The 71,728-nt window shown below is 40.8% G+C and overlaps 6 protein-coding genes across 6 annotated transcripts; 4 read left to right on the forward strand and 2 right to left on the reverse strand.

Moving 5' to 3' along the window:
- The first annotated feature begins 347 nt into the window (after positions 1–347).
- On the forward strand, positions 348–1,283 carry LOC128400116 (olfactory receptor 6F1-like). Its single transcript, XM_053362134.1, has one exon. The coding sequence runs from the start codon at positions 348–350 to the stop codon at positions 1,281–1,283; it is 936 nt and encodes a 311-aa protein (XP_053218109.1).
- A 12,438-nt stretch (positions 1,284–13,721) lies between these two features.
- LOC128400117 (olfactory receptor 6F1-like) lies at positions 13,722–14,657 on the forward strand. The gene has a single exon (XM_053362136.1). It carries the CDS (start codon positions 13,722–13,724, stop codon positions 14,655–14,657), a length of 936 nt encoding a protein of 311 aa, XP_053218111.1.
- A 3,366-nt stretch (positions 14,658–18,023) lies between these two features.
- LOC128398644 (vomeronasal type-2 receptor 26-like) lies at positions 18,024–24,684 on the forward strand. The gene is made up of 7 exons (XM_053359893.1): positions 18,024–18,241; positions 18,636–18,927; positions 19,999–20,862; positions 21,677–21,904; positions 23,146–23,272; positions 24,057–24,211; positions 24,658–24,684. Exons 1-7 carry the CDS (start codon positions 18,024–18,026, stop codon positions 24,682–24,684), a joined length of 1,911 nt encoding a protein of 636 aa, XP_053215868.1.
- A 3,134-nt stretch (positions 24,685–27,818) lies between these two features.
- Positions 27,819–30,884, reverse strand: LOC128398646 (vomeronasal type-2 receptor 26-like). Its single transcript, XM_053359894.1, has 3 exons — positions 30,867–30,884; positions 29,531–29,657; positions 27,819–28,720 (listed from the first exon to the last, which is right to left on the reverse strand). The coding sequence occupies exons 1-3, from the start codon at positions 30,882–30,884 to the stop codon at positions 27,819–27,821; spliced, it is 1,047 nt and encodes a 348-aa protein (XP_053215869.1).
- A 15,879-nt stretch (positions 30,885–46,763) lies between these two features.
- On the reverse strand, positions 46,764–49,793 carry LOC128398647 (olfactory receptor 6F1-like). Its single transcript, XM_053359895.1, has 2 exons — positions 49,766–49,793; positions 46,764–47,713 (listed from the first exon to the last, which is right to left on the reverse strand). The coding sequence occupies exons 1-2, from the start codon at positions 49,791–49,793 to the stop codon at positions 46,764–46,766; spliced, it is 978 nt and encodes a 325-aa protein (XP_053215870.1).
- A 2,061-nt stretch (positions 49,794–51,854) lies between these two features.
- On the forward strand, positions 51,855–60,439 carry LOC128398648 (vomeronasal type-2 receptor 26-like). Its single transcript, XM_053359896.1, has 6 exons — positions 51,855–52,072; positions 52,329–52,620; positions 54,247–55,107; positions 55,918–56,139; positions 57,634–57,760; positions 59,676–60,439. The coding sequence occupies exons 1-6, from the start codon at positions 51,855–51,857 to the stop codon at positions 60,437–60,439; spliced, it is 2,484 nt and encodes an 827-aa protein (XP_053215871.1).
- Positions 60,440–71,728: the final 11,289 nt, after the last annotated feature.

The following is a 71,728-nucleotide window of genomic DNA, read 5'->3' on the forward strand; positions in this document are numbered from 1 at the left end:
AGAGGCCTACAGCATTCTATTTGCAAATAGAGTTGATGTTGCTTCTATCAAATACACGAGCGATTGTAAAGAAAAAGACTACTTTTGGAATTTATTTGTTTGCTTCTTTATATTCCTTATTGTGAAGCAGTTGCCTTTGGTGATATATTTCTGTGTGACTTTGCATTTTGCTATTATATCACTACCCTTTCGTTTTGTCTGTTGGGGAACTCAGTTCAGGCAAGATCCAGCTTTAAAAAAGCCCCATTCAGAGTATATGGGGGAAAATAATATAATATTGTATCATTTCCTGGTGGATAATGAATCTGTTATTTCGGCTATTTGTTTGAGCAGTTAAAAGAAGATTGATGGGAAAGAAAAATGAAGGATCGCAAAATGGAACAAAAGTGATGGAATTCATCCTTCTTGGCTTCCCAGGATCTCAGTATCTGCAGGTGTCCATCTTCATGCTCTTTCTTATCATGTATGTGATGTCACTGCTGGGAAATGTGGCCATCATCATTCTGGTAATAGCAAATCGTCATCTCCATACTCCCATGTATTTCTTCCTATGTAATCTCTCCTTCCTAGAAATATGGTACACTACAGCTTTTATCCCTAAGACTCTTGCCATCTTTCTGGGGAGGAGTAGAAGCATCTCTTTCACTGGCTGCATCCTTCAGATGTACTTTGTGTTTGCCTTTGGATGCACAGAATACTTCCTGCTGTCTGTCATGGCTTATGACCGATATTTGGCCATATGTGATCCCCTGCACTATAGCACCATCATGGACAACCAGCTCTCCAGGAAGCTGGCAGCTGGCTCCTGGCTATGTGGTTTCCTCATTATTTTTATACTGGCCTTTCTAATCACAAGATTGTCTTTCTGTGGGCCCAGTGTGATCAATCACTTCTACTGCAACATTGATTCCTGGATAGTTCTTTCCTGTACCAATACCTATGACATTGAGATGGCAGTTTTTGTAATATCCATCATTGTCATATTGGGCTCCTGTCTGATCACCTTTCTTTCCTACATATGCATTATCACCGCTATCTTACGCATCCCTTCTGTGCAAGGTCAACAAAAAGCCTTCTCTACATGCTCGTCCCATCTTGCTGTAGTGCTCATTTGGTATGGCTCCACCATCTTTCTCTATGTCAAACCATCTAAACGGACATCCCTAGAAATGACCAAAATTGTCAATATCTTGAACACAATTGTTACTCCATTGCTGAATCCATTCATCTACACACTACGAAATAAAGAAGTGAAGGATGCAATCAGAAGTTTATTGCATTAGGCTTACAGTCCCAACTGCCTTAATGGAGGCATCCCCCACAACAGCTGGTAATCGTCGGTGAATGAAAAACAAGGATGACAGAGGGTAAATCATCCTTGCAAACTCCCCCAGGGACAGGTGAAATGGGCTTCACTCACAGTTCATCTTGGTACCTGGGTTTTGCTTGGAATATGGGAGGCAGGGAGGTGCTGAGTGCAAAAGCACTTCACCTGGCGAAAACCCTCCTATGCTGCCATTAAGAAGCATTTATTACAATCACTCATATCTGGAAAAAGAAAGATGTATTTTGAGTTCACATAGTTGCCATCTATAGCAACATCACAATGTAACTGCTACCCTTAGACAGAGCTGTTCAAATAAGATGATAGAGGAAGCGTTGATATGATAAAAAGTGTGCAGGGTGAGTATCACTGTTTAAGGTCTACATGGATCTAAAGAAGCATCATAGTGTGGGACGATGCAGGGATAAAAAATGATATGGTAAACTTTTTGGCATCATGTGTGCTAAATCTGGGAGTGATGTCATAACTCAGTAGCATTTACGTCTGATGCAGACTGACTTAAATATACACAGGCCATAATATCAACCTGCTTGTTACCTTCCGAGTCACTTATGCAAATATAAAGAGTAATTCCAAAGCTTTCCCCCTTCTTCCTTATTGTGCTTTGCTAGTCAGTGGCCACCATTTTGGGGCATGAACCATGCAGAGAGGAAAGGGGAGCTAGATTGAACAAATCAGAGAGCAGGAGAGATGAGACAAAATCAGTTTTTCCTTTGTCTCTCTTTCACTGGTTGGCTTCAGCCATCATAACAACAAACCATATTCTGGAGGAGGAAAGAGATCACCGATTCCCGTAAGTATCAATGAAAATCATGGACTCATTGGTCAAATGCTTACCCAATGTATGATTTCCAGGGAACGCTTGTGGGTGTTAAGTAGGACTGGCATTTATGCTAAAATTTCTTACATTTACTGTATTTCAATGGAAACTAAGTGCAAATAGCTGAGTGAATCCAGCGTTCTATGTTTATCTCTTACCCTCCTTGTTTGTCATCTTCTCCTCTGGACACGGGATGCAATCATAGCAGCAAAATGGCTATCCTTCCTTGACTTTCTTGGAAGATCCAGGTTTGCAACTCTCAGTACATACAGAAAGAGGCTGAGCCTAATCCATAAATGAAAGAGCAGAATGATATTGAAGACAACAGTGACTGGTGAATCCTTCAGGTTCTGGGTCCACTTGCTTGGGGGGAGATAGAAAATACCTAGTATGATATACTATATGTAGATAAAGCAGTTTTAGGGCTACACCCATTCCCAGTTCCAGCAGCCACTACCATAGGAGGATGATCACGTTTAGGAATGTTTGATAAATTCAGTCTTTGTGAATCCCAGTACAATATGTTTGATCAGCATCTAGTGGACCAATGCATATGTTTTGAGCTTCCTCAAACATTGCAACACAGTTAAAATAGATTAAAACAGGGATTTAAATATGCATTCTGAATATTTATCTTAATTCATATTAAAATGTTTTTTTATTTTAAGAAATCAGATTTATGAGGAAATGGACCTATGGCTTAAAATATGCATATGTGACTAAAACTGGCAAGATAAATTAGTTCCATGGGTAGTATACAAATGTAGTTAATAACTGAAAAATAAAAAAAACAATACAATTAAAACCAGAAAGAGTGGCTGATGGGGAGGGCTGTCAAATATCAGTCATTCTGGCAATGCTTTCACTGTTGCTTATTGGAAGGGAGAGTGGGATATGGTGGAAAAGTTGCCCCAACCAATACATATTGCCAGTGCACTTACAGTGCATTGACCTTTCTGCTGTATTACCCGTTCTCCTATGCCACCCAGTAATGAAGTTGCATTGCTGTTGGGAGGCCAGGTATGCTGTGTCACCTTTCCTTGCCAACAAATCTTGTAAGAATGATACATTCCATATCTCCTGCTCAAGCCCCTTTATCTCTTCTTTTTCTTTCTCCTCTTCTACTGGTCTTTTTATTCTTCACCCCTTTATTGCACATCAACCTGGATAGAATTCATAAATAGTAATCTTCTTTCAATCAAAAATCTTTTTTGTGGGTGTGCATGATTGTGACGTTAACATGGAGGTGAAATAGTTAAACAAGTTACCCAATCAGAACCCAGGGGGTGGAGTCAGAGGGACTATAAAACCAGCTCTGGGAGGGACAAAGGAAGGAGTTCGTTGGGAGTTGGGTGGTTGGTTGGAGTGGGAGTGAATTGGGATAGAGTCTTTGGGTTGGTTGAGTTAGTGTAGCGAAATAAGCTGAGTCAGGAAGAGTTAGGGGCTAGGAAGTCAAGTAAAAATCTGAGAGGTGGTTTAGTGAGTGAGAGCAGGTAGCGGAAGTTATAGGTCTGGATAGGCACCCCATGAGTGTGATTGACCGATACCATTTATGAAACCACATGCTTGTTAAACTGCAATAAATAAACAGAAGTTTATGTTCCAATTTAACCCTGACTGGACTCAGTATTGTACCAGGTAGGGCCTGGGTGGTGACAGCAAGAAATAAAGTGGTGGCACAGGGGTCAATAGACGGTTAAATGTCCGGCGACCCTGTGTGATCACCAAAGAAAAGTGGTGGCAGCTGCGGGATTTGATAAGTCTAAGAGCCTGTGAGGGGAAGCAATACACCTGGAGAGGGGAAAGGAAAAATGTGAAGTGATTACCTGGCCCGAGGGTGTGATTGAGGTAAAGCCCAGATTGCCGCGAGGCTGAGAGCACAATAAAGAGCAAGAGATCTCAAAAGACTGTTCTGGCAGAGGCTTAGGCTCAGGGTCAGTGGAAGTAAGCTTGAAAGGTTAGAGGCAAAAACCTAAAGCTATACTTTGGGACCAGGGTCTTGAAAAGCCAAGCCGGGAGGAACAGTATTGAGAGTAAAATTCTCTTATTTAATTAATTAGTGAAAATACTGACTCACACATAATGCCCCCCAAGAAGACCAAGCACCTCATGAGAGAAAACCCATACGAAAGCTCTGGAGAAGAGAATGGGAATCCCCAGGGGGAGGAAACGAGAATGGAAGAGATGATTAAAACCCCACCTGAAGGAGAAGTTCCACAATTCTCAGAGGATTTTGAAAAGTGGAAATTAGTACAAGAATATAACTTGAAATTAGAGCTTGAGAAAAATAGAACTGAACAAGAATTGGAAAAAGAAAAATTTAGAGCTGTATAACAATTAGAAAAAGAAAAATTGAGGCTTGAGCAAGAATTGGAAAAAGAAAAATTGAGGGCTGAGCAGGAAAGGGAACAGCAGCAGTTTCAGTTAGAGATGAGACGGTTGGAATTAACGGTTTTGGAAAATTGAAATAATAGTAATAACACCGATGGGCAGAATCAAATGAAGATAGATTTAAAATGCTTTCCTGAGTTTAGAGATAAGGATACCCCAGAAGCATTTTTAGTATCCTTCGAGAGGGCCTGTCATGATTTTCAAGTGAGAGAGGAAGATAAAATGATGATCTTGAGAGCTAGAATAAGTGGTCCTCTAGCCGAAATATATGCACAAATGACTGAGGAACAATCCCGAAATTTTGAGGTGTACAAGCAGTTAATATACACCCACTTTGGGATTACCTCAGAGCAGTTGAGGAAAAAATTTAGAAGTGTGACAAAGGTGAGGGAGGAAACCTATGCACAGCTTGGTGCAAAGATAAAAACTTACCTGGTTAGAGCAAGAGAATGCAGACACGGTACCTAAGATTAGGGAAGTGATAGCGTTGGAGCAATTTTACGATACAATAAATGGCCAATTGAAGTACCTGATAAAAGAAAGGAACCCCAAGACAATAGAGGAAACAGCTGGTTTAGCTGATAAAATAAATGAAATCAGGGACCACGGATTTGATGGGCCAAAATTTGGTGGGCGATATTGGGAAACAAACAAGAATAAATTTCAGCAAACCAAAGGAAAGATTACCTCAGAAACCGATAAGAGAAGTAGCCCCTCATCAAAAAGCCAACATGAGAAGGCATACACCCATACGGAGTTTACTGAAGGAAAGTCAATAAAACAAGTTATGCAGGACCCAAAGACATTTCATGCTGGAGATGTGGAAAATTAGTTCATAAAAGTTTTGATTGTAAAACAGGAAAAGAAATTGTTAAGTTGTGGGCGAACATAGCACATGACACAGCGATTTCTCCAGAGCAGCTCTTTATTTGTAAGCTGGACAGAACTGAACAGCACACAGCTTAGCCGGCCTGCTTTTATAGGCAGCCGGCTGTCAACATTGTAGCAACAACAACCCATGGTTTCCCGCCTAAAATAACTGACGTGGACCTGAGTGAAAACTATCTACAGTATCCCCCTGCTGGCCCAGGGTGAGAACTTCAATACATAACAGAAATGTCTAGTTGTAGCACCATACAAAAACAGATGTATTGTATCCAGCCTGTGGAGCAGGGCCAGACTAGTCAGGTTGTCAAGGGAACCGATGTAGCAGTCCAGCTGTTCCAAATGGCGTAATTTTCAGCATAAAATAAAGACGCAGAGAGCTAGTATTTTTTCATGTACTGAGGAGCAGCTCTTTCAGACATCTTCTCCTCTCCTCCGGTCACTTTTATTACCCTTTGTTCTCTCCAGCCGCATGGCTGCATCCCAGTGTCTCATGTTACCTCATCCGGCCAAGGCTTAAACCCACCCACACCATATAGGGTCATCACTGCCCAGAGGAAACACAATTCCATTTAAGGTCAATACAATCCCAATACATTGTAAGGCACAGACATGCTGGTCACTGGGTCAGCAAGACACCAGGTGGCACTACAAACCTTTGCCATGACTTCCTGGCTCCCACATGCCCTCTTTCTTTATATTTTAATCACAATCATATATATCAGTACCAATACGGTTATGTCGAGCGAGATAAGCGACTCTTTTGACACCGGAAGCGGGCCGTGGACTGGAGAACCATGCAGTACATACAGAAATTAAAGAAGGAATACATTGTATATAGCAACACAAAATAATGCAAATAACTACTATAATAATCACTATAATCAATAAATGTCGAAGCCAACTTCCATCCGGAAGCTAAGAATATAAGAATTCTGATTCCATGCTGCATGGTAGGCTTCCTTTCTAGTTTATAGCCATGCACTGGTATCGTTTCTATAGCACTGAGATTGGTCACTGTATGTTCCTGTAAGAGAACAAGAGCTATTAAACATGAATTTCAATGTATATTGACAGTTTGGATATATGCCCCATGATTCTTTCCCCTCTTTAATTTGAAAACAAATGGGGGCAGGCATACATACCCAACATTTAGAAGCATGCAATAGACTAGTAAACTTAATCATAACTTGTACAAAATTATTATTCCTAGCTTGGGCCAAAGGAATAGAAAACTGCTTAGCCAATGCTTTCGCAGGGAGATGAAAGGTGTTATAACCTAGTATAGGATCAGAAAAGAGAGAAAAGGCAGAAATGTTCTTCAGAGCTGAATCTGCTCTTGAATTTTCCCTCTGCTAAATACCCTGGGTGTGATGTGTGGGAGCGAAGATGTGCAACATAATAAGGGACTCTCTGTGCTGAAGTAAGGCTTGCAGGACAAGAAACAAGGAAAACAAGTCAGAATCCAAGGAAGGAGTTATATAAGATATTGGTAAAATAGCAAAAAGCGATACACATACTGAGTATCCACAATAAGATTCAAAGATTGAGTAGGAAAGGATTGAAAGGCAAGAATCATAGCCGCTAGCTCTGCTCACTGGGCAGAAGACTGTGGAGGGGTAAATAACCTTTTCCATTTTCCTCCCTCTTCCCATGTCACCACCCCCCTATTTTTCGTTCCATCCGTGAAAAGGGTTAGTGCAGAGGGGAGAGGTGTGAGAGACAAGGGGTTAGTCAAAACATAAGTGACCTGTGTCAGGAATTGTCAAACGATCATCCTTAGGAGGATTAAAAATGATGACCTATAAAATCAGCCAAAACAATTTGCATGGCAGCATTTGTGATCAATAAATGCTGCTGTTCAGTCTGTGAAAAAGGCATATAAATTGATGCAACATCAAAACTGCTCAAAGTTATAGCACGTGAACGTCCTTTGATAACAATGTCTGATGTGGATTCATTTGCGGAATAATGTTCTTCGAAGGGGTATGAGGTAAATGTAACCATTCTGTAATGCAGATAGTCTTCTTCTTGTCCATCTGAGCATATAAATTTTCTGTTGGCAACAATGGTGTAGCAAATACTGCCAGATGCAGCTTGTGTTCAGCACCTCTAGGTGGCGCATGCGGAAAGGTTTCGATGCTTCATTCACAAAATTTTGGCAAAGTGTAGGGGAGTTCCGCATGCTTTTGTGGCAGAACAATCCACTGATATCGCTGGGTGGATTGCAATTTGTTATATACTGGCAATGTAAAAGCAAACTGTTCCTGTCTGCTGGATCCAGTGGGATGAAAATGATTCAATATGGCCAAAAGTTAATTGTTCAGAAATAAGCTGTTCAGAAACGAGATGGTGCCATTGCTGCGGTTTTTTCTTTTGGTGGAGGCCACTGTTCTACCCACACTGAGGTATCAGTGATCTTGGTTTGCCACGCTGGAAACATTGTATTGATGGCTACAGGTTGGTTTTTATCTTGCGCTGCTGCCAGCAAATGAGCCTTGTGGGTGGCTGTACCAACAGACTGGCAAATGCGTAGCATCGTAGCTGCGTCAGTGGCAGGATTGTGTATTATCAGTTGTGACGCAACCTTACAATCCTCATTGGCATTTTCAAAGGCCAATTGTTTGATAATTATTTGTTTGGCTTCAGGATTTTCAATTTGGCTACTCACTGCTGTAATCAGCCTGATTTTTCTCATTGCTTGTTGCAGTAAAGCAGGAGCATAAGCACCACAGGCAATTTCCCATTCGTGAGCAAACAATACACCAGCTGATGGGGGTAAAACTGTACGTGCCAAAAGCTTGAAGTCATCTGGCATCAAAAGCTGGGCTTGAGTTCCTGCTGGAGCACCAGCAGGTGGCACAATAACAGGGAATGCCATAGTATCCTGAGTTAAGTTACAGGCAAGTACTGCACGTTGCAAAGGGGTAGCTGCTTTCGCTGCTGGAAGAGCAGGATCATTTCCAGCCAGACCACGGTATTTTTGCAGGATTGGGTCTTCTGGTGAGGAACTGCAGTCTGGAGGTTTGGGATCTGGGGCTGCAGGCAAAGCAAGGGCTGGAACACATGGCAGGACAGCAGGCTGAATTAAGGAAGCTGGAGCTTGTGTTGGCAATGCAGCCATGGAGATATTTTTTGGTGATAAAGAACCCATAGCATATCGAACCTTGCACCATGCATTTAAATTCCGAACACCAATGCTGGGATGCCCATGAAAATGTGTTCCAATATTATCCCATTGTTTTAATTCCCAAGTCCCATCTGCAGGAAACCAGGGGCAATGTTCATCAATTGCCAGAATGAGCTGTATCAAATCTCCCTCAGGAACTTCCAATTTGTTGCAGGAGAGGAGAAATTTTAAGTCTTTTAAAAATTTATGTTGGGGAGTAGTCAAAGAGCTGCCCATTTTTCTAAAATCAATATTTAAAGAATCGACTCACCTTGGATCCATAGATGAATAGCGCTTGCAGCCCTGGCCGGGCGAGGTAAGTCGATGATATCCACTGCTTGGATCAAAAATCTCTCTCAGTCTGGCCTCAGACTGTTTGCTTTAATCTTGCTTCTTAGCTCTCTTTTAAAAACCTCAGTCGTATCTTTTATTCAGCCTCACACGGGGCACCACTTGTAGCAGTCCAGCTGTTCCAAATGGCGTAATTTTCAGCATAAAATAAAGACGCAGAGAGCTAGTATTTTTTCATGTACTGAGGAGCAGCTCTTTCAGACATCTTCTCCTCTCCTCCGGTCACTTTTATTACCCTTTGTTCTCTCCAGCCGCATGGCTGCATCCCAGTGTCTCATGTTACCTCATCCGGCCAAGGCTTAAACCCACCCACACCATATAGGGTCATCACTGCCCAGAGGAAACACAACTCCATTTAAGGTCAATACAATCCCAATACATTGTAAGGCACAGACATGCTGGTCACTGGGTCAGCAAGACACCAGGTGGCACTACAAACCTTTGCCATGACTTCCTGGCTCCCACAAACCGACATGCCAGCTAGGCCTGAGCCTGCTAAGGTAGTAAATACCAAAATCCTGCACTGTTATGCGATTCAACAAGATAATCTCTTGTTAAAGAATGCTAGAGAGTATATCTGGGTATATGGAAAAAGATATCTTGGGTTAAAGGACACGGGATCACAAGTCACTATAGTCCACCCAGAGATAATCAGGGCTGATGCCATAATTCCAGGAATTTTTTTTTAAAAAAAGGCATTTCGAAACAAGCAGAGATCCTAAAGGTGGCATAAATAGATGTCAGGTTCAAAAACTGGGCAGGGAAGTGGCAGGTAGCCCTTTTGGAATAAATTCCCACACCTGTGCTCATTGGCTGGGACATTTTAGAACATGTGCAGAGTACTTTCATAGTTACCAGAGAAAAGGGGAGCCTACAGTCACCTAATCCTGAGGGGGTGGATATAGTAGCAGAGGCAGACAATACTGGACGACAGCAAGGGGATCATCGGTGTGAGGAAAGAAAAGACACCTTTTTGTTTCCTTTGACTAAAAGTCAAACCCCAGGTTTTGCCAAAAAGCAAAAAGAAGATACTGAGTTACAAATGTACTTTGAGGCAGCCGAGTAGGAGGGGCTGTTAACTCCTGAGTGCCCAGAATGTTTTTGTTTGAGCAAGGACCTTTTATATCAAGAAGTCCTTGCCCCACCATCCAGGTGGAGTTAAGAAGGGAGAAGACAGTTAGTAATCCCACATGAATACCTGGGCAAAATCCTGCAGCATGCTCACAATAGTGTATTTGGAGCGCATATGGGTATTACACGTACAAAACGGAGAGTGGCTCAAAAATTTTATTGGCCAGGCATGGGGAAACAAATAAAACAATATTGTCATGCCTGTGACATATGTCAGAGAAGAGGCACCGGTCAAGACAAAACAAAAGCCAAATTGTGCCCCTTGCCTATCATATCAACCCCTTTTCAATGGTTAGGGGTGGACCTGATAGGGCCATTGCTTAGAGCCAGCAGGCGGGGAAACAGATACATCCTCACCATAATGGATTACGCAACCAAATATCCAGAAGCCATTCTGTTGCAAAATATTGAAATGGAAATGGTGACAACCTCTTTAATTAACTATATGAGTAGGTTGGGCTTTGCCAGTGAAATAGTCACTGACATGGGTTCTTCTTTCACATCAAGACTAATGAATAGACTATGGGAAGTGTGTGGTATTAAGCAGTTAACATCAAACCTTAACACCCTGAAACTAATGGATTAGTTGAAAGATTTAATCGCCATGTAGGAATCTTTGGCAGATCCATCTCTGGGTGGGTTGGTTTTTTCACCTACTACTTATTGAATAGCTGGGTCTTGGGCATTAGATGGTCTGCTGTACTGTTAATTAAGTTAATATGCTATTTTATTCATTCATTTTTGGCAGGAAGGGGAGTCGTTGTGTTTCAACCTGGTCACCCCCTTAAGGCAGGTGCCACACAAAGAATATAGTTGCTCAAGGGGGCCTTGGAGTCAAAAAGGTTGAAAACTTCTCCCCTAGTGGTTACAATTTGTTCAAGTTTGCTCTTGCTCCTGTGTTTTCCCTCTGCAAGGATTTTTAATAGTGCACCAGGGAATTATATGCAATTCAAACAAATTGGGTGTTCAAGATGCATTAAAAAGTCCACTTCAATGGGATTGAAATATACCTTAAGTGACAGATTGCTCAGAATTGCTCCTAGATACTTGGTCTGTCCTTCAAATCCCTTGGTGTATTCCTAGACTCTCTGTGTTGAAGGATCTATGGGAACACAGCAAAGCTTAAGTTATCTAAGGGATTTCTTTTTCCTCCATAGGTATTTAAGACTTGATAGGGGTATATTTTCAAAGCTGCGGTGAAATCTGAAAGGCACCGTGGCTTTTAATAAGATAAATATTGCTTATTCAACTACATTAATTTCAGTTACAAACAGCTGTGCAGGACAACATCCTTACCTGAATTTTTAACTGGGTGAGTAGAAAGAATAAGACAGAATAATTTCAGTAGTTGAAAATAGTAACAGTGGAAGAATAGTATATATTATAAGTAAATTGATACAAAGAGAGCAGTAAATAGTTGGTAAGTGGCTCTACTTTCCAGTGTGTTTCAGAATATAAACTTTAAGAGAATTCAACTTTATGTATTCTCCTGAAGCAGTTACAGCTTCCTGATAAGGCAATGGGCCATTAAAGGGAAACAAGGATGTGGATCTGTACGAGACAGCAAATGGGGCTCCTTGTCCATTTAGAAAGACAAAGTATTTGATTAGAAGTAATGTGAGCTAGAAGTGATGTGAATGTTAATGGCATGAACCCCTCCATTGTAGTCTCAAGTAGTGTGTGTGCGTGACTACTGCATTAAAAATAAATTAGTGAAATTGAACATATCATTTTGTAAAGAGTACGTTATGAAAGTCAGTTTGTATATACTGTATAAGTGTTCAACTTCATCATATTATGGCAGGAACACATTTTCCCCTCCCTCCAATACTACTTTATAGCAATTTAAACAACGGGAATTTTTTTATTCTATAATATCATTCACATGCTTTCTTTATTTTTCAAGACCTTTTAAGATTTTGTTTTTAAGTTCCTGTGGCATGGTTGGTGGTTCTATTTTACACATTTTGGTTCTGTGCTGCGTGTAGTGTTTTGTAGTGTGTTTGCTTGTGTGTTTGGAGGGGCAGTGATCTCACTTTCATGATACTTTGTGTTTTAAAGCTTATAGGTTTTATTTATTGTTCTATACTAAGTTTTATTGTTTTACTTTGTGGACAACATCATATATGTGATGATGTACCTCATAAAGAGAATGAAAAGTGATATTCTTTCCTTTTTAGACACTTTCCTTTTTAGAGGCATATGCATAATGTTGAAATCATTGTTGACAGAGGCTTTTAAAAAATCGAATTCTAATTTAACTTTATTTAATCTATCAATTGGAAGGAAAAGGCATGTAGCTTGAGGTACTCTATGCAGCTTGTGGCTTCAGTGGTTTGCATGACTATTGGCAGGTGCAGCTGGTTTGCTGGCTACTACCATTCCTACACTGGAATAATCTAGGATCAATAATCCCTGCCGTAGTAACCTCCCAAGTAGAGTATTGTGACTCACTCCATATGGGACTGCCCTTGAAGATAGTCCAGAAGATGCAACTGGTAGAGCAAGCAGCCACTAGTGTCCTAAGCAACATGAGACCCAAACACCTCAAAAGTACCTTCCCCCTGTATCAGCCTTCCAGTGACTAAGGTCCAATGGGAAAGCTATTCTTGTTGTCCCACCAATGGTTTAGGCTCACAATATAGTAACATGGAACAAAACGTTATCTATAGTCATAGCCCACTTAGGGAACACACACTATTGGTCTGTTTGATGATATCAGTAGTAAAAGGTGATAAAGTGAGGTCTAAAAAGAAGTCAAAAGCAAGTAATAAATAAATCAGTGCGGGTACTGGGTGAGCCTCCATTTGGAAAGTATTTCGTTAGCAGATAGCAACAATGAAGAAGGATCTTTTTACCTTACAAGATAGTGAGAGTCAGTGATATTTTTCTAGAAAAAGAGGTGCTGGAATTCACTATGAATGCTTCCCTCATTCTCTTAGAATGGCTATGGTGATCGTAATACTATTATGTATATAGTACATTAACTGATTTACTCCATGAAATAATAATATATTCATATATACATCTGGAACTTAGCTCCCAGATGCTTTTCTGGTCTGGTACAATCAGCATTTCTTCCCACAGAGGGGCTTAATCATGGAGCTGTACCATGAAGACTATGCAGTATACAATCATTAGTTTAGAGAAATGGGCAAATCTGTCTTTATATACATATCTCCCAAGGGAAGAACAAAAAGAGGCCCTACAGCATTCTATTTGCAAATAGAGTTGATGTTGCTTCTATCAAATACACGAGTGATTGTAAAGAAAAAGACCACTTTTGGAATTTATTTGTTTGCTTCTTTATATTCCTTATTGTGAAGCAGTTGCCTTTGGTGATATATTTCTGTGTGACTTTGCATTTTGCTATTATATCACTACCCTTTCATTTCGTTTGTTGAGGAACTCGGTTTGGGCAACTTCCAGCTTTAAAAAAGCCCCAGTATTTGGGGGGGGGGGTCCTGACAGATAACAGGTTGATGGGAAAGGGGCAGGGGCAGGTTCATGTTGGAGATACACACACACACACACACACACACCATCACATAATATAATATTGTATCATTTCCTGGTGGATAAAGAATCTGTTAATTTGGCTATTTGTTCGAGCAGCTAAAAGAAGATTGATGGGAAATACAAATGAAGGATCGCAAAATGGAACAAAAGTGATGGAATTCATCCTTCTTGGCTTCCCGGGATCTCAGTATTTACAGATGTCCATCTTCATGCTCTTTCTTATCATGTATGTAATGTCACTGCTGGGAAATGTGGCCATCATCATTCTGGTAATAGCAAATCGTCGTCTCCATACTCCCATGTATTTTTTCCTATGTAATCTCTCCTTCCTAGAAATATGGTACACTACAGCTTCTATCCCTAAGACTCTTGGAATCTTTCTGGGGAGGAGCAGAAGCATCTCTTTCACTGGCTGCATCCTTCAGATGTACTTTGTGTTTGCCTTTGGATGCACAGAATACTTCCTGCTGTCTGTCATGGCTTATGACCGATATTTGGCCATATGTGATCCCCTGCACTATAGCACCATCATGGACAACCAGCTCTCCAGGAAGCTGGCAGCTGGCTCCTGGCTATGTGGTTTCCTCATTATTTTTATACCGGCCTTTCTAATCACAAGATTGTCTTTCTGTGGGCCCAGTGTGATCAATCACTTCTACTGCAACATTGATTCCTGGATAGTTCTTTCCTGTACCAATACCTACGATATTGAGATGGCAGCTTTTGTAATATCCATCATTGTCATATTGGGCTCCTGTCTGATCACCTTTCTTTCCTACATATGCATTATCACCACTATCCTACGCATCCCTTCTGTGCAAGGTCAACAAAAAGCCTTCTCCACATGCTCGTCCCATCTTGCTGTAGTGCTCATTTGGTATGGCTCCACCATCTTTCTTTTTGTCAAACCTTCTAAACGGACATCCCTAGAAATGACCAAAATTGTCAACATCTTGAACACAATTGTTACTCCATTGCTGAATCCATTCATCTACACACTACGAAATAAAGAAGTGAAGGATGCAATCAGAAGTTCATTGCATTAGGCTTATGGTCCCAACTGCCTTAATGGAGGCATCCCCCACAACAGCTTGTGATTGTCGGTGAACGAAAAACAAGGAAGACAGAGGTTAAATCATCCTTGCAAAACTCCCCAGAGGGACAGGGGAAATGGGCTTCACTCACAGCTCATCTTGGTACCTGGCTTTTGCTTGGAATATGGGAGGCAGGGAGTCACCGAGTGCAAAAGCACTTCCCCTGGCGAAACCCCTCCTATGACTCCATTAAGAAGCAGAGGTTCTCCATTTAACTGGATCTTTAATTGGCTTTAAAGTACAGGCGCGTGATGCAAAAGGGTTGCAAAAACATACGGTCAAATATACCAGCTACATGGATCAAAGGTTTGAATCAAGATAAGATTTTCTTCGGCATATGAGTCAAATGGGGAGAAGGAAGCCACAGTTTGTTTATTCTAAGTTTCTTTTATATATTCATGATTCGGCAATCTGGAATATAAGATAAAAATATATTTACAAGCGAGGAAGGGACATTGGAGTAATGTTGATATTAACAAGCAAAAATAGAAGTTGTGTGTGATTTGAAATGAAGAAAGGAAGCGAGGGGTAGCTCAAGTATGACTATTGGAAAGACAGAGTAATCCTCCTCACCTCTGCTTAAAAGCAACAGACAAGGAAAAAGGGACTGAGATTTATGTGTGCTACTGATGGAATGTAATCTAAGATAAAGTTTAATTGGGCCATAAATCTCTTGCTGGAAGGAAAAGAATTTGGAGGCTGTGAAAAGAATGCTGCAGAGATTCTGGGAGTTGGAAAGGAGTATTAAATCTTCAGCTTGTTCAAAAATTGCTCACCTTTTCCTAGGCTGAGGGAAAAATGGTGACATGTTTTACTAGTGAGACAGAATGTGTTTTAGTAGACTCAGGGCCGTCTTTACTCAGGGTTGCAAGGGGTGTGGGGCACCTGGGCACCAAATTCTGGGGTTTACCTACTGTATATGGTCCCTCTCAATTGGTGACAGTGAAAAGCAATGGAGCGATAGTCCCCCCCCTTGTCGCTCTGTTACTCTATAGCACCAAATACTCCCAAAGAATCAGGAAACAAAAGCAATTATTTCCGCTGCGTCGTTACAGGTGAGCTATTCCCCCCCCCAACTTTGAGTTCACCTCTCCCCAAAAATGTCAACAACTTTGGCTCCCCCCTCCCCAAAAAAGCTCAATAAAAGTTAATTTGGGGGTGGCTAAACTAAATTTGGGGCTGCTGGGCAGATTTTTGCACCCCGGCAGCGCATATGCTAAAGACGGCCCTGAGCAGATGGTTCCCTGTTCTGAGACATTGAAGCAAGGGATGGAGAGATAAGACCTTTGAGAAACTTCAAGATTCAGTTCTGCCCCAAGCCATGATGGGAGAAAAGAACAGCTGGGAAGTGAAAGAGACAACATACTATATGGACAGAAGGCATCTCCATGGATATAACAGTTTTCACATGCAGAGCAGAATAAAGATAATAGTTTGAGTTCCTCACTTGAAGCTTTATAATTTTAAATATTGTAACATCACAAATGTAAATCATTAATTATGTAGCTGTTGACTAAGGGATTATTATTGTAACTGAAATGTAGCTGACATTAATTAAGATTATGAAACACAGTGATATAAGATCGGAAACACACCCAAACTATCATGTGGGGAGCCACTTTAACTGGAGATTGATTGGGACTTTGATAAGTGCATAATTGGGGAATTAATTGTTATTGTTATAATTTGGCTATTATTGAGAGTGTATTGGAAAGCTAATAAAAATATTTTTTTAAGAAAAAAGTTCATTGCATTGAGGTTTAAGAGAAACATTTATTATATGATAATAAAAGGTATAGAAATAATGCCACAAATAAACTCATGGTGAAGAACCTCTGGAGAGAGGGGCATATGAGGCCTTCAGTAGCTTGGATCTGGTTGTATGGAAAGAATATTCCCCCTCCTAGACCTAGTTTCTGCAATGGTCATAGGATTAGTTGCCATATGTCCAGGAAATCCCAGACATGTCCTTTTGGGCACCTACATTCTCATCTGGGTGATTTTTTTACAATTTTAAGCAAATGTCCGGGTTGGGGGAGGGTAAAAAAAAAGTGTGTGCACGGCTGGCTCTGGCTCTGGCTCTGTTTCGAACTCTGTTTTGGGTGCCTCAAGCTCTGTTTTGGGCTCTGGCACGTTTGGCTCTGGGTCTGTTTTGGATTCTGGCATGGGTGGGTGATCTAGAATAGGCTCAAGCACAGTGCAGGGGTTGACGATTGATTAAGCACTGGAGCAGCCCTTGAGTAGTTAAGAGACAGAAACATAAGGGAATGGGAAGCTGAGTGTGTTGAGTTGTATGTGATGGAGTGGACCACCTAACGCAGCATTAGTTACTATGGCTAGGATTTGAAACTGAGGCTCCATGACTTCATTTTGACTAGAGGTACTGGAGGGCAAAACAAGGATTTTCCCCATACAAAAACATGCTTTGTACTCTACTTTTTCTTAATTTGTGTGCTGAATTACAATGCAAGAAGCATTATCAGAACGTTGACTGTGTGAGGGACAGAAGACCATTGTGTGGAGAGGGATCATATACTATTTCTTGTGGTATCTTTGTTTGTTGGTTTCCCTTGTCTTGGGTAATTCCAAACTCTACTCTCCCTTGCTGTGCTGTACAACAGCAGATTTGTCATAATCTCTCAGGGCACAAGATGCTCCTTGCTTTCAGAAGTTGATGAAGCAGTAACTAAGCTTCCAAATTTTACTGTTGTTTGATATTAGAATAGTGGAATTCAACAAAGCTTACTCCCAAGTAAGTATTGTGCATAGATTGTAGTCATGACACATGGCTGATCAGGGATATAGATCCAGGTCTCCTCAGACAATTTCCAAGATGCTAACTACACCACACTACATTTTGGAGTCCCAGTTGGCTACAGGGTTTGTTATTATGAGCTCCTAGCTTCAAAATTCACCACTACATCATTGGTCCCTTATTATCTAACCCAAGGGAATTAAAAAGTGACAGTACTGAATATGTGACAAACATATTTTCTCCAGCATTTCCACTGGGAATACCTAGCACTTAATGAATAACTACTTTCCTGTTTGATTATTAAGAGGACTATAATTAAAGCTGCTGCTTCTCAAAAATCCTTGTGGATGTTCAGTGATAACTGTCAAAGGATACTATAAATCAAATCAGAATAGATAGAGTCTGGGATCCAGAAGTCTGAGTTTGGAGATGCCCAAATTGAAGCCTCTTAGGAAACTAAATTACCATTCAAAGTAGACAATTTTCATCTTGGAGATGCTGCTCATAGGATTGACAGAAAAATAGTGGTCTCTGTGTAGAATGAAGATTGTATTGTATTAAGGATGGTTATTTTAGTAATCTTTCTGCTGGAACTATTTCCTTTCATGGTATGTCAGGCTCACATAGCAAAATGCAGGCTCCAAGGTCCTCATCGTCCACTTCACATCTATCATCAGCCAGGAGATTTCATCATCGGTGGCATTGTTTCCCATGGTGGCTTCTTATCCACTTCAGCAACATTCATGGAGGAACCTCCACCAGTCCTGCCTGAAGAACTTGTGTAAGAACTCAGCCTCTCATGATCAATCCCAGACCAGCAGCTTCAGAACAATGGCTGATGCTGCAAATGTCAACTCAGTTATCTTTGATTTAAATATAACATACTGATCTGAAAACTCACATGAATCAACTGTGAATAAAGGGAGTAACACAAACTCCAATTTATGGGATATATACTAAGAAATATTGAATACAGTGAAAATATGCTGATCCCACAATGGAAAGTAAGCTCCATTGTGCTCTTTTAGGTTTAGTTCTTGGTCGGAATGTCTAGTAACAGTCTAGTAACTTAGCAGTAAACCCAGCTGAACTCAATATGATTAACTTCTGAATAGATATTTAAATGTCCCAAGTGTTGAAGGTGCTTCTGAAGCAATCTGCAACTCTCATTCTAGGGTGGTGCCGAAGGCTTACCAGCACATCCTGGCATTGACATTTGCAGTCAAGGAGATCAATGGATGCTCCCACATTTTACCCAATATCACCTTGGGCTTCCATATCTATGACAGCTATATTAATGCAAGGAAGACGTATCTTGCCACACTGATACTTTTATCCAAACTGGAGAAATGTGTCCCCAACTATGTATGTGATACTGAAAATAATCTAACAGGGGTTATTGGGGGACTCGACTCTGAAATCTCCTTTTATGTGGCAACCATTTTGGATATCTATAAGATTCCACAGGTAAGACACTTATGGGCAATACCTCTATTAGATTGCAAAGAGGAAAAGAAGAGGCTAGGCCCCCAGCACCAATTCAGGGTGTAGGTCCCCCATTCCAGAAAGGACCCTTTTATCCCAAGCATTCCTTGTAGGAGAGGGAGCTTTCTAGTATCCACCCTTTCGTTTCTACTATGCACTTTAATGACAATATTGCTTTGCAGTAAATTTGCATGGGAGGGGAGAATAATTCGTTCTAAATTTCAACCCCTCCCTTTTCCAGGAGACTGAGATCCCAAGGTCCACTGGTGGGATAATGGGCTTCTCCCTTACCACCTATGTTTGGGTATGCAGCATTTTCTACTTAGTGAAGAAGGCATGCGCATTCAGTGTATGTGTGTGTGTGGGGGGGAGGTTTCAGGATTCAAATACACAGGTAACTGGCACTAAAATCCTTCTCCCTCCTCACCACACCATCCCCCAAAAGTAATGGGTTTGGGGAAGATTAAACACATAGTGAAGTTGTGTTAAGTAGCAGAAACAATCAAGCTTCGCTGGAAAGGAGTAATAGTAGTGAACAGCTGGTTCACAATTGAAATGCGGTTTCATAAAAGAAGTGTGAGGAATCATGTAAAAAGGAGGTGGAAATCTCAGTTTTGCTCTGTTCTGGGGTCTGTGCATGATGAGTAAGAAAGGAAAAGCTCTAGAAAAATAAATTCCCAACTTACAATTCTGACATATCTAAATAATATCTAATGCACGGGTAGCTAATCCTCTTATTGGGGCCTGATGTGCCCCTCCCATCAATTTTATTCAACCCACAAGACCTACCAAAGTCAGCAATGACACACACAAAATAATAAATAATATAAATAATAAATAATAGACACAGTGCCTGCCCCCACTCATCAGATCAAATGTTTAACAGCAGGAATGGAAAATTATCCCAGTTTTCAGCTCATATTAATGAGTTTATTTTGTATAAATGAAAGACAGCATGCAGCCAACAGAATTCATCATATAATGTACATAAATAGTTTGAAATAACTCTGGAAATTATATTTTGTCTCGTCCCTTCCTCCATTCCCTCTTTAGCTCATTTACGGCTCTGCTCCAGTGATGAATGATAAAACCCCAGGGCTTTCCTTCTACCAGTTGACAGCCCAGGAAGACCTTCAATATAAGGGAATTATCTCTTTGCTTCTGCATTTCAAGTGGACATGGATTGGGGTCACTGCAATGGACAATGGCAACGGGGAAAGATTTGTGCATACACTACTTCAATTGTTTTCTCAAAATGGCATCTGTTTTGCCTTCATAGAAAGAATTCCCAATTTTAGTTTCATCTCTGAAATTAACGACATGCTGCAACAGGGGGCAAAAATACGTGATAAAATAATGAGCAGCAAGGCTAATGTAGTGGTGAATTATGGAGAATCTTACTCCATGGCATTTTTTAAATGGCTTCCATACCTATCAGAACACGATATGACAAATAATGTAAAAAGTAAAGTTTGGATAACAACAGCTGAGATTGAATTGACTTCATTTGTCTATCAAAGAAACTGGGATTCGGGACTATTCAATGGTGCTATAGCCTTTGAAATTCACTTCAGTGACTCACCAGGATTTCATCAATATGTTGAGCACAGAAACCCTTCCAACACAGATGGGGATGGTTTTATCAGGGACTTCTGGCAACAGGCTTTTGATTGTGTGTTCCCAGATACCACTGCAGACCAGGTGGAGGGGAACATTTGCACAGGAGAAGAGAAGCTAGAGAACCTTCCAGGATCATTTTTTGAAATGAGTATGACAGGGCACAGTTACAGTATCCACAGTGCTGTCTATGCCATTGCCCATGCGTTACATGCTATGTCCACATCCAGACCCAGACACATAGGAATGGCATATGGAGGGAGAGTGAAGAATCAAAATCAGAATCAACTGTTTTGGCAGGTAATGGGTTAAACTTCCTCAACTTGGAAGAGGACTGTTATTCCTTCACAATGTATGGGGTTCCAAAATACTGTCAACTTGCTCTTTTCTCTCAGGGTTCAGGCATATGGATTATGAGGAGGAACTGAATCTATAATTTTGTGGACAGATGATGGCTGTGTCTTTGTTTCTCTGAGGAAAGAGCAATGATGGCTGTCTTCATGTTTGAGCAGAAACCCCCCCTGTACATGATAAAGCATTTGCTTGGAGATGTTTTGTGGCCCATTGAGACACCATTTCACTAACAGTCAGGAAGCAGTGGTAACAGTCAACAGAGATGAGCAGCATTCTTGCTATTCCAGTTGTTACAGCAAACCTGCAAATAGCTGTGTAGTGGCGGCAGCAGCAGGAGCCCCCATTAGCTAAAGTGGTGCTTCAGGTTAAGAACGGACCTCCAGAATGAATTAAATACTTAACCCGAGGTACCACTGTATAGGCATCCAGAGGAGGAGAAGCAAATATGATATTCTTGACAATAATTATCTGTCACGTGCATTCCTTTGGCTGTGAAACACCCTTGACAGCCTGCAAATTTTTCCTCAGAGCAGGGGGTCACACACCACTGTTCTGCCTGAGGGATGTAACAGGGAGAGAGAGGCCTGACAGAAAGAATGAGAGAAAAACATTTATGTGGGAGAAAATTGATTGGCTCTCTACATGTTTGTCCCTGACTCCACTCACTGTAGGTTCTGGCCACAGAAGAAAAAAGGATTGCTCAGCCCTGTATTAGACTGCAACCTTTTCTAAACACCTGTCTTTTCTGTTTTCAATTTAGCTCCACCACATTCTGAGAAGTATCTCATTTAATAACAGTGCAGGAGATGTGGTATCCTTCAACAAGAATGGGGAGGTAGCATCTAGCTTGGATATTATTAACTGGATTATATTCTCCAATCAATCGTTTCATAGAGTCAGAGTCGGAAGGATGGATCCTGGAGCGCCTTCAGATCAAGCATTCACCATTGATAAAGAAGTAATAACTTGGCACAGCTGGTTTAACCAGGTAGAATCCAAGTCACAGGCATTTAGCAAAAGGTCTAATAATAAAGGAGCCCTGATGTTCTATCCTGAACTTTAAAACTGATTTCATTTGACGATGAACAGTAGAGGAGTGTCCTGAACCACCCACATAACTGGAAGTACGTCACATTGGTGCAAACAGTCCCCAGAGCAATGCTAGATAGTCCAAAAGGTCCAATACTGGTCCCAGTCCAATACAACAAGCAAAGTCCACAGTCAAGCAGTAAGGCCAGGTTCCTGCCTCGGCAAGAGATCAAGGGTAGAAAAGCCTAGAGTCATCTGAGTGCCCACAAACTTCCTCCCAGAACTAACAAGCCTCATGGTGTCCACCTGGTCAATTAGTGAGCTGGACCATGCTTCCTTGCCTGCCTCAGTCTTCTAGAGTGTGTTTCCCACTGTTCCTGATGGCTCACAGCCCACTGTGTCCATAGAGATGGAGGCACCTCTGGTTCTAGTGATGTGTCCTTTTCCCCTGGCTCCCATGGACTTTCAGCTGCCCCTTGAACATCCCCTACTTCTGTCCTGTGAGTACCTCCTAAGTCCCCAACCTCTCCTGCCCATTCATCAATTTGTACCAGTTGTGGCTAACACTCCTTGCCAGGATCCTCTTCCCCTTCTTGGGTGTCCTGATATATCATGTCAAGAAGGCAACAGTGGATGAAATGAGGCCAGAGGGAGAAACAGAGAGTTGACAGCAGGAAGTATAGAGGAGACACACTGGTATTTACTGCCATTCTCCTTATTTATTTACATAATACTTTTGTATATCGTCTGTACAACTATCTTCCCACTGTTATTGATGCATATTTTTATGAATAGCTCAGTTCAGTTCCTTTTAAAAAACAAAACTGGTTCGATGAACATGTTTACTTAATATGCATATTTCCCCTCAGAATACATATTTAATTACATATTTTGATCAAAGAAGCACATTATGTTGCATAATTAACTTCACATTCTGATGGTATAGATCAGGATGTTTTGTATTAGAATATTCAGAGACTGAATTCATCAAATGTCCCCAAATGACTTCCTCTACCTCAGATAGTAGCTGTTGAGACTAGGGTTGGCAATTGCTTCTACAGTGTCCAGTGCCCTCAAGGGAGCCAATTCATACCCTGCTGAATTGGAGTGTCACTTTAGTAACACAAAGCTGGATCCAGCACCTGAGGGATTCCAAACACCTTTTCTGTTTATCATTCTGCTCTTTAATTTATGAATTAGGCCTCTCCTCTTTCGGCCTGCACTGAAAGTTGCCAACCAGGATCTAGCAAGAAAGTGAAAGAAGGGAAGCCATTTTGCTGTTATGATTGCATCCTATGTCCAGAGGGCAAGATTTCAAACCAGGAAGGTAAGAGACATAGACAATTGCACAGTCAATTGAACTTAGTTTCCTCATACATGATGGGATCTAAATCTAGCTATGGCTAACAAGCTACTTTCAAAGGTGCTGTTATTGGTAAGAGTCTGATGCTGGGCTGACCAGAGCCAATAATCACACATGGGTGGGGGGTGGATATTGTATTCAGACTGCAGTATCATAGAATCATAGAGTTGGAATGGTCATAGAATCATAGAATCATATGGTACTGGGGAATGGATTCCAAAGCCTATATGTCTCATGGGTGCCCGGGAATGATTTTTATGCATGTTGCTTACATCAAGCCATCAGGAAGGTATATCATGTTACATGCTGATTGGTTACAAAGCATTGATGTATACATTGTCGTTGAATCAAAGTATTTGCACACTATTCAGCTTTTTCTACTTGTTCTTCAGTTCCATGGTAATACCATCTATCTTCTGCTGCTGCTTCCCTATTCTGAAATCTAAGGGCAGGTTTCCCGCTCCCTCTTTCTCACAAAACTGAAAATATGGTCAATTTTTATTTGTCACAGTAATGGGATACTTTTTGCATACCTCATCTGGCTTACCACATCCTTGCCATTGTAGCCCAATATCATACTATAGCACCACATAGCTCCAAAGCAATTAAACAAGTCCTCACAACAATTCAAAGTATTTTCCAATTTGAATGGATCCATTTCTTTTTCTGAGTGTGAGGGAAAGGCAGGGGGTGTTTCTGGGACTGATAGTATATATATGAGCTAAGGTTCATACTTTTCTTTTCCCAGATATGAATGACTGTACTAAATGCTCAGATGAAAACTATGCAAGCAAGGAACGAGATATATGCATTCCCAAAGGCATCAGCTTCTTGTCGTATGAAGAACCTTTAGGCATCAGTTTAGCTATAGTTGCTCTTTCTTTTGCTTTCATCACAACTCTGGTACTGGGAACATTTCTGAAGAACCATAAGACTCCCATTGTCAAAGCCAACAACCAGAATATCACCTATACTCTCCTTGTCACCCTCTTGCTATGCTTTCTTTGTGCTTTACTGTTCATTGGCCAACCGAAAAGGATGACATGTCTCCTGCAACAAGCTGCTTTTGGCATCATCTTTTCGGTGGCTGTTTCCTGTGTACTGGCAAAAACTGTCACTGTGATTCTGGCTTTCACGGCCACAAAACCAGGATCCAGGATGAGAATGTGGGTGGGGAGAAGGCTGGCCAGCTCCATTGTCATTTCCTGCTCCCTTATTCAAGCAGGCATCTGTACACTGTGGTTGGCAATCTCTCCCCCATTCCCAGATGTTGACAAGCACTCAATGCCTGAGGAAATTATACTAGAATGTAATGTGGGGACTGTGATTATGTTTTACTGTGTCCTTAGTTACATGGGCCTTCTAGCAATAATTAGTTTCACAGTGGCTTTCCTTGCTAGGAAATTGCCAGACATTTTCAATGAAGCAAAGTTTATCACTTTCAGCATGTTGGTATTTTGCAGTGTTTGGTTGTCCTTTGTTCCATCCTACCTGAGTGCCAAGGGGAAATATACAGTAGCTGTGGAGATCTTCTCTATCTTAGCCTCCAGTGCTGGTCTATTAGGTTGCATCTTTTCCCCCAAATGTTATATTATTTTGTTGAGGCCTGAGCTGAATAATAGGGAACAGATAATAAGCATTAACAAAATGAAGAAGTAAATATCTGTGTTTTGCTCTATGCTATGTAGGGAAAATACCTCACTTTATTACCAACTTTTATTTACACTGCTGATTCAACTTCTAACCACTACCACCATATATATGAGGGATGAAGGCCCTGCCCTTTGAATATGTTGATAGTTACACAGATGCATGTTTGAGAGAAAAATCACTGCTTTATTAGGGTTGCCATATTCCCAAAAGTGAAAATCCAGTCAAAGTTGTTGAGCCCTAGCTTTATTTCTCATTTTAAATAAATGAAGCGGTAGTTCTAGTGGAATAATCATGTGGGTTTGTTTGGTAATTGTCAGGGGACTCCCATCGGAACAGGGAAGGGAAGGAGAGGGGCAGTTGGGTTACAGGGAACCTCCCAAAATCTTGCGAAGCACTTCAAGTTTGTGATGGTCTGGGATTCCGTTTCGGATGCTGAACCTGAGGAATTCCAGCCTGCACAGGATTCCCCACTTCCAGAGCCATCTGAGCCGGGGCTGGGGCTTGAGCCTGAAGGGTCCTCACCTGTGCTGGATCCTCAGGTGCAGGCACCAGCTGAGTCTGCTCTGGCTCCTGAGGTGATGGAGGACCCATTGCCTGCAGGTGCTCCACTCTCAGCCCCGTCAGAGGAAGCTGAGGTGCCTCTGGGTCAGATAACCCTCCAGCCTCTCTGGGGTTGTAGAGGCTTAGGGCAGAGAGGCGGAGGGAACTAAGTTCCCACAGGAGGAGTGCTCACCTCCAGGCCAGTGGAGGTGAGTCACCTGAGGATCGGGGCCACCCTATGCCTCAGGGCAGATAAATGCCAGCCAGCCCCAGTCCCCTGTTGGTTCCGCATTGTTGGTTGCCAGTTCCTGCCTGAACCCTGCCCTGCTCCCGGCCTCAGCTTTTACGGACTGCCTCCATATTGCTCCTTCGACCTTGGACTGGACTTGGACCTCGCCTCTTGATCTACCCATGGGACCAGCACACTCTTCCTGTGGTGAGGAAAGCCACACCTCCAGTGGGGAAGAGACCAGAGGATGCTGCTGGGAGCCTTAGCACCACTTCTGGTCAAGCCAGCCAGGAGGGAAGCACGCCTCTTCCATCGTCCACCCTGCACAGAGGTGCAAAACGCACATAAGGAAGGAAAAGGTTGGGGGTGACTAAGCTATTATGTTGGGGGAGGACCCGGAAACGACCACTCCCGGATTCTGCTAGCGATTGAGGCAGACATGAACTTGTGGTTCTGCACTGTAAATAGTCTTGCACCAAAATAAAACCTGTAAAAGAGTCCTGACTGGTTACTCACAAGCAACCACCATTGCCATCTGACAGTAACTGAAGCATTTTAAGCTTCCTTTTTCATCAACAAGGCTCCCAGAGTAGCTAGCAAAGATCAGCAGTAATAAAGACCTTGTCCTTAGGTTTACAGTATGTACATTATATTTTAAAAACACTCTCAAAGCTTCACTTGAACCTTGTGTATTCATATATATATATATAGAGAGAGAGAAAGATAAAGGGACCCCTGACCATTAGGTCCAGTCGTGGCCAACTCTGGGGTTGCGGCATTCATCTTGCTTTATTGGCCAAGGGAGCCAGCGTACAGCTTCTGGGTCATATGGCCAGCATGACTAAGCCGCTTCTGACGAACCTGAGCAGCACACAGAAACGCCGTTTGCCTTCCCGCTGGAGCGGTACCTATTTATCTGCTTGCACTTTGACGTTCTTTTGAACTGCTAGGTTGGCATGAGCAGGGACTGAGCAATGGGAGCTCACCCCGTCGTGGTGATTCGAACCGCCAACCTTCTGATTGGCAAGTCCTGGGCTCTGTGGTTTAACCCAGGGCGCCACCCGCGTCCCATATCTATATATCTATATCTATATCTTCATGGTTATGTGTGCTCTTGATTTTATTGTCACACTTGTTATACTGTTTCAGAATTTAGCCCCTACAATATTTTGTTGCTGATCCATACTTGTCCTCTTATTATTTCTGGATTTCTTTTCTTGGTCTTGATCATCCTATCCCCAGATATCCTTTGCCATGGGAAATGGGTTCAGGAACCAACAGAGTGTTGGGTGAGATACTCTCCACTGGGAGAGTGGTTTGTTAGCAGAGAATCACAATAAAGAAAGCTCTTTCCACAGCAGCTACCTGCCTTAAAAGACAGTGAGTGTATTTTGGCCAAAAGGCCTTGCACATAGCACATTGATGGGACAGTGTAGGGACAGGTTTACACTCAATATACAGAGTAGGAAGGGCCCTTGGGGGTGGAATTAACTAGCCATAAACCAGTGGGCAGCCTGGTTGATTAGTAGATACATATCCTATGCCCAAACCTGCAAAAAATCATCAATAAAGTTGTGGCCTTATTTGATACCAGCACAGTCCTCGGACGTATTTTATGTATCCACTGTGTGTTCACCTAACCCCTCATGGCTTCATTGCACCCGGGCTCACAATTGAAATACAGATTGATTTCCCTTCTTTAAATATATCAATCGGGAGGGATCTCCTCATAGCTAGTTTCTCATTCTCATTATTTGTTATGGCAGGGGTATCTGAATGCCAACTGCTATTCAGGAAAGCAAGTTTGTAATATGATGCTATTATTTTATTCTCCAACTCTATCATTACTTTCCCCCTGTTACTAGCTTTTCATGTCTACATGTTCTTGTATAATAATAACAACAACAACAACAACAACAACAACAACAACAACAACAACAACAACAGATTAGTATTGTGAATCAGGTTAATATAACACTGATGAAGACAAGAGAAATTTTAAAAATCTGCTTGACACACAAATGCAGAACACACACACTTGCAAACCTCTTGATTAAAAAGTATAGCAAAGAACTTAAATTCAAGGCTTTATTCTTTTCTTCTTGTTAGCATTTCCCTGTTGTTCAAGTCAGGTCTTAACACAACAATATAACAAATTGGGGAAAAAATGCAACCTAACAATCCAGCACTAGAGGCTAAAATACAAAAGATCTCCACTGCTACCATAGATTTGCCTTTAGTGCTCAGGTAACTTGGAACAAAAGATAACCAAACACTACAAAAGACCAACATGCTGAAAGTTATAAACTTGGCTTCATTGAAACTGTCAGGTAACTTCCTGGCAAGAAAAGCCACTGTGAAACTGACAGCTGCCAGGAAGCCCATGTAGCCAACAGCAGAGTAAAACATAGTCACAGAGCCCTCGTTACACTCTAATATAATTTCTTCAGTCAGGGAATGCATGTCAACATCTGGGAATGGGGGAGATGTTGCCAGCCACACAACACATATGCCTGCTTGAATAAGGGGGCAGGAAAGAATAATTGAGTTGGTCAGTCTTTTCCCCACATACTTCCTCATCCTGGAACCTGGTTTGGTGGCCATGAAAGCCAGAACCACAGTAATGGTCTTTGCCAGCACACAAGAAACAGCCACTGAAAAGATGATGCCAAAAGCAGTTTGTCGGAGGAGACATGTCACCACCTTAGGCCGGCCAATGAACAATAAAGCACAAAGGAAACAGAGCAGGAGGGAGATGAGGAGAGTATAGGTGAGGTTTCGGTTGTTGGCTTTGATGATGGGAGTGTTCCGGTTCTTCAGAATTATTCCCAGCACCAGTGCTGTGATCAAACCAAAGGAAAGAGCAAGGAAGGCTAAACTAATGCCCAAAGGCTCTCCAAAAGACAAGTAGCTTATATCCTTGGGAATGCATGTATCTTGCCTCTTGCTCGGATAGTTTTCATCTAAGCATTTATTACAGTCACTCATATCTGGAAAAAGAAAGATGTATTCTGAGTTCACATAGTTGCCATCTATATCAACAGCACAATGTAGCTGCTACCCTTATAGTTCAAATAAGATGATAAAGGAAGCGTTGATATGATAAAAAGTGTTCAGGGTGATTATCACTGTTTAAAGTCTACATGGATCTAAAGAAGCATCATAGTGTGGGACGATGCAGGGATAAAAACGATATGGTAAACTATTTGGGATCATGTGTGCTAAATGTGGGAGTGATATCATAACTCAGTAGCATTTACGTCCTATGCAGACTGACTTAAATACACACAGGCCATAATATCAACCTGCTTGTTACCTTCCGAATCACTTATGCAAATATAAAGAGTAATTCCCAAAGCTTGCAATATACTCCTCAGATTCAGATATCTGAATAGCCAGAGCTTTCCCCCTTCTTCCTTATTGTGCTTTGCTAGTCAGTGGCCACCATTTTGGGGCATGAACCATGCAGAGAGGAAAGAGGAGCTAGACTGAACAAATCAGAGAGCAGGAGAGATCAGACAAAATCAGTTTTTCCTTTGTCTCTCTTTCACTGGTTGGCTGCAGCCATCATAACAACAAACCATTGTGGAAGGCAGAAAGAGATCACTGATTCCCATAAGTATCAATGGAAATCATGGACTCATTGGTCAAATGCTTGCCTAATGTATGATTTCCAGGGAACGCTTGTGGGTGGTAAGTAGGACCGGCATTTATGCTAAAATTTCTTACATTTACTTTATTTCAATTGAAACTAAGTGCAAATAACTGAGTGGATCCAGTGTTCTATGTTTATCTCTTACCGTCCTCGTTTGTCATTTTCCCCTCTGGACATGGGATGCAATCATAGCAGCAAAATGGCTCCCCTTCCTTCACTTTCTTGTAAGAACCAGGTTTGCAACTCTCAGTACATACAGAAAGAGGCTGAGCCTAATCCATAAATGAAAGAGCAGAATGAAAATGAAGAGAAGAGTGACTGGTGAATCCTTCTGGTCTGGGTCCACTTGTTTGGGGAGAGGGCGAAAATACCTAGTATGATATACTATATGTAGATAAAGCAGTTTTAGGGCTACACCCATTCCCAGTTCCAACAGCCACTACCATAGGAGGATGGTCACATTTAGGAATGTTTGATAAATTCAGTCTTTGTGAATCCCAGTACAATATGTCATGATCAGCGTCTAGGGCAGGTATAGGCAAACTCGGCCCTCCAGATGTTTTGGGACTACAGCTCCCATCATCCCTAGCTAACAGGACCAGTGGTCAGGGATGATGGGAGTTGTAGTCCCAAAACACCTGGAGGGCCAAGTTTGCCTATGCCTGCTCTACTGGACTAATGCATATATTTTGAGCTTCCTCAAACATTAGGTAAAGGTACCCCTGCCTGTACGGGCCAGTCGTGTCCGACTCTAGGGTTGTGCACTCATCTCACTTAAGAGGCCGGGAGCCAGCGCTGTCCGAAGACACACATGGCCAGTGTGACGAAGCTGCTCTGGCGAACCAGCACCAGCGCAGCACACGGAAACGCCATTTACCTTCCCGCTATAAAGTAGTACCTATATATCTACTTGCTCTTAGGGGTGCTTTCGAACTGCTAGGTGGGCAGGAGCTGGGACCGAAAGACGGGAGCTCACCCCGCCACGGGGATTCGAACCGCCGACCATACGATCGGCAAGTCCTAGGCACTGAGGTTTTACCCACAGCGCCACCCGCGTCCCTTCCTCAAACATTACAGCACAGTTTAAACAGTTTAAAACAGGGTTTTAAATATGCATTCTTAATATTTATCTTAATTCATCTTAAATTTTTTTTTATTTTAAAAATCAGATTTATGAGGAAATGGACCTATGGCTTAAAATATGCATATGTGACAAAAACTGGCAAGAGAAATTAGTTCCATGGGTAGTATGCAAATATAGCTAGTGACTGAAAAATAAAAACCAGTACAATTAAAACCAGAAAGAGTGGCTGGTGGGGAGGGCTGTCAAATATCAGTCATTCTGGCAATGCTTTCACTGTTGCTTATTGGAAGGGAAAGTGGGATATGGTGGAAAAGTTGCCCCAACCAACACATACCCTTTGCCAATGCACTTACAGTGCATTGACCTTTCTGCTGTCTTTCCCCTCCTCCTATCCTACCCAGTAATGCAGTTGCATTGCTGTTGGGAGGCCAGGTATGCTGTGTCACCCTTCCCTGACAACCACTCCTGTAAGAATGATGTATTCCATATCTCCTGCTCAAGCCCCTTCACCACTTTTTTTCTTTTTTTCTCCTCTTCTATTGCTGCTCTAAAAACAACCTGATCATGTCTGCTCTCAGCTGGTCTTTTTATTCTTCACCCCTTTATTGCATATCAACCTGGATACAATTCATAAATAGTAATCTTCTTTCAATCAAAAATCTTTTTTGTGTATGCATGATTGCCACAATGAAAGCTGTTTTCACCATAAGGAGAGATCATCAGTGCTCAATCAATACCAGAAAACCTTTGAAGCTTCCTGATCTTCCATAACACCTCAGCAGTGCCACAGGCTGATAGCACCCATGCCACGCCGCATTGAGGCAGTAATTGATGCAAAAGGGGCCCAAACCAAGTACTGAGTACATGTGCATGCTTCTACTTCTCAGAGGTCCAATATTGCTCTATTTGCAGTCCTTGTTTTGCTGATTTCATTTAATATTCTAATTTTCTGAGATTGTTAATTTGGGGTTTTCATCAGCTGTACGCCATAAACATCACAATTACCGTATTTTTCGCACCATAGGGCACACTGGACTATAGGGCGCACCCAGGTTTTTTTTGGGGGGGGGGAATCAAGAAAAAAAACTTTTTTCCCCACCAGCCCCAAAGAGCAGCGTACAGGCTGCGCACAACCTCTCCCTGCCGGAGGGGTTGCGCGCAGCTATGGAAGAAGCCAAGACAGCGAGCGGGATGGATGGATGGATCCTGCTCGCTGTTTTGGCTTCCCCTTTAGCCCCGTGCAGCCTCTCCTTGCCAGGAGACGCTGCGCAGGGCTAAAGAATCCATAGCCCCGTGCAGCCTCTCCTTGCCGGAGGGGTTGCGCGCAGCTATGGAGCAAGCCAAGGCAGGGGGCGGGATGGATCCCGCTCGCTGTTTTGGCTTCCCCTTTAGCCCCGTGCAGCCTTTCCTTGCCGGGAGACACTGCGCAGGGCTTTCCTGGCTTTCCTGGGAGGTGGGGGGATTCCCTCACCTCTCCCAAAAGCCCGCAGAAGCTGCGCAACCCCTTTAAAGAGATCGCGGCTTCTCCTGGCTTTTCTGGGAAGTGGGGAAATTCCCCCACCTCCCGCAAAACCAGCAGAAGCCGCGCGCACTTTAAAAGGGCTGCACGACTTCTTCTGGCTTTCCTGGGAGGTGGGGGGATTCCCTCACCTCTCGCAAAAGCCCGCAGAAGCCGCGCAACCCCTTGAAAGAGATTGCGGCTTCTCCTGCCTTTTCTGGGAGGTGGGAAAAGGGACTGATGTGGCTAGTCAGTCCCTTCTCCCTCCTGTGGAAAAGCCCACAAGAGCGCACAGAGCTTGTGTGCGGCTCTTGGGGGCTTTTCCCACCTGCCTCCCCCCTGCATTCACTCCATAGGATGCACACACATTTTCCCTTGCTTTTTAGGAGGGAAAAAGTGCGTCCTATGGTGCGAAAAATATGGTATAACAAATATAGGCTTGACATATCTCGCTTTGCATGTCATGAGTCTATCTCATATATTAGTTTCACCTTTTAAGTTGAATTACTAAAATAAATGAACTTTTCCACAATATTCTAATTTTCCGAGTTTCACCTGTAGCTGACAGTTGGGCTGTACCTGGTTAAATAAACTGGGCCACATTATGACATCCTCATCAATGGTAAATGCTTGATCTGGGGAACCCTGTGGATTCATCCTTCCAACTCTCACTCTCTGAAAGGATTGATTGGATAATATAACATAGTTGATAATATCCAAGCCAAATAGCACCTCCCCATTTTGGTTGAATGAAATCTCATCCTCTGCAGTGTTGTTAAATGAGACACTTCTCAGAAATTGGTGGAGCTAGATTGGAAAAAGAAAATCAGTAGTTTTAGAAAAAAGGTAGAGACGGTAAACTTGTTTCCAGGAAAGCGTTTTGATACATAGGAAAACTCTTAAACATCATCAGATGGTGAGTGCAGATCGCAGTGCCAATGGAGCATGGTAATTATGTCAGATGGGAGTAGAGTCATAGCCCAAAATGGACAGAATCAACTGATTTTCTCACACAACATCTTTTCCTGTTCTTTTACCACCACCTCCCCCAACCACCACCTTCCTTCTCGGGAGTGATGTGGGAACACTTTCTCTGAGGAAGGATCTGGAGGATGGGGGCTGCTAAGGGAATGGGGCAGGTGCCTCCAGCCATTATCGTCTCCTGGTTGTTATTAGTTTGGCATCTCAGCTGGCTTTGTGGGAACTTCCATACAAACACTTTGTCATGAAAAACAGGTTGCTTTCTGCATGAACGATCCCATGACCATATTCTTTTTTTCTCCAGAAAGTGCCACCTTTGTACAGCCAGAATTTGCAGGCATCACAATATGCCACAAATCAACCAGACTACCGTAACTATAATTCTCCCCCTCCTCCTTTGTGTGGGAAGTCATGATTCAGCATTGGTTTTCTCATCCTCTTTGTAAAACTAAGCTGCAAAGAGGAGGCTAGAAGCATGGAGGAAGACCAGATATCGGGAAAAAGTGACACCCAATGTGTTCTGCTCTGCCACTTGAGGATCTTCAACTCCTTACCTCCCAGAACTTGTGGTTCTGATTCTTCTGCCTTATTTGGTGCAACATTGCTCTCTGTTCATGCTTGACTGAAGACATCTCATGTAAAGCATGGGCCACAGCGTAAACAGCATTGTAAATACAGTAACTATGGCTTGTCATGCTCTTTTCAAAAAAAACTGCAGGAAGGCTCTCCAGCTTCTCTTCCCCAGTGCAAGCATTCTCTTCCACCTTGTCAGCCATGTAATCTGGGAATTTGCAGCCAAAGGCCTGTTCCCAGAAGTGCTTGATAAAACCATCTCCATCTGTAATGAATGGATTTCTGCTCTTAACATATAGATTAAATCCTTCTGGGTCATTCAAGTGAATTGTGAAAGCAATAGTGCCATGGAACATTTCTGAATTCCAATTCCGCTGAAATGCAAATGAAGTGAATTCAATCTGGGCTGTTGTTATCCATACTTTGCCATTCATGTTCAGTGTCATCTGCTCATGTTCTGATAGAAAGGGAAGCCATCTAAACAATACCATGGAATAAAATTCTCCATAGACCACCACTACATTAGCTTTACCGCCCATAATGTTATCATGTATTTTTGCTCCCTGTTGTACCATGCCATAACTTTCACTGTCATAACTATATTTGGGGAATCTTTCTAGAAAGGCAAAGCAAACACCACTCTTTGTAAATATTGGAAGCACAGTTTGCACAAATCTTTCTCCATTGTCATTATCAACCACAATGACCCCAATCCATGTCCACCTGAAATGTAGAAGCAAAGAGAGAATTCCTGCAAACTGGTGGTGTTCCTGGGGGGCCACCTGGTAGAAGAAAAGTCCTGAGGTCTTATCATTCACCACTGGAGCAGGGCCATAGGTGAGCTAAAGAGAGATTGGAGAAAATGTGAAAGCTATTATAAATTATACAACAGATTAAACTAGTTATAGCCATTCACAAATGTTACTATAGGGATTTTTAGAAGAACCCTGAAAGGCATTTGAACTTTACAATTGCATGGAATTTGGGATTGGGTGAGGATGTACACTCTTGTATTTATTTATTTCAGGATCTTAGAGAAAGACTATATTTTAAATGGGCTTGAGAAAATGGTCTAGGTCATCAGCTTTCAGAGAGCATTTGTTATCACATATGCCATGACATTATGCATGGTCTTCATGTGCTGAGCATCCTTTGTCTTTTGTACCTGGGGTCTGCCAGGGCCTTGCCCTCTTAGGAGAGATGGAAGAGGCTGCCTGCCAGGCAGGGGACCCAAACTGAAGTATGTCAAGAAAATTGGTTTCATCCAAGAGTCAGACATGAATCTCACTTATATTGCTAGAGCATTGTTTTCCAATTATAATGTCTTCCCTCTTTCATGAATGAATTTTAAGAAGGGTTTTTATTAGCCTGGGTATAAGAGAGAGGGAGAGAAAGAATAATTGTTGATCTGATTATTTCTAATGTGTCTAATTCTCCTTCCAACACACAAAATAAAATCTGGAAAGAGCACGAAAGTATGAAAATGGCATTGGATTCTCATACTCCAAATGAAAACAGACAAGAGTTTCCTACCTGTGGAATCTTATGAATATGCAAAATAGATGCCACATGAAGGGAGATTTCAGAGTCAAGCCCACCAATGACAACTGTCAGATTATTCTGGATGTCACATATATAATTGGGGACAAATTTCTCCAGGGTTGATAAAAGTAGCATTGTGGCATGATACGTCTTCTTTGCATTGTCATTGCTGTCATAAATGTGGAAGCCCAAGGTATAATTGGGTAAGATATGAGGGTTTTCATTGATCTCCTTTATTGCAAATACCAAGGCCAGGATGTGCTGGTAAGCCTTAGGCACCACCCTAGAACAAGGGTTGCAATCTGTGTCAAAATACTTCATACTGGTAAGCCCCTTATATTTAAACTCAGAAGTTAATCAGTTTGCATTCAGTGGGATTTACTCCAATGAAAGTGATTGTGGGTTAAGTGCTGCAACTTCTGGAGGCTCTGGAGAAGAATCCTCCAAGTAAAGCAATGTCGTCAATGATTAACTTTCATGACTGATTATGCATATGAGATGGATAATGTGGGTACTGCACTCTGAATTTAACAATATGGGGTTCAGTAGGGTTTATTCCCTGAGAAATGGGAATGAGATTTTCAGGAAGTTAAAATGACCATAAATGGTCTGGGGTCCCCCCCCCAAAAAATATTTTACTTAAAAAAACCCAACCAACTATTTAAAGGTGGTATTTCAGATACACAAAATAGATATTTCTTTCAATGAAGCATTATTCATTCACCTGTGGAGAAATGGGAGATTATTTTCTTCATTATTATTTTAAAAACATTCATTTAAAAGCACACACCTGTCCATTTTCAGTCAGAAATGGATCATATCATTCAAAGGGAGCTGTTTCCAAATAAGCGTGCATATGTTTGCAGCCTCAGCGGGTGTTTTGAGGCTGATAATTCAAGTGACATGAGAAATATAAATAAAAACCCAAACAATAATTATGTTCTTACAGAAGGTCTTCAGGCAACGGTGGTGGCGGATCTTCAGTGAAGGCTATTTCACTGGAGTAGAAACCACCATGAGTAACTATTCCACCAATAATAAAATCTCCTGACTGATGATATGTGTGAACTGGATGGTGTGGATCCTGCACCTTGCATTTTGCCCCGTGGGAATTGCATATCTTGTTAGGAAGCATTGCCAGCAGCAACACTACCAAATCTGCCATCCTTAGAACAAGAGAAAATCTTCCTTATGCACAAATATTTTCCTATTCTCTTCTGCAACACTATCATTACTTTTACACTGTCTCTCTTGAATCTAGGAGCATCCAATATCAGACTATTGGATCCCATACCTTTTAAATGGTACTGGGTATGCTTATATCATCTTCCACAGGTTTTGCTGTGAGTTTTGCCAGTGCTCACTTCAACTCCATAGGGGCTTTGGGAAGCAGCAGAATTAATTACAGTACTTTTGATCATAAAACAGGAAGATAATTATTAAGTCAGAATGGGAGATTCCCTGTAGAACTGCTGTTACATTTCCATTAGTATCATTTTGAATTCTCTTCTTTTAGATAATGTGGGAACAAGGGTGTAGTAGTGAATTCTGATGTTAGGCACTGATTTTAACAGCTGCTGTAGCTAAAAGGGACTCCCTAATGGAGAGTGGTATACATATAATGTTCAAATTAGGCTGTGGAGACCTGGGTTCACATCACCAATAAGCCATAAGGCATTACTAAAATACTGTTCATAATAGTTGTCTTGGAGTAAGGTCCACTGAATCCGGTGGTTCTTATCTCATCATAGTTTTACAAATTTCAACATGTAAAGCACAATTATTATTTTTAAAAAGAAATTTAGTAAGCTAAAATGTGACCTTAAGGTTTTATTTAAAAATATAAACTAGTTGGTTTTTTTAAAAAAAAAACGTTACCCGACAAACTGCTAGTATAAAGGAGAAATACTATCAAAGGAAATGACACATTCACTGCTAGATTGTTATCCTTAATTTTTGACTTCCACTTTGCTGCTACCTCACAAGGAACAGTAAAAGCTGAAAGGCACATTATATTCTCATTATCACAGAGACTCTGCTGTTACCTTCGTACTGTAGCAGATGATGATATCATTTGTATTCTGAAACACACATACCTAGAGCTGACCTCTGTTTGTTCCTAAACCTATTTCCCATGACAAAGGATACCTGGGGATGGGATGATAAAGAACCAAGAAAAGAAAAACAGAAATAATAAGAGGACAAGTGTGGATCAGCAACAAAATATTGTAGGGGTTAAATTCTGAAACAGTATGAACAGGATCAAGTGTGACTGTCCCAATAAAATCAAGAGCACACATGACCATGAATACACAAGGTTCAAGTGAAGCTTTGAGAGTGTTTTTAAAATATAATGTACATACTATAAGGGCAATGGCTTTCTTACTTCTGATCTTTACTAGCTACTCTGGGAACCTTGTTGATGAAAAAGGAAGCTTAAAATGCTTCAGTTACCAAACACACGTAATTATTCCACTAGAACTACTGCTTCATTTATTTAAAATGAGAAATAAAGCTAGGGCTGAACAACTTTGTCTGGATTTTCACTTTTGGGAATATGGCAACCCTAATAAAGCAGTGTTTTTTCTCTCACACATGCATCTGTGCAACTATCAACATATTCAAAGGGCAGGGCCTTCATCCCTCATATATATGGTGGTAGTGGTTAGAAGTTGACTCAGCAGTGTAAATAAAAGTTGGTAATAAAGTGAGGTGTTTTCCCTACATAGCATAGAGCAAAACACAGATATTTACTTCTTCATTTTGTTAATGCTTATTATCTGTTCCCTATTATTCAGCTCAGGCCTCAACAAAATAATATAACATTTGGGGGAAAAGATGCAACCTAATAGACCAGCACTGGAGGCTAAGATAGAGAAGATCTCCACAGCTACTGTATATTTCCCCTTGGTACTCAGGTAGGATGGAACAAAGGACAACCAAACACTGCAAAATACCAACATGCTGAAAGTGATAAACTTTGCTTCATTGAAAATGTCTGGCAATTTCCTGGCAAGGAAAGCCACTGTGAAACTAATTATTGCTAGAAGGCCCATGTAACTAAGGACACAGTAAAACATAATCACAGTCCCCACATTACATTCTAGTATAATTTCCTCAGGCATTGAGTGTTTGTCAACATCTGGGAATGGGGGAGAGATTGCCAACCACAGTGTACAGATGCCTGCTTGAATAAGGGAGCAGGAAATGACAATGGAGCTGGCCAGCCTTCTCCCCACCCACATTCTCATCCTGGATCCTGGTTTTGTGGCCGTGAAAGCCAGAATCACAGTGACAGTTTTTGCCAGTACACAGGAAACAGCCACCGAAAATATGATGCCAAAAGCAGCTTGTTGCAGGAGACATGTCATCTTTTTTGGTTGGCCAATGAACAGTAAAGCACAAATAAAGCATAGCAAGAGGGTGACAAGGAGAGTATAGGTGATATTCTGGTTGTTGGCTTTGACAATGGGAGTCTTGTGGTTCTTCAGAAATGTTCCCAGTACCAGAGTTGTGATGAAAGCAAAAGAAAGAGCAACTATAGCTAAACTGATGCCTAAAGGTTCTTCATACGACAAGAAGCTGATGCCTTTGGGAATGCATATATCTCGTTCCTTGCTTGGATAGTTTTCATCTGAGCATTTAGTACAATCATTCATATCTGGGAAAAGAAAAGTGTTAACCTTAGCTCATATATATACACTATCAGTCCCAGAAACACCCCATGCCTTTCCCTCACACTCAGAAATAGAAATGGATCCATTCAAATTGGAAAATACTTTGAATTGTTGTGGGGACTTGTTTAATTGCTTTGGAGCTATGTGGTGCTATAATATGATATTGGACTACAATGGCAAGGATGTGGTAAGTCAGATGAGGTATACATGACTGTGATGTGGGAGTAGTGGCTGGTGCAAAATTGACCATATTCTAAGTTTTGTGAGAAAGAGGGAGCGGGAAACCTGCCCTTAGATTTCAGAATAGGGAAGCAGCAGCAGAAGATAGATGGTATTACCATGGAACTGAAGAACAAGTAGAAAAAGCTGAATAGTGTGCAAATACCTTGATTCAATGACAATGTATACATCAATGCTTTGTAACCAATCAGCATGTAACATGATATACCTTCCTGATGGCTTGATGTAAGCAACATGCATAAAAATCATTCCTGGGCACCCATGAGGTATATAGGCTTTGGAATCCATTCCCAAGTACCATATTACTGCAGTCTGAATACAATATCCACCCCCCCCCCCGGTTTGATTATCGGCTCTGGTCAGCCCAGTATCAGACTCTTATCCCTTTGAAAGTAGCTTGTTGGCTATGACTAGATATAGATCCCCTTCATTTATGAGGGAACTTAGTGCAACTAACTGTGCAATCGTCTATGTCTCTTACCTTCCTGGTTTGAAATCTTGCCCTCCGGACATAGGATGCAGTCATAACAGCAAAATGGCTTTCCTTCTTTCACTTTCTTGCTAGATCCTGGTAGGCAACTTTCAGTGCAGGCCGAAAGAGGACAGGCCTAATTCATAAATGAAAGTGACGAATGATAATCATAAAAACAACACGTTTGGAATCCCTCAGGTGCTGTATCCAGCTTTGTGTTACTAAAGTGACACAGCATTTCAGTAGAGTATGAATTGGCTCCCTTGAGAGCACTGGACACTGTAGAAGCAATTGCCAACCCTAGTCTCAACAGCTACTATCTGAGGTGGAGGAAGTCATTTGGGGACATTTGATGAATTCAGTCCCTGTATATTCTAATACGAAATGTCCTGATCCATACCATCAGAATGTGAAGTTAACTATCCAACACATTGTGTTTCTTTGATCAAAATATGTAATTAAATATGTATTCTGACGGAAAATATTCATTTTAAGTAAAAATGTTCATCAAACCAGTTTTGTTTTTTAAAAGGAACAGAACTGAGCTATTCATTAAAATATGCATCAATAACAGTGGGAAGATAACTCAGTTTTACAGACAGTATACAAAAGTAAAATGTAAATAAATAAGGAGAATGGCAGTAAATACCAGTGTGTGCCATGACTCCTGCACCAGGCTCTTCACCTCATCCCTGTCCTTCCCTTCCTTCACTATCTCCACCTTCACTACCACCCTTCCCTTTTTCTCTTCTACAACTCCCCTATCAACTTTAGTTGTCTCCTCTATACTTCCTGCTGTCAACTCTCAGTTTCTCCCTCTGGCCCCATTTCATCCCCTGTTGCCTTCTTGACATGATATATCAGGACACCCAGGAAGAGGAAGAGGATCCTGGCAAGAAGTGTTAGCCACAACTGGTACAAATTGATGAATGGGCAGGAGAGGTTGGGGACTTAGGAGATACTCACAGGTCAGTAGGGGATGTTCAAGGGGCAGCTGAAAGTCCATGGGAGCCAGGGGAAAAGGACACATCACTAGAACCAGAGGTGCCTCCATCTCTATGGACACAGCAGGCTGTGAGGCATCAGGAACAGTGGGAAACACACTCTAGAAGACTGAGGCAGGCAAGGAAGCACAGTCCAGCTCACTAATTGACCAGGTGGACACCATGAGGCTTGTTAGTTCTGGGAGGAAGTTTGTGGGCACTCAGATGACTCTAGGCTTTTCTACCCTTGATCTCTTGCCAAGGCAGGAACCTGGCATTACTGCTTGACTGTGGACTTTGCTTGTTGTATTGGACTGGGACCAGTATTTTACCTTTTGGACTATCTAGCATTGCTCTGGGGACTGTTTGCACCAGTGTGATGTACTTCCAGTTATGTGGGTGGTTCAGGACACTCCTCCCCCCATTCACCCATGTCCTTTTTCCTCCCCCTTTCGGTCACATTTTATCCTATCTTCATTTTTTATCCTTTCTTGGTCCACACTATATCCTCCTTTCAAAATAAAACAAGTATTTCACAAGTGTTCATCGTTGTCAAATGAAAACAGTTTTAAAGTTCAGGATAGAACATCAGGGCTCCTTTATTATTAGACCTTTTGCTAAATGCCTGTCACTTGGATTCTACCTGGTTAAACCAGCTGTGCCAAGTTATTACTTCTTTATCAATGGTGAATGCTTGATCTGAAGGCGCTCCAGGATCCATCCTTCCAACTCTGACTCTATGAAGTGATTGATTGGAGAATATAATCCAGTTGATAATATCCAAGCTAGATGCTACCTCCCCATTCTTGTTGAAGGATACCACATCTCCTGCAGTATTGTTAAATGAGATACTTCTCAGAAAGTGGTGGAGCTAAATCGAAAACAGAAAAGGCAGGTGTTTAGAAAAGGTTGCAGTCTAATACAGGGCTGAGCAATCCATTTTCCTCTGAGGCCAGAACCTACAGTGAGTGGAGTCAGGGACAAGCATGTAGAGAGCCAACCAATTTTCTCCCACATAAATGTTTTTCTCTCATTCTTTCTGTCAGGCCTCTCTCTCCCTGTTATATCCCTCAGGCAGAACAGTGGTGTGTGACCCCCTGCTCTGAGGAAAAATTTGCAGGCTGTCAAGGGTGTTTCACAGCCAAAGGAATGCACGTGACAGATAATTATTTATTGTCAAGAATATCACATTTGCTTCTACTCCTCTGGATGCCTATACATATATAGCAGCTACACAGCTAGACAGCTATTTGCAGGTTTGCTGTAACAACTGGAATAGCAAGAATGCTGCTCATCTCTGTTGACTGTTACCACTGCTTCCTCACTGTTAGTGAAATGGTGTCTCAATGGGCCACAAAACATCTCCAAGCAAATGCTTTATCATGTACGGGGGGGGGGGGGTTCTGCTCAAACATGGAGACAGCCATCATTGCTCTTTCCTCAGAGAAACAAAGACACAGCCATCATCTGTCCACAAAATTATAGATTCAGTTCCTCCTCATATTCCATATGCCCGAACCCTGAGAGGAAAGAGCAAGTTGACAGTATTTTGGAAACCCATACATTGTGAAGGAATAACAGCACTCTTCCAAGTTGAGGAAGTTCAACCTGTTACCTGCCAAAACAGTTGATTCTGATTCTTAACTCTCCCTCCATATGCCATTCCTATGTATTTGGGTCTAGATGTGGACATAGCATGTAAAGCATGGGCGATGGCATAGACAGCACTGTGGATACTGTAACTGTGCCCTGTCATACTCATTTCAAAAAATGATCCTGGAAGTTTCTCTAGCTTCTCTTCTCCTGTGCAAATGTTCCCCTCCACCTGGTCTGCAGTGATATCTGGGAACACACAATCAAAAGCCTGTTGCCAGAAGTCCCTGATAAAACCATCCCCATCTGTGTTGGAAGGGTTTCTGTGCTCAACATACTGATGAAATCCTGGTGGGTCACTGACGTGAATTTCAAATGCTATAGCACCATTGAATAGTCCCGAATCCCAATTTCTTTGATATACAAATGAAGTGAATTCAATCTCAGCTGTTGTTATCCAAACTTTACTTTTTACATTATTTATCATATCGTGTTCTGATAGGTATGGAAGCCATTTTAAAAATGCCATGGAGTAAGATTCTCCATAGTTCACCACTACATTAGCCTTGCTGCTCATTATTTTATCATGTATTTTTGCCCCCTGTTGTAACATGTCATTAATTTCAGGGATAAAACTAAAATTGGGAATTCTTTCTATGAAGGCAAAACAGATGCCATTTTGAGAAAACAATTGAAGTACTGTATGCACAAATCTTTCGCCATTGTCATTGTCCACTGCAATGACCCCAATCCATGTCCACTTGAAATGCAGAAGCAAAGAGATAATTCCCTCATATTGAAGGTCTTCCTGGGCTGTCAACTGGTAGAAGGAAAGCCCTGGGGTTTTATCATTCATCACTGGAGCAGAGCCGTAAATGAGCTAAAGAGGGAATGGAGGAAGGGACGAGACAAAATATAATTTCCAGAGTTATTTCAAACTATTTATGTACATTATATGATGAATTATGTTGGCTGCAGGCTGTCTTTCATTTATTCAAAATAGACACATTCATATGAGCTGAAAACTGGGAATAATTTTCCATTCCTGCTGTTAAACATTTGATCTGATGAGTGGGGGCAGGCACTGTGTCTATTATTTATTTATTTATTTTAAAAGATTTTTTGTGTGTGTCATTGCTGACTTTGGTAGGTCTTGTGGGTTGAATAAAATTGATGGGAGGGGCACATCAGGCCCCAATAAGAGGATCAGCTACCTGTGCATTAGATATTATTTAGCTTTCTCAGAATTGTAAGTTGGGGACTTATTTTTCTAGAGCTTCTCCTTTCTTATTCATGATGCACAGACCCCAGAACAGAGCAAAACTGAGATTTCCGCCTCCTTTTTACATGATTCCTCACACTTCTTTTACGAAACCACATTTCAATTGTGAACCAGCTGTTCACTACTATTACTCCTTTCCAGCAAAGCTTGAATGTTTCTGCTACTTAACACAACTTCATTATGTGTTTAATCTTCCCCAAACCCATTACTTTTTTGGGGGGGTGCGGTGAGGAGGGAGAAGGATTTTAGTGCCATTTACCTGTGTGTTTGAATCTTGAATGTTTTCCCCCTCCCACTGAATGCACATTCTTTCTTTACTAAGTAGAAAATGATGCATAACCAAACATAGCTGGTCCATTATCCCACCAGTGGACCTTGGGATATCAGTCTCCTGGAAAGGGGAGGGGGTTGAAATAGAGAATGAATTATTCTCTGTTTTCAACCCGCTTGTGAAGACTATCAGAGATCACAAGGAAATGAATATATGATAACAACAAGAAGATGAGGAAAATAACAAAGAGACTATCTGGACAGAAAATTAAAGCAGCAGCAAGAGTGATGTTTGGATCCCTTTCGGAGCTCGAAGTATGGGTACCCCCAACAAAATTTTAAAAAATTTGGCTGTGTAATTTGGAACTAATGTGATTTGGAATTAATGTGATTTGATTGGCCTGTTAATAAAAATTATTTTTTTAAAAAATAAAATGAATTATTCTCCCCTCCCATGCAAATATATTGCAAAGCAATGTTGTCATTAAAGTGCATAGTAGAAATGAAAGGGTGGATCCTTAGATTGCAAAGAGGTATTGCCCATAAGTGTCATACCTGTGGAATCTTATAGATATCCAAAATGGTTGCCACATAAAAGGAGATTTCAGAGTCGAGTCCCCCAATAACCCCTGCCAGATTATTTTCAATATCACATAGATAATTGGGGACACTTTTCTCCAGCTTGGATAAAAGTATCAGTGTGGCAAGATACGTCTTCCTTGCATTAGTATAGCTGTCATAGATGTGGAAGCCCAAGGTGATATTGGGTAAAATGTGGGAGCATCCATTGATCTCCTTGACTGCAAATGCCAATGCCAGGATGTGCTGGTAAGCCTTGGGCACCACCCTAGAATGAGAGTTGCAGATTGTTTCAGAAGGATCTTCAGCACTTGGAACATTTAAATATGTAAAAAGGTAAAGGTAAAGGTAAAGGTACCCCTGCCCGTACAGGCCAGTCTTGACAGACTCTGGGGTTGTGCGCCCATCTCACTTAAGAGGCCAGGGGCCAGCACTGTCCGGAGACACTTCCGGGTCACATGGCCAGTGTGACAAAGCTGCATCTGGCGAGCCAGCGCAGCACACGGAAACGGCGTTTACCTTCCCGCCAGTAAGCGGTCCCTATTTATCTACTTGCACCTGGGGGTGCTTTCGAACTGCTAGGTTGGCAGGCGCTGGGACCGAGCAACGGGAGCGCACCCCGCTGCGGGGATTCGAACCGCTGACCTTTCGATCGGCAAGCCCTAGGCGCTGAGGCTTTTACCCACAGCGCCACCCGCGTCCCTAAATATGTACTCAGAAGTTAATCATATTGAATTCAGTTGAGTTTACTACTGTGCTACTAGACTGCTATACACCCCTACCAAGAACTAAACTATTCCTTTTTTCACAGCTGATTCATGTGAGTTTTCAGATCAGTATGTTATATTTAAATCAAAGATAACTGAGTTGACATTTGCAGCATCAACCATTGTTCTGAAGCTGCTGCTCTGGGATTGACCATGAGAGGCTGAGTTCTTACACAAGTTCTTCAGGCAGGACTGGTGGAGGTTCCTCCATGAATGTTGCTGGAGTGGATAAGAAGCCACCATGGGAAACAATGCCACCGATGATGAAATTTCCTGGCTGATGATACATGTGAAGTGGACGTTGAGGACCTTGGAGCCTGCATTTTGCTATGTGAGCCTGACATACCATGTAAGGAAACAGTTCGAGCAGAAAGATTACTAAAACAACCATCCTTAATACAATACAATCTTCATTCTACACAGAAACCACTATTTTTCTGGCAATACTATGAGCAGCATCTCCAAGATGAAAATTGTCTAATTTGAATGGTAATTTAGTTTCCTGAGAGGTTGCAATTTGGGCGTCTCAAACTCAGACATTTGGATACCAGACCCTATCTATTCTGATTAGATTTATAGTATTCTTTGACAGTTATCACTGAACATCCACAAGGATTTTTGAGAAGCAGCAGCTTTAATTATAGTCCTCTTAATAATCAAACAGGAAAGTAGTTATTCCTTAAGTGCTAGGTATTCCCAGTGGAAATGCTGGAGAAAATGTGTTTGTCACATATTCAGAACCGTCACTTTTTAATTCCCTTGGGTTAGATAATAATGGACCATTGGTGTAGTGGTGCATTTTGAAGTTAGGAGCTCATCATAACAAACCCTGTAGCCAACTGGGACTCCCAAATGTAGTTTGGTGTAGTTAGCATCTTGGAAATTGTCTGAGGAGACCTGGATCTATATCCCTGATCAGCCATGTGTCATGACTACAATCTATGAACAATACTTACTTGGGAGTAAGCTCTGTTGAATTCCAAGAGCTTATCTATGATCGCAAAGTTGTACAAGACTCGTAAAACATATAAAAGAGAAAATACCATTAAAGGAAAACAAAATGCCATCTCTACTTTATTATCATCCCACATCTTCAAATTCCACTATAATATACTAATGACAAACAACAGTAAAACTTGGAAGCTTAGTTACTGCTTCTTCAACTTCCAAAAGCAAGGAAGATGATGACAAATCTGCTGTTGTACAGCACTGCAAGGGAGAGTAGAGTTTGAAATTACCCAAGACAAGGGAAACCAACAAACAAAGAAACCACAAGAAATAGTATATGACAATTTTTTTATTAAAAAAATATTTAAAGATCCCTCTCCACACAATGCTCTTCTCTCCCTCACAAAGCCAACATTCTGATAATACTTCTTGCATTCTTGTTCAACCCACAGATTAATAAAAAGTGGACACTTCTAGACTGAGAGTAAAATGCACGTGCTTTGTAGGGTGAAGATCCTTGTTTTGACTTCCAGTACCTGTCTTCAAAATGAAGTCAGGAAACCTCAGTTTCAAATCCTTGCTATAGTAACTAATGCTGGTTTAGGTGGTCCACTCCATCACATACAACTCATCACACTCAAGTTGCATGAAGGGCTGCCTATAAGGATCACTTATGAGCATTATAGATTACCATTGGCTGTAAAACAAGCGAAATGAGATAACTAAACCTTTCAAAAAGTAGATTTTGTAAAGAAATAAATGGTGCTTATATAAGTATGTTGAAAATATCCTACATACCTATATCTGCCAAATATGGTAGACATCATTTTAAAATACAAATTAGCAGATACTTTGTTGTTCCCCACATTCAAAGGGTGTGTCAAAGTTTTCATTCACATGCCAGTGCAGGATTTCTAGTCAACAGTTTCCTCAATGCATTCTGGACATCCTTGTTCCTCAGGCTGTATATAATAGGATTGACCATTGGTGTCCCAACTATATAGAGCACAGAAAAGACTTTGCTTAAGTTGGGATACCAAGTTGTTGTAGGTACACCATACACCACCATCAGTGTCCCATAGAACACTGTAACCACAATGAGATGTGAGGAGCAGGTGGAAAAGGCTTTTTGTTTGCTTTTGGCAGATGGGATCTTGAGGATGGTGGAGATGATTTTACAGTATGACAGAATGGTAAGAAGGAATGGAGAGAAGGATACAAGAGAAGCAATAAGGAAAGAAAGGATTCTCACCAGTCGTGTGTCTCCACAGGCAAGTTTAACCACAGGTGCCAAATCACAGAAGAAATGATCAATCTTATTAGAGGCACAGAAAGGCAGCACAGAAACCATTGGCATGGTGACAAATAAGGAAATAAACCCACCAACCCATGACCCTATCGCTAGCTGAATGCACACTCTGAAGTTCATTAAGTTTCCATAATGCAGTGGTTGGCATATGGCTACGTAGCGATCATAGGACATTGCTGCTAGAAGAAAACACTCGGTAACTGCCAGTGAGCCAAAGATGTAAAACTGGAGGAGACAAGCTGAGAAGGAAATGGCCTCATGGGCAGTCAGTAATGTTTTCAGCATCTTCGGAACCACACTAGTGGTGTACCATATTTCCAAGAAAGAGAGGTTTCCCAGGAAGAAGTACATGGGGGTATGAAGGCTGTGGTCAGTTAACACAACCGCTGTGATCATTATATTCCCCATTAATGTTACTATGTAGACCACAAGAAATATTACAAATGTAGGCATTCTTAGCTCATGAAGGTTCCCAAATCCTAGGAGAATAAATTCTGTGATCACTGTTTGATTAGGGCTTGCATTTCCACCTGAAAAACAGACACACGGTTGATGAGGAAGAGGAAGACAAGCAGAGCAGGGTATCTGTTTAACAGAATCTGAATAATTTGACTCCCTATAATCAAATGGAATGTACAATCATATTGAGCAATACAAAAACTTCTTTCCAGTTAACTCTCTTCCTAAGCCATTTGCACATTTAGTTATGTAGGAAACTCATCTCCATTGTTCTTCTGGTGAGTGGCAGCTGGGCTGCTTCCAAGAAGTATTTGCTAGTACAAATTTTGCACATTTGTACATTCTGCAAAATTTAAATATTTGAATACATAGAGCAGGGGTAGCCAACATGGTGCTTTCTGCTGTTGTTGGATCACAGCTCCCATCATCCTGACCACTGACCATCCTGGCAGGGGGTGATGGGAAATTAGCTACCCCTAATATAGAGGCTTGTAATCTTTGATTCCTCAAACTTGCCCAGAACCTTTGGACAAAATTCATAGACTCATAGAACTGTAGAGCTGGCTAGTATCCCAAGGGCCATGTAGTCCAGCACCTCACAATGCAGGAATCTCAACTAAATCTCAACTAAATCTCAACTAAAGCATCCATGACAGATGGTCACCCAACCTCTGCTTAAAAATCTCAAATGAAAGAAAGTCTACCACTTTCCGAGAGAGTCTGTTCCTGTATCAAACAGCTCTTGCCATTAGAAAGTTATTCCTTATATTTAGTCGGAATCTCCTTTTTTGTGACTTGAAGCCAATGGTTCTGGTCCTACTCTGTGGAGCAGGAGAAAATGAGCTTCTCCACCTTCCATGTGGCAACCTTTGAGATATATGAGGATGGCTATCATATCTGCTTTTGAATTATGGTGCTGGAGGAGACTCTTGAGAGTCCCATGGACTGCAAGAAGATCAAACCTCTCCATTCTGAAGGAAATCAGCCCTGAGTGCTCACTGGAAGGACAGATCGTGAAGCTGAGGCTCCAATACTTTGGCCACCTCATGAGAAGAGAAGACTCCCTGGAAAAGACCTTGATGTTGGGAAAGATGGAGGGCACAAGGAGAAGGGGACGACAGAAGACGAGATGGTTGGATAGTGTCTTCAAAGCTACAAACATGAGTCTGACCAAACTGCGGGAGGCAGTGGAAGACAGAAGTGCCTGGCGTGCTCTGGTCCATGGGGTCACGAAGAGTCGGACACGACTAAACGACTAAACAACAACAAATCATATCTCCTCTCTGTCTCCTCTTTTCCAGGTTAAACATCTCCAACTCACTCAACCATTCCTCATAAGGCTTGGTTTTCAGACCCTTGATCTTCTTAGCTGCCCTCCTCTGCACATGTTCTAATTGTTATATTTCTAAAACCAAGTCTCTGGTGCTCTGTCATACAAAGGGAAACTAGACCTGATTGTGCAGGGAACCTGCTGCTCTCCTGATGTTGTGGATCCACTCACAATAACCCCTTCCCAGGGAGCAAGAGCTAACCTGTGAAGGTGAACAAAGTAGGCAAGATTTCAATGGCTCTATTTAGCATGACTAAGGGAACAATCCTATGCACAGGAAGCTTGTGTGAAGCAAGCCCAGTGTAAACTGAACTGGCAGAAAGTACATCAGATCCAAACTCTATTCAGGGGCAGGGCTACTTATGGCCGAGCCAGCCTAAATATGACAGGAGGGAAAGACGCCTTTAAAATGTGTATTGAGTTATACCCTCCATCTTGCTGGCTTAATGTACACCAGGTCTCCAGGACACATGCCTGAGCTGAAAGGGTTTGAAATCCAACCTAGGTCTCCCTTCCCTCTATCCCCCCCCCCATCTGTTTTAGAGCTTATGCCAATTTAAGATTCTCCAGGCTCAACTCAGATGACTGGATCCCAGCTCAGATAAGGATGGGGAGATAAGCTGGTGTAGTCTGGGTGTTCCGGGAACCTCCCAGCTCAACCAGAGATCTGCTGGATCCTAACTCCACTCATGCTGGTGGATCTTGCTGTAGAATTGAGTCTGGATCCAACTCAAAGTTTGTCTTTTTAAAATATTTAAAGGAAAGGCAGCTAAATAAATGAATTTTGTTTTACCTTTCAACACATTGTCTTCTAAATGCATCTTGCAGGTCTTGGCTATGTATCTATCATAGGTTATAGGTTATTTCAGATTCATATATATATATATATCTCATATATCTCCCCGTTGGGGAAAACTAGTTCTTGTGGTGCTTTATTCTGAGAGAGTAGCTAAAATGATGCGTCCTTGGCAAACCAATAAATAAGCAAATTGTTGAACTAATTAGTAGCAAAATATTTATATTTAGCACTGCCATAATAATTTGATTGCATGAACAATAGGGATTAATTTGTATCACTAGCCTATTTCCAGTTGGGAATATTTATTTATGAGTCAGGTCAAAGTTCTGGTAGCTAAAAAATAAGGGAGAACAAAACGAATCCCCCCCTTCTTTTTTTGAAATGGCACAGTCAACATTGTGACAATCAGAGTGCATAATTGCCTTTAAATCTGTAGCTATGCATTTTTAACGAATGATATTTGTATATAAGCATGAAGAAGACATATTGGAATGTTGTTATTCTTATATCTGCATTTGATAAAAGCAGACACACACATCAACAACCTAGAATTCACTAGAAGATTTATTTATATTAGTAGTTTAATATTAAATAATTTAAACTTATTTATTATAGTAACAGGGCACAGCTGTTGCACTACTTCACAACAGCCTTGGCAGACATATAAAATATGTGAGAATGGTATGATTTTTCTAGAGTTATATTAATATTTTAAATGCACCCCCATCTTAGCTTCTTTTCAGCTTATATCCTATATTTGTAGTTCTTCTGTGAAGTATAAGATACAGTAGTCACTTATATTATTTACGTCTACTATCCATCAACATGTGATCCATACAACATGTATTTTTAATCTTTTGTTGGAAGCTGCCCAGAGTGGCTGGGAAAACCCAGCCAGATGGGTGGGTTAGAAATAAATTATTATTATTATTATTATTATTATTATTATTATTATTATTATTACCAACTCCTAGAGGCCATGGGGGCTTCAGCCCCCACAATAAATATTTAAGGGGCCAGGGCCCCACAAAGTTGATGGGCATTCCCATTCAAATGGTGTGTCTGTACTGTGTCATGTGATCAATTTTGCAGGGCAGGGCTTACCTGGGCCCCCACAATATTTCATTCAAGTTGGCACACCTGATGTGATCTGCTATTTCTATGCTGTCGTGTTTGCTTTATTGATTTATAAACTAAGTGCAAAATTACTAAAGCACATTTTAAAGCAGACAAGATTGAATTTTTGGGCTCCTTTAGGAGGACGGGTAGTATATACATTCAATACACAAATAAATAAATTCATCTGTTTCCAGACTGAGGAATAGCTGTCAACCTTCCCTTTTTTTGCGGGAAATTCCCTTATTCCAGTGCCATTTCCCGCTGCTTCCCGCTGCTATCCTGGATTGTTAGATATATTGTAGACTGTCCCCAGGACAGGTGAGGCTGCTGATCCCTTATTTTCAAATCTGAAAGTTGACAGCTATAGACTGAGGCCTTGTTTTTCTGGTGTCTGATCCTTCCTGTAAGTCCCCAGAAACATTTACATTCTATAATTTCCTATCAAACTAGGTGCATGAGGAAACACCCTTTTCAGATGTGGCAAACATGTTTTCTTGCGCAATTTCTCAGGGAATTTCAATTTTGAATTCTTGATGCCATTCATTATCATGAGCAGTGCAATTAGTTGCTGCATGTCAAAAATAAAAAGCAACGAACAAGCCAAAATGTCATCTGTGTAGTTGTAGTTACATTTATTATCATGATGAGTATTATAATTAACTGCTGCTTGCCGAAACAAAAACAAAAAAGCAACTTAGTTGTGGTTTCTGTTAATTAAATTAACAATATATACCATGAAGGATGCCATAAGTATATCCTCTAGCACTTAGAGGGAGGGCTAGCAACTAAAATGATTTATTCATCAGAATGATCCTCAGGTCTTTCTATTTGCAATTACAGACTTAAGGACTGTTTGAACATTCAGATTAGGCCATTGTAATCTTACAGGCTGTTGGGACTGTTTTATAGACTTCAACAGAAGAATCTGCATGTAGATGGAAAAATTGAACTTGTGCTGGGGATAATGGTTCTCTTGGTGTTATGGATGCTCATTCTGCTCCCTCACATAGCATGCAAGGCTCACACTGTTAAATGCAGGGTCTGGTATCCACACCCTCCATTCCACAAGTATCATCAATCAGGAGACCTCCTCATTGGTGCTGTTGTTTCCCATGGTGGCTTCATCTCCTTCTCACCAGATTTCACGATAGAACCTCCACAGCCACTGATGGAAGATTTTTTGTAAGGGTTTAATTTTTTTACTTAATATTGGCTTCTTTTATCTTAGAAGTAGAATGATTGGTGGTAAGCAAGCCATGGGCTGATTGTCATCTGATGCCCTTTTAAAATGTCTTGTGGGAGGGGGGATTATTAGGTTGTCTTTGGTTTTGGTTTTATTATGTGTTCTGTGTTTTTTTAATATGGTGATTATATGTGCATATGCATGATGATAAATTGTAGAATATCCTTCTGATACAAAATGTAACTCTCATTCTAGAGTATTGCCTAAGAATTACCAGCATATTGTGGCCTTGGTCTTCGCAGTGAAGGAGATTAATGAAAACTCTCAGATCTTACCCAATGTTACCTTGGGCTTCCACATCTATGACAACTATTACAATTCTATGTGGACCTACCATTCTACAATGCTACTCATGTACAGTTTGGAGAGATTTTCCCCAAACTACAACTGTGATCTACGTAATAAGCTAACTGCAGTAATTGGTGGTCTGGATTCCCAAATTTCTTCTAATATGGCCATTTTCTTGGATATGCACAAGATTCCACAGGTAAGATTATGCAAATAAGAGTATGACAAGTTTACAATTCCTTCACAACTCCTTAGTCATAGTTGGGTGCAATGGATGCTTTTGAAGGCAACAAATGAATCTTATCTTACATGTTAGTGTCATCTGTGGGAGAGGGGTGTTATTGTTTTATTTTGTTTTTCTTCTCATTTTTATTGTGCATTTTATGTTTTGTACATTTTTATGCAGTGAACCACCCTAAGAGCTTCAGATGGTACACAAGGTGGTACACAAATTTAAATCAACATCATCCTCATCATTTTTAGGTGCTAGCCCTCTTCTTTGGATGAGAGCAAGTTTGCTACTCTCTTTCTTTTTATTAAGGAAATCATGGGAGTCTTCCTTCTGGAAGAAGTGACTAAGCAGGATTTCACATGGTACAAGGGGTCAATCAGATTGGGAAGTGCATCCTCATTTTAATGGCAGTGCCACCCGCAACCTCTTATTTTTTAAATCTTCATGCCATCTACCTTTCCAATGTTTGGCAATATGGGACTAGGCATTTGACTATACAGGGTGTAAACTGGAATTTCCGGGATATTTTTAAATCAATGTTAGGTTTTTGTTTGCTTCTTTTTGCCTACTCCACGTTACCCTCTACTGATACAGATTAGCTTTGTGAATTTCTCTGTTTCATTTCCTAAACTGGTAAGTGGATTTGATCATCATCAAGCATCCAATGTTTCTATGCTTAGGTATGAGCACTCCTTTCACTGCCAACCAGCTTAGAAGGCTGTTTGGTATGGTGCCCTGTCTGGCCTTCTGGATGCCCCCTGTGTAACATGTACCAACAGCGGTGGGGTACACCAGTCAAGTCACAAACTCCCAGGGATCCCATTTAATGAGAGATGGGAAACTGCTTCATCCCATGCGATTAAACTGATGGAGTTCAGCTGGGGTAGTTTTGCAGAGTTTGGTGTTTTCACCAGTCTGCAAAGATTCAACCTGACTGCACTTAATTATGTTTGGTTATGTTTAATAAATATAACCAAAACTGGCCTCCTGATTCTCCCTTCTGGTGTGCAGGAAAACACAGTCTGTATGGCCCGTTCATAACCTATAAATGCCACATTCTCATTGACTTTTAGTTCAGTATTTTAAAAGTTCAAAGTACTTAATTACTTTGTTTTTCCCTCAGAATGTTTACTGTGAATTGATTCATGAATCTCAATGAGATTCTTCAGGACTACATATTATCATAATGCACCCCACTCTGTAAATAGCCCTCGGAAAAAGGTAATTTAGGAAGCTTCCAAACCAGCTGTTTATTGAGCAGTGATTATTGTATATTTGCAGAAAACCTGCATGGAACTTATATAGCATTGCCTCTTTATTAAAAATATTTATATCTCATCCTTCTTAATTTCACTGAATAAAACTCTGATAATTATTCTAAAAATGCATCACTTGCAGACAGATCATAAAACAACTTTAAATTTGAGACACCTTCATACAGTTCACTAATTTTGCAAGTAAAATGGCTGTCAAGAGTAGAAATGACATGTGCCAATAGTGCCAATTTCTCTAGCACTGATGGGCAATGAATGGGAGTTTAAATCACCAAAAGTGAATTTTTATCTTCAATTCCATCTTCACATGTATCCTTAGCTAACATACAGCCCTGCTCTGGAGACGAACTATAAAACCCCAGGCCTTTTCTTCTACCAGATGGTCCCTAAGGAAGACCTTCAGTATGATGGGATTCTCCATCTGCTTCTGCACTTCAGGTGGACGTGGATTGGGACCGTTGTTATGGATACTGACAATGGAGAAAGATTTGTGCAAACTGTGCTTCCAACGTTTCCCCAGAAAGGTGTCTGTCTTGCCTTCATAGAAAGAATCCCCATTCCAACTTTTATCCCAGAGGTTACCAGCATGGTGGATCGTGGGAAAAACATAAATGATAAAATAAGAAACAGCAAAGCCAATGTAATTGTGGCTTGTGGGGAATCTTATTCCTTGCCATTTTTTAGATGGTTGTCATTTCTGTCAGGTGTGGACCACATGGCAAAGAAACCTAAAGGCAAAGTGTGGATAACAACAGCCCAGATAGAGCTCAATTCATTCTCCTATCAAAGGAATTGGGATATAGAAACTTTCAATGGTGCAATAGCCTTCTCATATCAGTACAATGATGTGCCAGGATTTCACCAGTTCGCTGAGGGCAGAAACCCTTTCAGCACTTCTAGAGATGGTTTCATCAGGGACTTCTGGCAACAAGCTTTTGACTGTGCATTTCCAAATACAACAGTGGGTGAGGTGCCTGAGAATATTTGCACAGGAGAGGAGAAGCTGGTGGACCTTCCGTCCACCTATTTTGAAATGAGCATGACTGGCCATAGCTACAGTGTCTACAATGCTGTTTATGCTGTAGCTCATGCATTACATGCCATGTCTTCTTCAAGACTGAAAAACATAGCAATGCTGGATGAAGGGGATCTGAAGCTTCAGAATCAACCATATTGGAAGGTAGTTAGCTAAACATCCTCATGGGGTGTAGTTAAACTAATTTGAGAAGTAAGCTGTCTCCCTATACTCTTTCAGTACTTATGGTTATATCTTCCTTAGTCTTTCTGAAAGCTAGAACCATCATATTTAATTCAACCATCAAGCTATCTCTACTTTCTTATTCGTTGTGTATGTGCTGAACCCTAAAATCTTTGTAACCAGTACAGAAATCCACATTTTGAAGCTACGTCTTTTATAATCTTAGGAAAGTTTGCTCCTGCATCTGGCTGCAAAAGTGGTCCAGGCAGGATTGCTTTTGTGCGGGGACAGAAAGACTTGCATGCAGCCACTCCAGTTTCTGATACTAGAAAATTTCAGCAAGGGGGGGGGGCAGAGGTATTTAAGGTGATGCTTTCTGCCTTTTTGTCCTCTTTCTTTCTGAGCACAGGATCCAACCTGCCCTCCCAGTGTGAATTTAACTGGTTGCCTTATTTGGGGGCAAGAATATTTTTTTGTCCTTTTCTGTGATTGGCTTACAGAGGCATTCCCCCCCCTCCTATTCCATACTGTCATGCCAAGCTGCCACAGTTAGTGGTGCATAGTGGATATTTATGTTGATAGGTTATGTTGATGATGGGTGGAGGTAGAGACTTAAACATGTGGTGAGTAGGGTCTGGAACCTGTGTCCCTCACTCTTGAGGGGGCATGAATGGGTTTCTAAAAAAGCTCAATAACTTTGCAAAACAAATTAGCAAATGCCGGAATTATGAGACAAATGCAATTTCATGACCCACCTGCATCATTTTCTAAAGCTTTATATTTTCAATCTAGCTCCATCACCTTCTGAGACATATCTCATTTAACAACAGTGCTGGACAGAAGATTTCCTTTGACCAAGATGGGAAGTTAGTAGCTGGATTTGATATCATCAACTATTTATGTGGTTCAAATATATCTAAAGTAAAGATTGGAAAGGTTGATCCTAGGGCCCCTTCAGAACAAGTATTAACCATCAGTGAGAATGCCATCACATGGAACAACTGGTTTAACCAGGTAGGATCCACTTAATAGCAGTTACCAGCTACTACTTGTTCCTTGAAGTACTGGATGTCAGTAATGATACACAAAATTAATTTCCTGAGGTATTACTCAAACGAATATACTTTATATAAATTTGTAAAAGTTAATATACTTCATAACATTATGCTTGGCATGGAGAAAATGGATAAAGGTAAAGGGACCCCTGACCATTAGGTCCAGTCGCGGATGACTCTGGGGTTGCGGCACTCATCTCGCTTTAATTGGCCAAGGGAGCTGGTGTTTGTCCGCAGACAGTTTTTCCAGGTCATGTGGCCAGCATGACTAAGCTGCTTCTGGCGAACCAGAGCAGCGCACAGAAACGCCATTTACCTTCCCGCCGGAGCGGTGCCTATTTATCTACTTGCACTTTGACATGCTTTCGAACTGCTAGGTTGGCAGGAGCAGGGACGGAGCAACGGGAGCTCGCCCCGTCGTGGGGATTCGAACCGCTGACCTTCTGATCGGCAAGTCCTAGGCTCTGTTGCTTAACCCACAGTGCCCCCCGTGTCCCAGAGCAGTTTTTCCGCCTCTCACATAACACTAGAACCTGTGGATGAAACTGAAGACAGATAAAAGAAAGTAATTCACACAGTGCATACTTAGACTATGGAACTTATTCCCACAGGATGGCCACCAACTTGGATGGTTTCAAAGTGGATTGGACAAATTCTTGGAGGTTCAGGCTAAGAATGGCTATTAGTTATGATGACTATGTTCTGCCTCCACAGTCTGAGGCACCTGAATAGTATGGGGTGAAGCAAAAAGTGTTCCTGTTCTCAGATCTCCTTGCAGGTTTCCTACAGGTTATTGTGAGAACAGATGCTAGACTAGATGGGCCATTAGCCTGATCCCGCATATGTTAGAAATAAACCGATTTCAACTCATATTTTCATTATTTATCTTAACAATTCTATCAGGTAATATTCAACAATCCAAACATGAAGCAAAATTCATTTAACTCTGAACTGATACATTAAGCACTAGATGGCATTATAATATATATATATATATATATATATATATATATATATATATATATATATAAAATATACATGAAATCTCCTCTACACCCACATTCCTGGTACTTTTTACAACTTTTTACTACTTTCCAGCATATTTCCAGCATATTCCAGTCCATTGGTGTAGAAGGACACCACTAGTGGTAATGGTTGAAAGACTGGACAGAGATGGGTAGAACAAAGATGAATTCCAAATGCTAATCCTAATTTTCCAGTTTTATAGTGATAATTGGGCATGCATTTGTGGGACTGGAGTCACATAACATGGTCCCAAGACTTCAAAAGCATGTTAGCATATGATGGAACCATGCATTACTAGCAGCCAAAGATAAATCTTGTTTATCTTGCTTGTTAAAGATAAATCTGAAAATGAAAAGCCCACCTCGAAGCTTTAAAGGTCACCAAAGGAAAGATTATTGGTTTTTGTCCTATCTGCTTTATGAATTAGACACAACCTATTTCTGAATGTGTGGAAAGATGCCGTCCAGGTTCTAGCAAGAAAGTGAAGGAAGGGAAGCCATTTTGCTGCTATGATTGCATCTCATGTCCAGAAGGAAAGATTTCACATGAGGAGGGTAAGGCTTATATTGTATAGGTTTATTAATAAAATGAATGCAGTCTAGAGGGATAGGTTTGTAAAGACCACTTTATATAGAGATAGATAGATTTTCTATGTTGCACTTCACCATATGGCTACAGGGCCATGTAGAATATAATGAAATATGTCAATACACACCTCTAGAAATCAGTTAAAATATTAATGCAAAATAAACTCACAATAAACTAAAATAACAGTGGATAACCTAAGATAATTAAGGGTATGACAAATTGAACTAAATCTCCCCCCCCCAAAAAAAAACCACCTAGAAGAATAGTCATAAACTCATTCTATTTTTTAAAAAATAAATGTTTGAATGAAAAGGTATGAATTAATATATGTTATTTGAATATATGTGCAATAAGGTCTGGTGAGACCTGCTGCCACCACAAGATTCTGTTAGGCTTGGTGCTGCCGCGAGGCCCGGCAAAACCACTGGCATACTTCTGGAAGCCTGTGCCACACTGCAAGTGTGGCATGGTTCCTGAAGCATGTCGGTGGCCACAGCATGCTTCTAGGCCTTGGCAGAGGCCCTGTAGATGTGGTGGTGGAGGAAGCAGGAAATCACAGATTGACATAAGAAGCCGGGGCAGCTTCATGTTGGTCTCCTACTAAAAGTGAACCAGAAAATATCACCCTTGGGTCTTGAAAAAACCATACTTTCTTCTGCTGTTTTTCTTGAACATGGTAACATCATAATCTAGTTTGTTTGTTTACACAAAGTAACTTGAAACAACTTACAACAGAATGCCACTTCTACACTTGAGTGGGGGCAAATTTGCCACACTCCATTTCCCCCAGGAAAGGAGATTTAAGTGGTCTCTTCCTGAAGAGGAATTGTGGGTGGCCAACCTTAATGTGTGGTGCAATCATAGAGAGGGGGAGCAGGCTTTTAAGCTTTGATCCTCCCTGAATGCTGCAGACTTCTCTTTGGAGAGCCCCACCCCCCGCTCCTTCCCAATGCAATGTAGGCTTGGGTTAGGTGGTCATTTCGGAGCTGAATAGGAATTTGGGAGTGAGCCCATAATTCACCTTGATATTTCTCTATTTTGCCTACTTCGTACTCTTTAGTTTAGTTTAATTGTCTGTTAGTCCAGACAGAAAATACAAGTCAAGAGAGGTGGGATAAATAACTGAGGAAGTATTGGGTTAAGGACACTCTTGAGTCACTTTATGCTGCCTTGATTGGGGTCATTGGGTGTGCCCTTTAGGCTGGCATGCACACTGGGGTGAATGCTAACCTGATGCGGCCAGTGTGTGCTTCTCAGGTCACCAACCAAAGGTTATTAGAATTTTCTTTCCAATCTTTTGCTCCAAGGTGACAGGTGTCTCCTGTAAACATACCTAGGAGTAGGAAGTGACATGTTTTCTTCTGTCTTAGGAAACTTTTCCATTCAAACTATATTTTGGTTTTGCTAGCTTTAATTTGGTTTGTAGATATATAATCTCAGATAATTCTGTGTCCCGAGTCTTCCTTTGGGTATATAGACAAATACATAACAACCCCCCTTAAAATCAGCATTAAACTATGAGTAAAATCTAAAATGTAGGCACCATGATTATGGAGCTGGCTAAGTAGATCACTGTCCTTAGTCATGAACAATATTTGGTGCTTTGTTCCAGATGTGTGCAACTATCACAGAGAAATCATTACTTGAAGAGTGATGTACATTTAATACCTCTAAGAGGAACAGATATAGATATGTTTATGGGATGAATATAAGATTGACAGAGACTCATTTCTTTTTCAGACATGGGTGACTGCTTTAAGTGCCCAGGTGAACATTATCCAAACAAAAACCAGGATGCATGTATCCCCAAGGAAATAAATTTCTTGTCTTATGAAGAACTATTGGGGGTCAGTTTAGCCTCTTTTTCTCTCTTCTCTTCAGTTATCACAGCTCTGGTACTAGGAATCTTTATAAAGCACCATGACACTCCCATTGTCAAAGCCAACAACCGGGACTTGACCTACACTCTCCTCCTCTCCCTCCTGCTCTGCTTTCTTTCTGCCTTGCTATTCATTGGTGAACCTCAGAAGGTGACATGTCTCCTTCGGCAAACTGCTTTTGGGATCATCTTCTCAGTGGCTGTTTCTTCAGTGTTGGCAAAGACTATCACTGTGGTTCTGGCTTTTATGGCCACCAGACCAGGATCAATAATGAGAAAATGGGTGGGAAAAGGACTGGCCTACTCTGTTGTCTTTTTCTGCTCCTTTATTCAAGCAGGCATCTGTACTGTGTGGCTGGCAACTTATCCCCCATTCCCAGATGTTGACATGCACTCAATGACAGAAGAAATCATACTAGAATGCAATGAGGGGTCTGTGGCAATGTTCTACTCAGTCATTGGCTACATGGGCTTCTTGGCCATGGTCAGTTTCACAGTAGCTTTCTTTGCCAGGAAGTTACCTAACAGTTTCAATGAAGCCAAGTTCATCACTTTTAGCATGTTAGTCTTCTGCAGTGTTTGGTTATCCTTCATTCCTTCTTATATGAGCACCAAAGGAAAATACATGGTGGCTGTGGAGGTTTTCTGTATCTTAGCATCCAGTGCTGGGTTGCTGGGCTGTATCTTTTCCCCAAAATGTTATCTAATTTTGTTGAGGCCAGAGCTGAACAATAGGGAACAGCTAATAAGACAAAATATTTGTTGAATGTGTCCATGAATTCTTCTGTAATCTGCAGTGCCCAGCACAATATGTGTATGTTCTAGAATAGCTCTAGATTTTTTTCCTTGCAGCATTTGTTGTATGTAGATTTTCTTTGCAGCTCTCCAAACACACTCTAGCAGTTTGTTACTAGATCTTGTCATATGTACATCCATGCCCATGAACCCATATCTGATATGCATAAGATCTTTATTCTTTTTAGTGTGTGTTGTTGTTTCCTTTATTGTGGGTTATGGCTTGTTTCAGTAGCTGTATAGAAGGCATGGGTGCTGAACCTCTCTCCTCCTGAGAGTCATATTTCATTCTGGACAACCTTCTGAGAGGCATGTATCAGTCCCTCTCTGTCCATCTAAGGAATGAAGAAGCACTGTCAAACTTCAAGGAAACATTTCAGACAGGTAAAACCACCCAAGGAATGTGTAAAGCAGCACTGGTATATGATCTGGCCAAGGGAAAGCCTTAATAGAGAGATGTGGAAGGATCAACCTTAGCCCTCAGGTCTGAGGTGCATTACCCCTGTTCTAAGCAGTCATCCATAATTTGTAACAGCCAGGTGAACTTTGCTTGCTTTTTGTGCTCATTGTCACAACTACAAAGATGAATAATACAATTCATAGGATCCCCAAATCTTCACTAGCAAGGACGTTTCTTGGACAACCCATTTGTCCAATATAAATTACATTTATATTGTAATAGTTGCTTATTGAGCCAATAAACTAAATTCCAATATCTGACAGAGCTGGCATGCTTTTTGGTAACCTCTTCTTAATCTGAAACCAAGGTAGCAAGATGCAGCCATCAGTCAATAGTGGTGTATTTCCCCTTCCTATTCCCTGGCTAAGTTTCACCACCAGATATAGCCAAAGCATCTACAGTTCTAAAACTGAACTATAGGCAGTTTGAAATAAATCTAAATATTTTCACCCAGGAATACCTGTGCCTGTATGTGCATGGTTACACTGCTGGTATACAGAATGAGAGAATGAGTATGTGTACCATCTACTTCTTCAGTTACCTTTTTGCTTGTCTATAAAACAATAGACAGGGTGATGATACAATGACTACTGCAACTGAAACAAGAGAATAGCACCAGCAATAGTGCAGTAAATAAAGAGTTCACTTGTAATTGTTCAAGATAAAATCTATTTTGGAAAGATAAGAAATGAACTCTGAACCACTGATATATTACGAGTACAAGTGAACTCTTTATTTACTGTGTTCGTTATTGTTTAAGATAAAACCAATTTGGGAAAGAAACTACTTTTGTCATTTTTATGGATGTTTATGGTTTCTTTACAGATTATTGTCTAACTAGCATGTTTTTTTTATGTATGGAAGTGATTTTACCTTATGCTGGTCTAGGACCGTAATAAAGATTTGGAATTTGCAATATACAGTTTGTGTATGTTACTTTAAGTAATATATGCATTTATATGAACACTTATTTGTACACATTGCTTAGCTGGAGAGCTGCAATATATATATATATATATATATATATATATATATATATATATATATATACACACACATATTTCTGGAGAAATGTGAAATGTGAATTTAAAATGGTGGCTATGTTTTAATTTGTGCATTGTTTTGGAAAGTGCAAATTTTGCAAATTTGCCTTAAAATGTGATGTATGTCGGGATCAGGCCTTATCTCAGAGGTATTTGCCAATCTCCAGGCACTCGGCTTGATTCCCTGTTGACCTCCCTGGCTGCATTCTCCAGCAGGCGCAGGCAAGGTCTCAATCGGCGATCCTACTCAACGTGAGAAGAACACACCACTCCTCCCCTCCATCCCCAGGGAGGGGAAAGAGACAGACAGAAATGTATTTACATGCCTTTATTTCTGTCTTTCCAGCAGTACAGAGAATCGTGTCTGTACTCTCTTAACTCCAACAGCAGAGAGAGAAAAACTCCTCCCATGTACTTCCAGTACAGATCATGTGACACTCTGAGCTAACATCCGGTGCTCAGTACACTGAATAGACTGTCCTTTGTTCCCACGGAACAGTCCCAAAACATCAACATCCTGTTTGGCTTTCCAGCCATCTGGAGCACTCAGCTGCATTGCTCCTTTTTCGTAACAATGTAAAGATCTTCTCCAGTCAGGCAGTTAAAAGCTCAAATGCATATTCCTAGTCTGATAAGTGGAAAAGAAAACTTCTATTCAGTTGTGATAAACATGTTTTCTTTTGCAATTCCACAAGGAATTCCCACATTTGAGTTCATATCACACTCCCCTTTATGTATAAAAGCTATAATCAATTTCTAAATCCACTGCACAATTACAGTTTCCCCTTAGAGAGCTAATAACACAAACTAAGGACGGCACAAAAATGCCCTCTAGCAATCACAGGTATGATGAGGGACTAGGAACAAGCACGCACACACCAGTCTTATCACTTTACTTATACTTTATATCTTGGACAAATTCAAGCATATCATCAGCCTGACTGAGGATCCAAGTCAAGTCACCGTAACCACAGAGAATATCATGATAATGATGCAGGTGGAAATATAGGAGAATCTGGACGCAGAGTGAAAGGTGGTGATCAGTATGATAGTATTAGTTGTCTTCCTGCTAATACTGCTTTCTCATATTGCATCTGAGGATCACTATGTTAAATGCCGGATCCATACTCCACACCCTCCACTTCAAAAATATCATCAGTCAGGCAACATCATAATTGGTGGGATTGTTTCTCATAGTTTCATCATTGTTAATTCAGTAGCCTTCACAACAGAACCCCCAGCACCTTCATTTGAAGATCTTTTGTAAGGAGCTAATCCTTTTTAACTTTTTGTTTTGTTTTGTTTTGATTTGTTTTGTTTTATTACTTGGTCTTAGTCTTAGAAGCTGCAGTCGCATAAAAAAATGTTTTCTTGGACTGTAGAAAAGGCTAATGCATTTAACGGAAAGCTGCAGAAAGAAGCAAATTCCACATGGCAAAGCAAAAAATTGTCTAACCCCTAGAGAGTTCAGAGCCTCCACATTGAAGGAAAGGAGTTAGCATTTCCCAGATTGAATCAGCTCTATTCATTTTGCCCACCTGGAAGAAGATATACTGGTAACATAGTCCACCCACCATTGTAACAGTATTGGTCCAAATATGCCTCTTCAAATATGACTACTACTGTTACTACTATTGTTAAAATTTGATGATAGGAGATTCTATCATTTGTTACATTTCTTTTGAAGTTAAGGTGGAAAAAGAGAGAGAGTGAGAGAGAGAGCAGGAAGAATTTTAGCTCTTTTTTCTTTTACATATGCCTGCATCTCATTCTTCTCTATCCCATGGTTCCTTTCATCATATACATACTGTGTCCACTTGCACTTTTGTTGTGCTTTCCATTCCTTCTGATATTTCTGTTATTTGGCTTCAAATGTTTGGCTTCTGTGTTTGTTTGTTTCATTTTACTTACATTTCACGACTCTTTCCAATCATGAGAGTTACCATAACTATCTCAGTGTTTCCTATATGCATATTAAAATAGACTGATTTCTTCTTCTATTTTTTTCCTACCAAGAATGTATTTTTTGAAAGAATATTTATATGACATTGAGGTGGCTATCATGCTATCATTATGAATGTCTATACTGCAGGGTTACAACATCAATAGAAAGAGTAAATATAAATGTGAGTGTACTTTGAATCAATACCTTATCAATACTAACATTTTGAAGATACTGTAAATACTCATATTGCTGATTGTTTAATTTTCCCCATCTGAAAAAGCATATGAATAATAGTGGTGAATCTGATACAGAACAAAATGGCAATAATTTATTAAGGGAAGAATATATGACTCATTGTAGTTTTTAATCTTGTCCTAGTATGGTGCCTAAAAATTACCAGCACATCCTGGCCTTGGCATCTGCAGTACTGGAGATAAATGAAAACACTCAGCTATTACCAAATGTCACCTTGGGTGTCTGCATCTATGACAGCTATTTCAGTGCACAGAGGACTTATCATGCTACTATGCTTCTTACATCCACCTTGGAGAGATTTGTCCCTAACTATTTATGTGACACCCAGAATCATTTGGTAGCAGTCATTGGAGGACTGGATCCAGATATTTCTCTCTATATGGCCACTGTATTGGATATCTACAAAATTCCACAGGTAAGGTATATGTGTATATGAATATTATAAATAATAGTGGTAAAATGAACAGCTTCTGAGGACAAATGCCTTTTTTCATATTCAATGAGAATGTGCACATAATATTTCCAAGAAGAAGAAATTAATCCTATTTGACGGTAAGCATCTATCTATCTATCTATCTATCTATCTATCTATCTATCTATCATCTATCTATCTATCTATCTATCTATATCTATCATCTATCTATCTATATCTATCTATCTATCTATCATCTATCTATCTATCTATCTATCTATCTATCATCTATCTATCTATCTATCTATCATCTATCTATCATCTATCTATCATCTATCTATCATCTATTTTATTAGATTTGTATCTCAAAACTTGTCCCATGGAAGACCAAGGTGGCAAACATCAAACAGTGAAGCCATACAAGTTCAAATAAAATAGAAACATAGTCAAAACATTTTTAAACCTTCTAAAAACATGCTCCCCTACCCACCTTGGGGAACATGTGTATCTGAATATCATTTTGGGCATTATCTATCCAATATATGTGATCTCTAAAAGGCCTTCGAGAATCTATATATCTTGAAAGAGTTTTGTACTTGACTTATCTCCAAGATAGACAAAAAAATTCACATTTTCCTCCCAAGTTTGAGCTGCATGTTATCTGTCCTTGAACTCAAAGATTACTAAGATCTTGTTTGATGAAAGGAGTGCTGAAAGACAATGCGTTGAATGGCTCTCCAACAGGTACATGGTGTTAGGCTTTTCATTGGTCGTTTGACTGACTTGTTGGGTCAGTCATGGTGATAGTACACAGGGGTCAGGAAACTGGCTGGTGAAAGAACAATGTAGATATAAAAGTTGCACTTGAGATTGAGTTAACATTACTGGGACTTGAGTTATAGAAGTCAAGGGAAGATAGTCCACTAAATAATAGCAAGTTGTTACTGAATATATTCGTAGATGCTATGGTCAAGAAATAAGAGAATAATGTAGTAATATAATTTAAAATAAGTAAAAAGGTAAAGGTATAGGGACCCCGGACCATTAGGTCCAGGCGTGGCTGACTCTGGGGTTGCGGCGCTCATCTCGCTTTATTGGCCGAGGAAGCCGGCGTACAGCTTCCAGGTCGTGTGGCCAGCATGACTAAGCTTCTGGCGAACCAGAGCAGTGCACAGAAACACTGTTTACCTTCCCGCCGGAGCGGTACCTATTTATCTACTTGCACTTTGACATGCTTTCAAACTGCTAGATTGGAAGGAGCAGGGACCGAGCAATGGGAGCTCACCCCGTCGCGGGGATTCGAACCGCCGACCTTCTGATCAGGAAGTTCTAGGCTCTGTGTTTTAACCCCCAGTGTCACCCATGTCCCGAAAATAAGTAAAGCATTTATTAAAAACCAAGTAAAAGAATCCTCCTTAAAAACCCATCTCAGCAGAATATCTGTGAAACAAAGCAGAAGAGCTGCACCTCATGAAACTATCAAATTTTACCTATTAAAGGACAGGGTAAGGCTGTGCATCTTTAGAATAAGCCAGAATCTAAGCAACAAAGATGCTAGATGCATCTATGGGTGTTACATAATTTAGAAGTTGCCAAAGAAAAATCGCTCTCCCAGGTAATCATTCCCAACACTCCAGGAACATAATAAGTATTATTATCATAATTTTCACTCACATCTCCTCTGTCATCTTCAGCTAACATTCAGTCCTGCACCAGTGATGAATGATAAAACCCCAGGACTTTCCTTCTACCAGATGGTCCCCCGGGAAGCCCTTCAGTATGAGGGCATTCTTTCTCTGCTTCTGCATTTCGGGTGGACGTGGATTGGGGTCATTGTTATGGATAATGATAATGGAGAAAGATTTGTGCAAACTGTGCTTCCAGTTTTCCCCCAGAAGGGTGTATGTTTTGCCTTCATAGAGAGAATCCCCACACTTTCTTTTGTCACTGAATTTATGGACATCATAAAAGAAGGGGTCAAAATAAATGATAGTATGATGGGCAGCAAAGCAAATGTGGTAGCGATCTTTGGAGAATCTTATTCCATGTCATTTTTCAGATGGCTTCCAGTTTTATCTGTTGAACATAAATTAGAGGGGAAAGTTTGGATAGCTACAGCCCAGCTGGAGCTCAGTGCATTTCACTATCAAAGGCATTGGGATGCAGAACTATTCCATGGTGCTATACTCTTCAGATATCAGTTCAGTTATTTACAGAGATTTCACGAGTTACTTAAGAAAAGAAATCCTTTAAATACAATAGAAGATGATTTTATAAAGAATTTCTGGGAGCATGTATTCAGCTGTGTCTTCTTAAATATCACTGGGGACCCTGTGGATGGAGGTTTTTGTACAGGAGAAGAGAAGTTGGAGAGCCTCCCTCTCCCTTTGTTTGAAATGAGTATGACTGGGCACAGCTACAGCATCTATAATGCAGTCTATGTAGTGGCCCATGCTTTACAAGCCATGTTCTCATCCAGAAGGACATATGGAACAGTGTTAGTCAGAGGAAGACCTGAACTTCAGAATCAACCATTTTGGCAGGTAATGGGCATTCTCATGTGGTAGCATACTGTATTTTGAAGGTATCAAAAGATACTAATTTGTCTTAAAACTGTACCTATGCTGATATTTTCAGCTTTCTTTCTCTGCCCACTGCATAGAAATGAAAGAATAGTGCATGCTTCAGTCAGCTTTCCTTTCCTTTCCTTTTTTTTTCATATAAACCTACTGTAAATACAGTGTATTATGGGTTATGGATATTCATTTTCTGATTTGTGTAGTATGATGGATGACCATTTTTTTCCTACCAATATTTGTTCTTCAGAATGAAGTTGGGAAAATGCAGGTCAGGAGTTTTATAAATTCTTCTAAAGTGTCCATTTTAAGTTCAACATTTTGCACACTACAGTGGTACCTCAGGTTAAGTACTTAATTCGTTCCGGAGGTCCGTTCTTATCCTGAAATTGTTCTTAACCTGAAGCACCACTTTAGCTAATGGGGCCCCCTGCTGCCACCGTGCCATCAGAGTACGAATTCTTTTCTTATCCTGAAGCAAAGTACTTAACCCGAGGTACTATTTCTGGGTTAGCGTAGTCTGCATATGTAACCTGAGGTACCACTGTACTATATAAATGCTGTTATTTATTTATCTTCTTTACGTCTAGCTCCATCACTTTCTCAGAAGTGTTTCATTTAATAACGGTGCTGGGGACCAGATTTCTTTCGATCAAAGTGGGAAAATAATAGCTGGATTGGATGTTATAAACCTGATTGTTTTCTCCAACCAATCCTTTCATAAAGTGAAAGTTGGTAGGCTTGATCCTCAGGCTCCTCCAGACAGAGTGTTAACCATCAATGAGAAGGTCATAAGATGGCACAGCTTGTTTAACCAGGTAAGAACTGACTGTCAACGCCTGGCAAACTGTTTAATAGTTCAGTGAGTTTTAAGTCACTATTCTGACATGGCTAAATGGAATAAAATAAAATTTTAGCTGTAAACTACCTTAAATCCCTTTTGGATACTTTTGTGAGCTCTAGGACACTATTCCAACATACAATATTTTTTAAAGAAATTAATTATTTAATGAAGTAGAATAAAAAAAGCTGGTGTATGCAAATATAAACAGAACATTAAGTATATGCAAACAAACATAAACATATATATGTTTAAAGTTTTTGAAGGTAACATCAAATCAAATCCAGCTGATCTATATTACAGTCCAATCCTATAAATCACAGATTTCAGGAGCAGTTCTATAGCATGATACACCACAATGAGCAGAGTCAGAATCCAGTGGATCTCTAGCTGAACTGGAAGTTTCCTGGCCTGGTAATTTATCCCAATTGTTACCTTCCTTTCAAAATAACAATTATGTTGTACCCACATGTGCAATAACTTTTTGTAAACAGCTTTGAGGTGTTTTCAATCGAGCAGTGAATACATTTTATGAAAGATATAAATATGCTCCAGCTATTTATAATTCCTCAGTACGTAATGGCTTAATGATTCTCTAAGAAACAACTAAAAGTTCCCAAAATCTTAAGGATACCAAGTTCATTTTTCTTGACCTTTTTCATTTCTGTATTAGGCACAACCTTTATCTGTATGCACTGAGAGTTGTTATCCTGGTTATAGCAAGAAAGTGAAGGAGGGGGAGCCATTTTGCTGCTATGATTGTATCCCATGTCCTGAAATGAAGATTTCAGCTCAAAAGGGTAATACACAAACACACACACTTTACAGGTTTCCAATATTGGATTAGAAAATTATTGTTCTGAGGGACAGACAGTGTGGTTTGTTTTTCTTCAGTGCTTGAAACGTGATAAAACAATTTCACAGTAAAGATATTTCAGATTACTCTGATCTCTATGATTACCATTTTTACTTGATCAGGTGAAAAAATTCCTCTTCAGGCTTTTCTCTGATTAAGCAATCTGAGGTTGGCATTTTTGTTGTTGTTATGTTGTGTATTATGTGTTTTTATGTTGTACCCCAGCCTGTAATCTTTAGATGAAGGGCAGCATATAAATTAAATAAATAATAACAATAAATTACCTTTGCTTTTCAGATATGCATGACTGTCATGACTGCATGAACGCAACCTATCCAAACATCAAGCATGATTTTTGCATACCCAAAGCTAGAACATTCTTATCTTATAAAGAACCTCTGGGGATCAGCTTAAGCCTCTTTGCACTTTCCTTTGCATTGATAACAGCTCTGGTGCTGGGAATAATTCTGAAGAACCACAACACTCCCATCGTCAAAGCCAACAACCGGAACCTCACATACATTCTCCTGATTTCCCTTCTGCTTTGCTTCATTTCTGCCTTGCTTTTCATTGGCCATCCGGAACCGGTGACATGTCTTCTCCGACAAACTGCATTCAGCATCATCTTCTCAGTGGCTGTTTCTTCTGTGCTGGCAAAAACTATCATGGTGGTTCTGGCATTTATGGCCACAAAGCCAGGAAGCAGGATGAGAAAATGGGTGGGGAAAAGCCTGGCCAACTCCATTGTTGCATCCTGTTCCCTCATGCAAGCAGGCATTTGCAGTGTGTGGCTGGCAACCTCTGCCCCATTCCCAGATGTGGACATGCACTCAGTGACTACAGAAATTATATTAGAATGTAATGAGGGATCTGTGATTTTATTTTCTTGTGTCTTGGGCTATCTTGGCTTCTTGGCTATTGTCAGTTTCATTGTGGCTTTCTTTGCTCGGAAGTTACCGGACAGTTTCAATGAAGCCAAGTTCATCACTTTCAGCATGTTGGTCTTCTGCAGTGTGTGGCTATCCTTCATTCCAGCTTATCTGAGCTCCAAGGGCAAATACATGGTAGCTGTGGAGGTTTTTTCTATTTTAGCTTCCAGTTCTGGGTTGCTTGTGTGCATCTTTGCACCCAAATGTTACATCATTTTGTTGAGGCCTGAGCTGAACAACAGGGGACAGCTAGTAAGAAGATAAGACTGAATAGCATGCTTTTTGTTACAGTCTGTGGTCTGGATGCATTTGTGCATGCATGCACACACCTTTCTGATATGTTTCCTTTTCTGGTGCTTTTCTTTTTTTAAAAAATATTTTTTTATTAACCGGCCAATCACATCAAATTAAATCACATCATATAAATTCCGAATTACAAAGCCGAATTTTAAATTTTTGTTGGGGGGACCCATATTTCAAGATCTGAAGGGGGGATTCTGAACGTCTTCTTGCTACTGCGTTAATGTCCAAATCAATCCAAATCAGTCCAAACAAAGGTCATAATTCTATCCAGTCTTATCTTGCTGTTTCCACATCACATCTTATTCATATATTTTCTCTTTTTTCTTTATGATCTCTTCTGATAGTCTCCTTAAGCCAATAAACACCAATAATTATCCTGTGTGGGTCTTTCCATCCTTCCAATCCTCAATTTGAGATGGTTTCCATATATCATCGCCTTCATATATAACATCGCTCTTTCCATCGTTAATTACAGAACTGTCGCTCTTGAGTCTCTCTGAGGAGTTTCTCCCACAATAAAACAGCTCTATTTCTCTATTTCTTCTCCCAGACTCAGTCCTCCGACAGAACTTCCCAATATGGCAACGGCATTTTTAACTGCGTCATTTCAAAGCTCTTATACATTTCCACGCTCTTCTTAAAACATGCTTTGGTTCGAAAGTTTATCTCCACACAGCCTTAAATCCCTTTTCTGGTGCTTTTCAATGTACATTTTGCTCAAAATTTTCCAGTCACTACTAGTTTGAAATACATGTGAAACTCAGAATCAACTTTTTAAAATGTATGTAGAGAAGGTAAGTCATACAGACTTACGTATGTACAGAAAGTACATAATTCAGACACATTCAAGAAATGGGATCATCTTAATAGATGGTCCTGGTTGCGGGCAGGCTCTCAACCTGGTTCCCCCCACCCTGGCGTAGGTGGAGCTATCACACACACGCCGGGGTGGCACCACAACTACCCAGGGCTATTGCCCAATCATATAAAAGGGTGATAGTGGGGGAAAGTATAAAAGCAGTGGTTCTTGCTTTCATGGCCACCAAGCCAGGATCCAGAATTGGGAAATGGGTGAGAAAGAGGCTGTACTTTGTGGCTCCCTTATACAAGGAGACATTTGCATTGTGTGGCTGCAATTTCTCCTCCATTGCCAGAGGCTGACGTACACTCAGTAGCTGAAGAAATTATGCTGGGATGTAATGAGGGGTCTGACACTCTGTTTTACTGTGTCCTTGGCTATATTGGCCTCCTGGCCATTGCCAGCTTCATTTTGGACCTTCCTGTCTAGGAAGTTACCAGAGACCCTACTTTCAATGAAGCCAAGTTTATCACCTTTAACATGTTAGTATTTTGCAGTGTGTGGTTATCCTTTGTCCCAAATATAGGGAAATATATGGCAGCTGTGGAAATCTTTTCTATCTTAGCCTCCAGTGCTGGGTTATTGGCCTGTATATTTTCTCCTAAATTCTACATTATTTTGTTGAAGCCTGAATTGAACAAAAGAGAACAGCTAATACAAAGAACTAACTGAAGAATTAAATGATTCTGTCTTCCTTTCTAGTTATTAAAGTAGAATTATGCTAATTATAAACTGACTCTTCATTTCATAAAAGTTGAGGGTTGCTTTTCATTCTACAGTA

Source organism: Podarcis raffonei, chromosome 13 (genome assembly GCF_027172205.1).
Source record: "Podarcis raffonei isolate rPodRaf1 chromosome 13, rPodRaf1.pri, whole genome shotgun sequence".
NCBI classification, from domain to species: domain Eukaryota; kingdom Metazoa; phylum Chordata; class Lepidosauria; order Squamata; family Lacertidae; genus Podarcis; species Podarcis raffonei.

Excerpts from the sequence above, each read along its gene's own strand:
- LOC128400116 (XM_053362134.1), top strand. The coding sequence starts at position 348 with ATGGGAAAGAAAAATGAAGGATCGCAAAATGGAACAAAAGTGATGGAA.
- LOC128400117 (XM_053362136.1), top strand. The coding sequence starts at position 13,722 with ATGGGAAATACAAATGAAGGATCGCAAAATGGAACAAAAGTGATGGAA.
- LOC128398644 (XM_053359893.1), top strand. The coding sequence starts at position 18,024 with ATGGTTATTTTAGTAATCTTTCTGCTGGAACTATTTCCTTTCATGGTA. Across the intron at positions 21,905-23,145 it reads GGCACAGCTGGTTTAACCAG|GCCTCTCCTCTTTCGGCCTG; the intron begins GTAGAATCCAAG and ends TTTATGAATTAG. Across the intron at positions 23,273-24,056 it reads CAAGATTTCAAACCAGGAAG|ATATGAATGACTGTACTAAA; the intron begins GTAAGAGACATA and ends TTCTTTTCCCAG.
- LOC128398646 (XM_053359894.1), bottom strand. Across the intron at positions 28,721-29,530 it reads GAAAATGACAAACGAGGACG|ATATGAGTGACTGTAATAAA; the intron begins GTAAGAGATAAA and ends TTCTTTTTCCAG.
- LOC128398647 (XM_053359895.1), bottom strand. The coding sequence starts at position 49,793 with ATGCATTTAGAAGACAATGTGTTGAAAG. Across the intron at positions 47,714-49,765 it reads AGAAGACAATGTGTTGAAAG|GTGGAAATGCAAGCCCTAAT; the intron begins GTAAAACAAAAT and ends TCTGTTTTTCAG.
- LOC128398648 (XM_053359896.1), top strand. The coding sequence starts at position 51,855 with ATGGTTCTCTTGGTGTTATGGATGCTCATTCTGCTCCCTCACATAGCA. Across the intron at positions 52,621-54,246 it reads ATATGCACAAGATTCCACAG|CTAACATACAGCCCTGCTCT; the intron begins GTAAGATTATGC and ends ATGTATCCTTAG. Across the intron at positions 56,140-57,633 it reads GGAACAACTGGTTTAACCAG|ACACAACCTATTTCTGAATG; the intron begins GTAGGATCCACT and ends TTTATGAATTAG.